At 33.5% G+C, this 62,947-nt stretch overlaps 3 protein-coding genes across 4 annotated transcripts; 2 read left to right on the top strand and 1 right to left on the bottom strand.

The window, feature by feature from the left end:
• Positions 1-2,143: 2,143 nt before the first annotated feature.
• LOC105785569 (adagio protein 3) lies at positions 2,144-6,372 on the top strand. 2 transcript variants are annotated; one of them, XM_012611679.2, is made up of 3 exons: positions 2,144-2,507; positions 4,401-5,697; positions 5,777-6,372. In XM_012611679.2, the coding sequence occupies exons 1-3, from the start codon at positions 2,224-2,226 to the stop codon at positions 5,843-5,845; spliced, it is 1,650 nt and encodes a 549-aa protein (XP_012467133.1). In that variant the 5' UTR covers positions 2,144-2,223; the 3' UTR covers positions 5,846-6,372. The 2 variants fall into 2 exon arrangements, with proteins under 2 accessions (XP_012467133.1, XP_012467132.1); XM_012611678.2 differs by having other exon boundaries at positions 2,145-2,507; positions 4,401-6,372.
• A 21,959-nt stretch (positions 6,373-28,331) lies between these two features.
• Positions 28,332-29,047, bottom strand: LOC128042979 (uncharacterized). The gene is made up of 2 exons (XM_052634662.1): positions 28,720-29,047; positions 28,332-28,348 (listed from the first exon to the last, which is right to left on the bottom strand). Exons 1-2 carry the CDS (start codon positions 29,045-29,047, stop codon positions 28,332-28,334), a joined length of 345 nt encoding a protein of 114 aa, XP_052490622.1.
• Positions 29,048-52,281: 23,234 nt separating this feature from the next.
• LOC105785570 (purple acid phosphatase 8) lies at positions 52,282-55,713 on the top strand. Its single transcript, XM_012611680.2, has 6 exons — positions 52,282-52,610; positions 54,374-54,530; positions 54,611-54,724; positions 54,815-54,942; positions 55,025-55,221; positions 55,300-55,713. The coding sequence occupies exons 1-6, from the start codon at positions 52,335-52,337 to the stop codon at positions 55,511-55,513; spliced, it is 1,086 nt and encodes a 361-aa protein (XP_012467134.1). The 5' UTR covers positions 52,282-52,334; the 3' UTR covers positions 55,514-55,713.
• The last annotated feature ends 7,234 nt before the right edge of the window (positions 55,714-62,947 follow it).

Below are 62,947 nucleotides of genomic sequence, written 5' to 3'. Positions count from 1 at the left end.
GTGAAAAATATTTTTTAACTCAAATCTTAATTAAAATTAAGAAAAGATAAACTACCAATTTTTAAATCAAACCTTATTTATAAACAGGATATTTAACCCAAACAAAAAATTTTAACTTTTAAAAAGTGTTTTAAATGAAGTCACCTTTTTAGGCGAATTACACATAAAAGCCCTATTTTTAAAAATTACTGAAATGGGCCGATATTTTATTATTTACCGAATGGGTCATTTTCCCAAATCGCGTCCACATCAACAAGAATGTCGTGGGATGTGTCAAAATCGCGTCCACGTCGGTAGCGATGACATTACGTGGTAACAAATCGCGTTCACGTAAGCGCGATTTGTCGACGTGGAAGCAAATCGCGCTTACGTGGACACGATTTGCGCCGTATGTGAACAGTACCCACCGGTCAAAAAATTGACCATTTATGTTTTTTAGCTTGGAAAACTTTGAAATGCCATAACTTTTCGCTCGGTTGTCCGATTGAGACGATTTTTTTTATTTCGAATAACTTTTCGAGATCTATGCTCTGACAAACAGCCGAAGGCGGTTTGCCGCAGTTTTCTTTCGAAAAAGATCCTTTTTTACCTCTAAATTTTGATTTTTTCGGTTTAAAATTAAATTTTGAAACATTCAAATCATTATTTTCCTTATTTATTTGAAGTAAACACTAGAATTTTTTTACAAAATTGTTGTATTATTTTTTCTGATTTGACACGTGTATGGAATAGGTCTTATAAATCGTTAGAATGTAAGTAATATAATTAAGATAATAACAGTATTTTTATAATATGTTAATTAATTAGTTTAACTTAGTTGGTTAAGATACTTGCTCTTTTCCTTAGTACTTTGGTTCAAATCTTGTTGGTAATAATTTTGAATCTTTTTGTACTTGTTGCAATTTATTTTTTAATCAATTAACTCTTCAATATTACATTAATATATATTATTAGTACAATAGTATAGACGGATTGACAATTTGAGCTACAATATTATGAATATTAACTACAATACATAATTTGAGCTACATATTACAGTAATACATATTGGGACAAAATACCAAAAAAGCCCTATTTTTTAAAAAGTTACCGAAATGGACCCGGTATTTTATTATTTACCGAAATAGGCCATTTTCTCCGAAATCGCGTCCACTTCAGCGCGATGTGTCAGCAAATCGCGTCCTCGTAGGCGCGATTTGTGTCCACGTAAGTAAAGCGCTCTGACGTGGACGCGATTTGCTGACACATCGCGCTGACGTGGACGCGATTTCGGGAAAAATGACCCATTTGGGTAAATAATAAAATATCGAACCCATTTCGATAAATTTTTAAAAAATAGGGCTTTTTTGGTATTTTTCCCATCTTTTTACCCCATTAAATATTCTATTTTACAATATTATGTCTAAAATTAATATTTTATCTTCTCAAAAGCAAGTTTTGACAATAATGATAAACACCATCAAATATTTCAAAAGCACTTTTAAAGGTTTTTCACAACTAACTATTAGTCAATCCATAGACTTTGTAACGAAAAAATAAAAACAAGAAAATAAAACTACGAAGAGAAGATAACCTGACCTTTTATGGGATAATACTTGTGTTCTTATCTATTTCATCTAAGGGTGTGTTTAGTATTATTTCTAAGAAGTATTTTAGAACAAAATATTTCTAAACAAGCTATTTTATCGATAAAAAGTGCTTCTTCCAATTAAAAATTGACCCAAAAATATTTTTTCAAAATTGAACACTTTTTAAGAAACTGAAAATTTTAACTTCTCTACAAAAATATTCTTTTACCAAAACACTTTTGAGAATAATTCTTAAACTAGACCTAAATTTATCGTTTACAAATATTTTAATATAATAGGTCGAGCTCATTAATCTACCGTTAACATGAATAATATCTTTTAAGTATAATAATGATATATGACTATTTTTTTAAGTTGGGAAAATAAAAAATTAAAAAAATAAAATGATAATTCGGAAAAAACAAGTAAAATAAAAAAAATGATCTAAAAACTAATACTTGGTAATTACAAAGGTTGGAGTGAGAGCACAAATGGAGGCATATTTGCAAATATCGTAGGTAAATAAGGGCATTTTGGATAAGAGAAATTCAACGCATAAAATATCTTCCCTTCAACAATAACAAAACTTGAAGAAGGTAAAGCCCACACCTCCCATAGAAACAGGGGAAAAAAATAAAGCACCAAAAAATAGAAAATGTCTAAAGGAGAAGAAGTGATGCAAAGCAGTGGAAAACGGCAACGATTTGCAAAAGATGAAGTAAAACGACAAGAAATGGAGGAACAACAACAACAAGAAGATGATGAAGAAGAAGAAGAGAGCCAGCTTCCGAAGAAACCAGGACTATTGTATTACCCTACAACTCCGACTTCTTTCGTTGTTTCCGATGCTTTGGAGCCCGATTTCCCTATTATTTATGTCAACAAAGTCTTCGAGGTTTTCACCGGTTACCGAGCCGACGAAGTCCTTGGTAGGAACTGGTGAGATATTTTAGTTTCTTTTCCTTTCGTTTTTGAATAATATTTTGTGCTGATTTTTGGAGTAATTGAAGATTTTTTGAGTAAATTTAAGAGACAGTTGATGATTTCTAGTGATTTGAAGCAACTTTTAGTAATTGATCTAAACAAGTTGCAAGTGTTTGTTTATTGGAGCCGTGCTACTCATTTGATGGTGTAAAGGTGTTAAATAGAAAATTCACGGACATTTATTTCTTGCAAGTAGTCAAATATGAAGGTGATAGGAGCTCAAGACTTTTTACAGAACAGTGTTTTTTTTTTTTTGGTTTTTCATTTAGTTAGTAGAAGGTTAAGAGCAAAAAAGTAAAGATATTAGAACAGAACAAAATTAGGGATTGATCTTAAGAAAAGTAAATAAATATCATGAATGCTGAACTTATCTTTTGCAGGATATTAAGGTTGAATATGTAAATCTAGGCTCTAAATTGAAGTCATAGATATGAATTATTCGGTCTAAGAACATGAATCATTTCGGTGGTGGATAATATTGAAGTTACATGCAGCCCTAACTGCTCAAGTCTAAGAAAAATAAAATAAAACAAAGACAACATTAGGCGAATTCAAATTAACAAAAAGGTATTTCTTAATGTCAATTACATAACCCTGTATAATAACTTCTGGATCATTTGTGTCAAGGAACATAGAATGGGTTGTATCTCTTGCATGCTGCCTTTGCCTTGAGGGCTTGATAATGTGAATCAATGCAGATCTATCAGACTTGTGCTCAAATTAAATTAATAGAAAGAATAGAGGTAGCTGAGTGTTACAGTTTGGATCTTTTGGATCACTGCATCAGAATGTTTTGGTATCATGTCAAAGAACCAGTAAACTTAATCTTGACTTTTAAGTAGTGTTAATTACAATTATTTTGGGAGAGAGGAAGTAGAAGCTGTTTGTTTTTATATAGATAAAATGATGAGTGTGTAGTGAATTGCTTAGTTTCAATCATTGAATCCATTTTAGTAAGTCTACCTTTTCAGCATAGTGAAAGGCATCTATAAAGCATTTTAACCAAGTGAACATTCATTATGACGACTTTCACATAAATGGTAGAAGATTCAAGATCTAGGGATCATCTACAGCAACTAGTTTTGGTTTCGTCTTGTAGGAAAGTTAGTTCTGCTTCCAATCAAGGCAGTATTATTAAAGAAAGGAAATACATGCTTCACAATCTTATTGATGAATTCTCCTAAGAGAATTTTCCAACGTAATCTTAAGTACTATCTTATTTCAGATGTAGATCAGTATGGGATGAACTAAGAAGAAGCATGTCTGGAGTGAGCTTTGGTTGTCCAAGTTCTTTGCCAATAATCAAAAGGAGGGGTTGCAAGGAGAAGCAGAGAAGTATCAATCTAATTGAACCTCTCCTTTTTGAAAGATGGCTTTAGTGTGTTATTTTAGTCTTCTTTCCAGCTTGAGAAGTAAAAAAGGGAAAAAAAATCTTGCAGGCCCTAAACTACTGTAACTACACGTGAATACCAGTCATCTTCTCTGAATATTTAGCAAAAAGTTTGTCAATGGCAAAGTAATAACTCAAGAATGTTGACGAATTTTGTTTCTTGGTGTTAAAAGGAGCATAGTGTGCTGCAAAATTATCTTTTTCCACTTTGGCTGGGTTGAAAAGGATTTAAGATTTTTATGGTGAACAAGAGACATCCAGCATTCAGTTGTTTTAGTTTTTAATGTGTTAATGTATTTCCATGTTGGCATCCTCTTGGCTAGTATTCACAATTTTGTAATGGAAGTTTTCATTTGCCAATGATGCTTATGCTTCCCTAGCTAGTTGTGATGTTTCTTTATCTTTTAATAATTGCTTGATATAGAGGATCTAGATTGACTCTATGGGATTTCTTTCAGTCGGTTTTTACAGTATAGAGATCAATGTGCTCAAAGACGGCACCCTTTGGTAGATCCTTTTGTTGTTTCTGAGATCCGGAGATGTCTTGAGGAAGGTATTGAATTCCAAGGTGAGCTTCTGAATTTCAGGAAGGATGGCACTCCATTGGTGAACATATTGAAACTTGCACCTATACATGATGATGATGGAATAGTCACACACATTATTGGTATTCAAGTGTTTTCTGAAGCAAAACTAGATCTGAATCGTGTATCATATCCGGTTTTCAAAGAGACTTGTAATCAGCAGTTGGATGAGTCTGCTCAATACTCTCATTTCAGCAATCCACCATTCAGTCAGCATCGAGAAATATGTGGGATACTCCAGCTCTCTGATGAAGTTTTGGCTCATAACATTTTATCTCGGTTAACACCGAGAGATGTCGCTTCTATTGGATCTGTCTGTAGAAGGATACGACAATTAACAAAAAATGAGCATGTGAGAAAGATGGTATGTCAAAATGCCTGGGGAAGAGAGGTCACTGGTACACTGGAAATGATGACAAAAAAGCTGGGATGGGGACGTCTTGCCAGAGAGCTGACCACTCTTGAGGCAGTTTGTTGGAGGAAACTGACTGTAGGTGGTGCTGTGGAGCCTTCACGTTGCAACTTCAGTGCATGTGCAGCAGGGAACCGTCTAGTCCTTTTCGGAGGCGAGGGAGTCAATATGCAGCCTATGGATGACACGTTTGTTCTCAACCTTGATGCTGCAAATCCAGTGTGGCAGCGTGTAAGTGTGGAATCATCCCCTCCAGGGCGTTGGGGCCATACTCTTTCATGCCTAAATGGTTCCTGGTTGGTGGTCTTTGGAGGATGTGGAAGACAAGGATTGCTCAATGACGTCTTTGTCCTTGACTTGGATGCCAAACAACCTACATGGAAAGAAGTTTCTGGTGGTGCTCCCCCTCTCCCTAGATCTTGGCATAGCTCTTGCACAATAGACGGTTCTAAGTTGGTTGTGTCTGGTGGGTGCACAGATGCGGGGGTGCTTCTCAGTGACACGTATCTTTTGGATCTTACTACAGACAAGCCAACATGGAAAGAGATTCCGACATCATGGGCACCCCCATCAAGGTTGGGCCATTCGCTTTCAGTTTATGGGCGTACTAAAATTCTTATGTTTGGGGGGCTTGCAAAGAGCGGGAACTTGCGATTGCGATCAGGTGAAGCCTACACCATTGATTTGGAGGACGAAGAACCACAGTGGCGGCAACTGGACTGTAGTGCCTTCACCAGTGTTGGTAGCCAAAATGCTGTGGTACCTCCTCCTAGACTGGATCATGTTGCGGTAAGCATGCCTTGTGGGAGGATAATTATATTTGGTGGTTCAATTGCAGGGTTGCACTCTCCTTCTCAGCTGTTTCTCCTGGATCCTTCGGAGGAGAAACCATCATGGAGGACACTGAATGTTCCTGGGCAACCACCAAAATTTGCTTGGGGACATAGTACATGTGTGGTTGGAGGGACCAGGGTGTTGGTGTTGGGCGGACACACGGGGGAGGAGTGGATACTCAATGAGTTGCATGAGTTGTGTTTAGCAAGCAGGCAGGACTCGGACTCAAGCTGAGGTAATTTCTCCCATACTATTGAATCATATTTTTGACATGTTTCGCCTGATGCATTGCGTTTTAGTTCATATTGTATAAATTTCATTTGGTGGGGCCAGTTCTGGTTGTACAATGTAAAACATAAATCGAGTGTTGAGTGATTCATCATTACTTGTTTTATGTCATTTACAAATCAAAATGCCCAGGTCATGGTAGTGAAAATGGTCTATGTATTTCTGCTTTACCTACGTTTTAATTTGGTTGGACCTTGCAACTTTAGAGCTGAGTTATTCTCCGTCTTGGCTGGGTTTTTAAATACTATTGAAATTTTGATTGCCATTTGTCACCGTGTAATTTGATATATGATTCCTAACTTTTTGAAGCAATATTTTTCCTAATAATAGGAGCATAATGCATGTTTCCATTTTTATTCTGAATAAACGGAAATATGACAGACCAAAAATGAAGAATTAGTATAAATAAATGGGAAAATCCATAGTTGCCAAATCAAAATAAATTAGTATCCGTCCATATTCTTCCTGCAAAATTAAAGAATAAAGTAAATTAGTATTGATCTCACGGCAACTCTTTCTTCGTCGAGTTTGAAGGTAAGGTTTTATTTATTTATTTATTTATTTTTTGTAATTTCATATTCATACTTATTTTTTCCTACGCTAACTGTTATTTATTTTCCGTTTTGAATTATAGAATTAATACAAGGATCATGATCTTAAAATCAGAGCTTTAAGGAAACGAGTGCCAATACTATTCTTATTATTATTATGTTTTAAACTTACCTGGGATTTTAGTAAAAAATAAATGGAGGAGAGAGAAAACAACAAACTAAAATATGTTCTGCCAACATCATATCTACTGCCTAAGACACCTACTATCACAAGCTCGATAAAGCAAAATTAAAATTGGAAACAACAAAAGAAAGAGAAAACGACCCTCTCTTTCCTCCTGAAAACCAAAGACTCTGCTCTCAAAGATCAAACCCAACAACTGCAATCTCTCTCTTTGCTCTACTTGCAGAAAACAAATCGTTGAAACAAAGAACGGAATTGAGAGAGAAAACACTTTGGGTGAGCATCAAAGAGAGCTCAAACCGTAAGAAATTTCTCCAATATCCAAAGATCGAAGCCAAAACACATTAACTCGTGAGATCCATTAGTCTTCTATCCTGCTCCGTTGCCATCGGAGCTTCTTCAATCTGGAATCTCGGTGACCTCAATCGTCGGTCTTCTCCTGCCATGACATGTGCCACATTATTTGCTTTGCGACCGAAAAAACAAAATCGATGTTCTCCAACTCTTTGGAAATCACTCTGATATCTTGAATAATCGGATTAACTGAAGATTTATCCAATGTAGAACTAAGTACCTTCTTTAGTATGTAAATGAGTCACCTTCAATGATCACTCTTCGAAATCCTAAATCCTTTGCGAAAAAACCCGCTTGTTCACATGCCTTAGCCATTGCCATGAATGCATTTGTGATATAGTTGTAACAGTTTGGTTTGAGCAACGAACTAAAATAAAAAAAAAATTCATTAATCGACTTTATTACATTATAAAGAATATTTTTGTACAAAAGCGATCTGACCTAATAAAGTTTAACTACATTGAAAATTTCTAACTCTAAGAAACTTTTTAAATTACAATGTGCCTAACCCCAAGGCGAAGCCACTGAAGGTAGCATCTTCCTATGTGCATGGAACTTTATTGATGATGATTATTGACCTAACACGGTCTTGGTCCCTCATCGAGTTCTTTATCCCGCGAATCTTGCAACCATAGGTCAAAACCTTTGTTCAAATGAATTTAGTGAGTTTCTTTACTGTATTACACGAAAATAGACCCTATATTGCAGTGGTTTAAATAGAAAAGAACCAAACACACAATACTTCATGTTTCGTTTAGACGATCCCATTTTTTCTGAGTGTCAGAACTCATGTTCTCCTTTCGCCTTTCTTAAATGGGGGGATGATTGTTGAGTGATCATTACTTGGTTTGCTTATGGCCATTTAACTAATTCTAGTAGATTCTCACTTTTCCTTACACATACCACCTACTGTCCACCCTAGCTCAGGCGGATAAACTGACATTCTACTCTTAAAACCTACTAGAAAAGGGCCACGCTTGGCAGTCTTAACCTTATTTCATCTTTTCTATTTCTACCCTTCATTTGGGTTGAAATGTTGTTTGGGTTACCCCTTGTAGACCACCCTAATTGTTATATCTTGCTTTTAAGGCGCATTAAGTCCGCCTACTATAGATCATTTTGGCTTACAGTTTCCAGCAGACTATTAATTGATTGAGTTTACATTCTTCTTTATATGATTGTTCCCTATGAAACTAACTCTATAACGGCTACGCTCGTACTATGGTTTTCCTTAAAGAGGAATAGTCTTGACAAACATATTTGTCTTTTGTGCTGTTCTTATTAGTACCTCTTTATGTCTATAGTTTCAACTACCCTTATTTACCAAATAAACTACTCGGAGTACTTATGATCATACTTCTAACATCTAGAGTTCCAGCACTTTTTGACGGTTATTTATGGAAAATCCTTATATGTGATCCTCAGATAGGTTTTCTTTTGTTTGCCTATACTCCATGCCCTACTAGCACGTCCTTTCTCATGTTTGAATCTTGCTGGGTTATAACCCATATGCCCTACGACTTCTCCAATTACTATTTTGGTGGATTGTTCCCATTTTTAATACCCTTGTCTTATTCAATGAAGTCCACAGAATCCGTTTGTTAACTATAGCTCACCAACATTGGCATTTTCTTTTAACCCGTTTCCCATGTTCGTGAATTTTCTATAATTACGGTCTTGGTGGTATACCCCGTGTTAAATGTCCCAACGGTTTACTTCACGTTTAATATCTTGGCGGACTCCATACGCTACCATAGTCGCGTTACGATCTTACTCATTAGGTTCCATGTGTAATTGCCTAGAGGATTTCCCCGTCTTTACTATCTTGGCAGATTTCCCCGCTTTTAGTGTCCTGGCCGACTCTTTGTGCTGCCACAATCGAGCTATGGTCTTATAACATTCCCTATGCTTAACGTCCTGAAGGACTACTCCATGTTTACTGTCCCGATGGACTGCTCGCTTTTAATGTCCCGACAGACTCTCTCTATGCTACCATAATCGTGCTATAGTTTTACGACATACCCCATGTTTAACGTCCTAGAAGACTACCCCGTGTTTACTGTTCCGACGAACTCCATTGGTTTCCATAGCCGATCTATGATCTTACATCTTTAACCTCTTTGAGGTGTCGCCTTGAAGAACCTTACCACTGTCGCGATGTTGTCCCATAGAGCTTGCTAACTGCCATCACGCTGTTACTCCATTAAACTTAATAACCATTGATATCGATTCATCTCATATCTAACATTGATACTCGAACACCACAATGTCCCCTCCGCAAGGTCTGGAGCTTTACACATCACGATTTGCACTCGGTAACACTGTATAATAGAATCTTAATAGAATTCTATTTCCTTATGAATCCATCCATTCCTCCATTTCGCCACTTTTAACCTTGATGCTTGGGCACTGTAGTGTCCCCTCCGCAAGGTTCGGAGCTTTACACATCACGGTTTGTACTTAGCAACACTGTATGCCGGTATCTTAACAAAATTTCATTTCCCAAATCCTAACTTCTTCTAACCCGTCAATAATCTCCCCTCCGTACCCCACCATTATAATCATGCAATGCATGCATATCACTTACATACTATCATGGAGTACACTATCTTTTAAAACATGGAATCATAACTATTTGATGCATATTGAACTACATTAGTGGATACCCATATACCAGGCAATCCTATGTAGGCTTAGCATTCATAATCAGCAGATTTCATACATCATCATGGAACTTAACACAGAATCATGCCAGTCACTCAGCATTTCAGGAATCCATGTTTTTTGGCCTCATTAGATTAGCTTTTCCAAATGCCAAAGCTTCCGTTCTCTTGGTAGCTAAGCATGAAAACCAAAATCATGAGTTAAACTCAGTATTCTCAACTTAAAACTCAATTTTCCAAAAACATGTAGAACCGATTTCTAGGCATCCTTAACTCCATTTTTCTTAATCTTACGTATACAAAAGGACTAAGAACCTTACCAGCTTGCTGGATTCTCTACTTTTTCGACACAAACCTCATGATCATTGCTCTATATAGAGCTTCCTATAATTATCTATTATTTGGAGCAACCTAAGGAAGAAGATTAAGAAGAGAGGAAAATGAAACAAAATGGAGATGAATCCTCCTAGGGAAGTCACTTCTCAGCTATATATAGTCCTTCCCGTATGGTTTTCAACCATAGAGAAACCATTCATTGATAATCATTTTGTCTCTCACTAAGGAACTAGTTGGTTTTAATCCAATCAAACCAGAGTTAGATCTCAACCATATTCAAAATCAATCACTAATTTTTTCCTATTTTTTTAGTAGAGGCAATCATCTTATGACTTCTTTCAATTTAACCCTAATTATTCCTAACTTCTGGATTTAAAGGAAACCAGGTGTGACAATATTTGTGTAAAAAGGTATATGCAACCATTATTAAGCCATTGTTATCTCTTTTTATAACCTCTGATATTGCTGTCTTAGTCATAACACTTTAGGCCAAATCAAATTTAAATTTAATATTCATTTTGTAATCCTTTAAACTCGGCCTAAACGTTATTGTCGAATCTCAAAGATCACATTGGCTATATTGATTGTACAGAAAATCATTTAGCTATTTTCTTTTAAAAATCGTCGTTGCTAAAAATGTCCTTATTGAGAAAACTGAATTTTTGTTTGAAATTGTTTATCTTTAGAAAACTCAAGTTTTGATTTTTTTTTTCAGAAAGTGTCGTACTTCAATTAAAACATTGCAACAAATAATTTGCATATCTAAAACTCGTTTTTCATTTTCAAAACATAGATTTAATATATATCTCATAAAATATCAATTCTGTGAGTAGATAGTGTTAAGTTTCAAAAACAAAGGATTGAATTTTGAAAACACCCTTGTTGGGCCTTGCTTGAATTAGTTATGAAAAATCCATCATAAATTATCAATTTCACAATATTTTAAATGATAATTTTTAAACCTAAATCATGCAAAAAAATCCAAAATCAAACTAATCCAAAGTTAAAAAGAAAATCCTAAGCAAAAGTCGACAGTAATAAAAACACATCTCCAAAATATCGAGTACCAAAATAATACATTTTTCTAAAAATGACCAAGAGCTCCTCTGTAAGCCGAGCCCGTCCTAACCTTGATTATTATTTGAAAAGTCAGAATTAAAAAGTGGTGAGCTTTAAAAGCCCAGTGTGAGATCAACATAATTATAATCACATACATATCAGAATAATAAGCTCATCATATCAATCATCATAATAATCACAAGTTCTAATACTAATACTTATGCATGAACATGTCGATACATATTTTAAAACGATGCACATTTTATAAAATTTCCTACCCGTCCCTGCTACACACCAATGTCGTGTTCCCCAGAACTCATCCATCCAAAACACCATTTGTGGACATGCTACCACTAATTTGTAGATTTACTGCCACTGATTTAATTATGTGGACAAGCCACCACTAATTTGTAAATATACTACCACTGCTTCCACCTTTCACAAAGTCACACCCCCATGCCCAATGCATGTGATATGACAATTTTCACTTATAACACATGTAGATCACTTATACACTTATGCATGTAAACATGCTCTCATAATCACTTAACACATAATAATCACTTTTAACATGTTTAACATGCTTTTCACATTAGATCATAGATCTTGATTTATCATACACATATACATAAATCATACATGTTTAAAGCATCACATATAACACATAAGCCATATATCACATATCACGAGCATGAGATCTACACATACATCATAATCATAATCACAAACATAAACATATCGATTGTCATGCGTTTCACATAACCACTTGGTTAGAATCACTTGGTATCCATCTCGATAAGTTATACAACTCTTTACGAATATTTAGAGTATTCTTATTTTTAATATAATTAAACTATTAATAATAAAATATTGATGTCACACAAATAAATGGTATCGATCCCACACCTTAGATTATAGATTTGATTTGCCTCAATCATTAATAACGGTTTAAATTGATTTATCTCGAAAGACGATCCCACGATCTAAGACTCTCGAAAAGAGAATAATTTCTGATGTGAAGATAGGGGTCTCCCCTACGATTATTGTTCAACCCTTCAAAGTGATACGAAATAGTATTAGTACCATAGTACATAAATAAATAATAAAACATCACTATGACTCATGGAACTATACCATTCTGCCATGTTAAGGAAACACTAGAAAAAGGGTTTTTACGACCCAATATGATCTTTACTTGCACTTGATTAATTCAAATCAATTAATGAATCGAGAAGGAACGTTATCGGAAAATCAAGTGATCTAGAAAGGATCATTACAATGAAAGAAAGAGTTTGATTAAATTAAAAAGAGAAATGACACAATGAGAGGGAAAGGAAAAGAAAAGAAAGATTTTTGGCCACTAGCGGGGACGACAATGGTGGTCTGGCAGTGGCAACGATGGTGGCTCAATGACGATCTGAAAATGGAGGAGATATGTCCGATGGTGGCTAAGCAGTGGTCCAACAGTGGTTGAGTTATTTAGCTTTTAAAACTTGAGCTAAAAGACATTTGGGCTGTAAAATAATGCACCAACACTGTTTGGCTAATAAGGCAATATTAAAATGACAAAGGTCCTTAAAGCCTAATCCACCAAACGATTTAGGGTAAATGAGTAGTCTCTATGAACACCAGTGTATTCCTTTATTAGAACCACTATTCTTCCACAAAAAAATTGTACATTATTTGCTCCAATTCACGACATAATGACAAGGGTAAGAAGAAACATTGCATAACATATAGAGAATCTCTTGAAGAACAACTTTGATAAAAATCTCTTTACCTCCTATAAAGAGAAGCCAAATTCCCCAACTTTCGAACCTTTTCTTGAAGCATTCCACAAAGTATCAAAAAGCCTTTTTCTTCCTTCTGCCTATCATTGTAGGCAAGCCCAAATACTTTTCAAGATTTATGGACACACGCACACCCAACATTTTCTCAATTTGATCTTTGATAGAGTTTTCCACATTTTCGCTGAAAAATATGTGAGACTTGTTGAAGTTAACTCTTTAACCTAATGCTTTCTCATACTCCTTATAATTGTACGCATATTATTTACCCCCAATAAATAGGCCTTGCTAAATAAAATATTGTCATCAGCAAAAAACATATGGCTAATCAAAAACCCTCATCTTCCTATCTGGACTCCTTTTAGTACTCCACTCCTGCTAACTACGTTAAGGAGAGTAGATAATCCCTCCGTACATATGATGAAAAGATAAGGACTTAGAGGGTACCCCTGTCTTATTCCACGTGTTGGTCTACATTTTTCACCCACAACATCATTAAGTCCTACTGACTAAGACACCGTTGGAACATATTGCATGACTAGTGCAACCCATCTATCATCAAACCCTAACTTCAACATCATTCCTTCCAAAAAAGACCATTCAACCCTGTCATATGCCTTGCTCAAATCTATTTTGAAAGCAAAAAGCCCTTAATTGACCGACCGTTTATGCTTAAGGGAGTAAATCATTTCATAGGCAATAATCACATTATCTGATATCTGTCTGCTTGGAATAAATGCTCCTTGAGTCTTGTCTATACAAACATCTAAAGCTTTCCTGAACTTAAGAGCTAGCATCTTTGTAATGATTTTATAAATCACGTTACAAATACTTATCAATCAAAATTTTGTCATATTTATAGGCTCGTTCACTTTAGGAATTAATACATGTGCGTTAAACTCATCACATCTAAACTAATCTCCTCTTAACATAACCAAAACAAATGCAGTGATGTCTTTCCCAACAATATTCCAATATTTTTGATAAAAAAGTGCAGGGAAACCATCAATACTTGAAGCTTTGAGTGGCGCCATGCTTTTAACTGCTGCCCAAACCTCCTCTAGTTGGAAAGGAGCTAGTAACCTATCATTCATGTAACAACCGTTTTTTAGTGGTGTCGAAAAATAGTGGTGTCGAAAAGTAGTGGTTTCGGGACCACAACTCCGATGTGTCAATCCGTAAATATTAATTATTTAAATTTTTATAGGTTCATTAATTTCATATTAAATTTTGGTTAAGAAAATTTATAGTTTAAATACTTAGTTAAGTAAAAAGGACTAAATCATAAAAGTTGAGAAAGTTGATTTCTATTAGTTAATGTTATTAAATAGCTATGGAAAGGTTAATTAAGTGACTTGAATGGTAATTAAACCATCAATGAAATTAGTAGACATTAATGGACTTACAATTGTTGAAGTTTGAATGTAATTAAAAGGGTAAAAGTGTAAATTAGTAAATAGGTGAAATTATAATGAAACAAATTAGAAAACAAAGTTATCTTTTTTATTTCCTTCATCAAACCAAAACTCCATAGCCAAGGAGAAGCAAGCTTTCGATCAATTAGGGTTCTTTAATTTGGAAGGTAAATTTTGTTCGTTTTTAGTAATTGTTATGTTTTCGAGTTCATATTAGCTTTATCTAGCTAACTTGGGGACTAATTTGTAAAACTGTCAAATGTTATGGATTATGCCATTGATGAGTTTGCATTATTTTTGAAGTTTTACGTTAGATTATTAAGCTTTTTTGTTAAATAGGACTATTTTGTAAAGTGATTTTGATGATTTTAATATTTAAGGACTAAAATGAGAAACTAGTAAAATTACTTGTACTTGGTGTGAATTAATTGCAAATATGGACTATAGTGAAACCTTTGAATATTCGAATAAGCTTGGAATTGAATGAAAATGATTAAATTACGTGTTTTGGACTTAGGGACTAAATTGAATAAAAGTAAAATGTTAAGGGTAATTTTGTAAAATTGCCTAAAAGGAATTTATTGCATAAAACGAGTTAATTTTTCTGTTGGAATTAGTTAATTGAATGAAATTATTATTTTAGATCATGTATGAGTGGAAAACTGAGGAAAAGAGAAAATTACAAAATAATCCTTGTATTTTTATCGTCGTTGCAGTTTAATCTGATAAGTTCATTCGGTTTAATTTTAATACTTTTAAAGTGTATTATAATACATTGATGCATGTAATTGAGAATTGAACAATGGATTGATATAACAATGACTTCTAATGAAATATCTTGTGCCGGATGAGCGTAGGATAAAGTACGACTGACATGCTAATAGGTTATTATATGCGTGGTATGGGATTGGTATGAGATGTGATAACAATTCTTGTATATCTCTTGTTCACTGACTATATCAAGGTCCTACATTTGTTGCAACTATCGTGTCATATTACTGTGTTTTTTGGTGTGTTACCGATGGCGGATGTTAGCCTACGAGCTAGGTACTTAGTGTAGAGGTGTGTTATCAGTTGGATTAGCTCATATGAGCATTTGGTGTGTTCTTGGATGGTTAATTGTGTACTCATATTTGTATATCTTTCATCGAAAATGTTTTAGTGATAATCAAATGATATTGAAATGTGTGATTTACATCCTTGTTGAGCATCGTCTCACCTGTTGTGATTGTGATTGATAGGAAGCTTTGATTTTTAGCCATGTAATTGATATGTTTAATTCGGTAAGCTTTATAGTTTTACAAGTGCAAGAACTCCAACTGACCATTCACAGAATTCTTGCTAAAGGGATGGTGATAAGTGAATCCTTTCAAGTGGTTGCCATTATTGAGAAACTGTCTCCTGCTTGGAATGACTTCAAGAATTACCTGAAGCATAAAAGAAAGGAAATTTTAGTGGAAGATTTAACTGTTAGACTTTGGATTGAAGAAGACAATAGAGGTACTGAAAAAAAACCTCAACAAAGTAGCAAATGGGGCTATGGAAAATAGGGTAGAAGTCAAGAAAGACTTTAAGAAGGGAAAACAAACTCAGAATGAGTCTAAATTGAGACCAAAAGGTGACATTTCCAAGAAGCAAAAATTTTAAGGGAAATGCTTCAATTGCAACAAGATGGGGCATAAGTCATATGATTGTAGGCTTCCAAAGTAAGTTAGAGCTAACGAGGCCAATATTGTGGAAGAAATTTCCAAGGAAGTGTCTGATATAGACTTATGTACTGTGATTTCTACAGTGAACATGGTTGATTCAAATCCAAGACAATGGTGGCTTGATACTGGTGCCACACGTTATATTTGCTGTGATAAGGATTCTTTTTCTGAGTTGGTACCCTGTGAAAAAGGGGAGAAGTTCTATATGGGCAATGCCGCGACTTCTAATATCAAGGGGAAGGGTACTATGGTTCTGAAGATGACATCTGGCAAGGAACTCACGCTGAAAACTATGTTGTATGTGCCTGACGTACGCAAGAATCTTGTTTCTAGAACACTCTTAAGTGTACACGGCTTTAGGATGATGTTTGAATCCCAAAAGCTAATTTTGTCTATAGAAGGAATGTTTGTGGGAAGGAGATATGTATTAAATGACATGTGGAAGCTTAATGCAATCTCTGTAAAAACAAAGATAATGAATAAGAATGTTGCTTGCTTGAGTCTTTTAGTTTATGGCATGGTAGACTCGGACATGTTAATTATGATACGTTGTATTAATTAATCTAGAACATATCCCTTCATTTCATATTAATTATAATCACAAATGTGAAACGTGTGTTGAGGCAAATTAACAAGGTCTCCATTTCAAACTGTTGAAAGAAGTACAGAACCACTTGATCTAATACATAGCAATGTTTGTGAAAGTTTGTTCAAACTAGAGGAGGGAATAAATATTTTATTACCTTTATTGATGATAGCACAAAATATTGTTACGTATATTTGGTTAAAAAAAAGCTATAGAGATGTTTATTCTCTATAAATAGAAAGTTGAAACCCAACTTAATAAAAAGATTAATATAGTGAGAAGATCGTGGTGGTGAATATGTTGAACCATTTGGTGAATATTGTGCACAACATGGTATTATTCATGAAGTAACATCACCATACTCTCCTCAATCAAAAGAAGTAGCCGAGCGGAAAAATTAAACTCTAAAGAAAATGATGATAGCAATGCTAGGAAGCTCTAGGTTATCACATAACATGTGGGGGGAAGCTATTTTATCAGCTAATTACCTTTTAAATAAGGTTCCCCACAAGAAAAGGGAGGAGACACCATATGAGTTATAGAAAGGTAGAAAATCTTCTTACAACTACTTGAAAGTGTAGGGGTGTCTTACAAAGGTAATGACTCTATTACCAAAGCAAATGAAAATAGAATAGATTATCTATCAAGTTGATTCAAGTAATTAAGCTTATTGGCTAGAAATAAACAAAGAATCTTGGATTTCTAAATTCTTAATAGGATCAACTATATTTGATGAAGGATTCGGTGTATGCTAAAGTTGCACCAAAATCCACAGCTTAATACTCAAAAAACTCTATTTGTATATACTATATTGTCATTCAAAAACTGTTAGTCAAATACTCTAAAACAAACCTTCTGAAAGTAGTGTTTGATATCTTTTAGCAAGGCAAAAATAGTCTTAGAAATGGACAGACATACTTCGGTGCCACTGAAAACAAATAAATAAACAAATAAATAAGATCATAATGTTTTGTATAACCTAAGATCAGAGAAATGTTTAAGTATGGAGCATACTTGAACTTTGCATCATTCTTAGGAATTGAAGGTAGCATAGTCAGCCTTCTGGCAGAAACATTTCCTCTAAGATTTAAGTGATAATGATATATCTTATTATCACTAATGCCTGCAGCCAGACACAAAATTGACTTTATTAGATACATAACGACGAATTTAACAGAAGGGACACACACACACACACACACACACACACATATGCATGTATATATATTGTTTAATATGCTCTAAGTGACGGAATAAATGGAAAAATTTTAATATTAAAAAGAATAGAAAAGAAGCATGCTTCTTGACAACATTTCAAGCACTATAATAAGTTGTTCATCCAAATGAATTATTTAAATTTCAGATCATAAATACATATTAAAAAGCATAGTAAACTTAAAGCAGAATTGAGTCATTGATAACCCTGTATTATTGCCTACACCTTAAGCAGCTAACAACTGACAGGCAATACGCATAACCTAGTGGTAACCACGTTAATCCTCAAAAACAGAGATATCTGGTACTAATTCCCTGTTCCCCTAACTGTAGTCAAAATCTAAGCTATTCAATCATGGATATTTAACTAGCAAGAAAAAAATACTGAGACACTAAACCTACTGGTAGTTTTGATGGAAAGCAACCCATCTGCAGCAGAAGGAAGTCAAATAATCATGAAACATAAATATTTATCAAGATTTTTGTATCTAGAATCAAATGAGCTCACCATTATCATCATCCACTTACCCCAATTTTCTGTTCCAATACCTTCTCTGTTGCACTTAAGGTCTCGAAACTCCTCCAAGCAACTACCGGTGCCCGTATCTGATACTGCTAATTAAGATACAAAATAAATAGATCTTTCTAGAAACTTGTGGAAAATTATTTTATCTAAAATTCTACCACAACAATGTATTTACAGTCTACAGATTTGCCTGGCATGACCTAATCATTTTTAAAACCTTATTTATGCTTTGGATGAACTTATTTGTAAGAAAACCAGCCAAAACCATACCATTTCAACTTCAAAATGACATGATTTCAATGCATATTTTCCAATTTAGAAATAAATTCCTATTCTTCCAAAAGATCGCATCACAAAAAATCAAAGTAAATAAGTCTAATTATAGTAGGTAAAAATTAAAGAAAGAATGATAAGTATTAATGATAGGAACGATTGATAATCGAAAAAGATATTTGGATAAACGACTGATATTTTCTTCAATGTGAGGAGTAGCTGAAATAGAAGAACAAGGGACGAGATTTTGGGGTTTTCCAGCAACGAAAAGATTGAGAAAGAAAAGGGATGGGATTTTAGGGTTTCAAGCAAAGAAAGTCTGGGAAAGAAAAGGGAAATGATTTTTGGGGTTTTCTTTTTAAGTAAAAAGAAAATAATTCGTGCGTGGGAGATGATATCACTGTGAAAAATGACACCGTTTCAATCAAAAGTAAAAAACCTTTTACGGCTTTGTTAACACAAACACCACTATTGCTTACCTTTTGCGGCATTTTTACGACAAACGCCACTATTTCTTACCTTTTGCTGCATTGCGGCATTTTCCATCCAAACGCGCTAAAAATACAATTAAAACCTTAATTTCCTATGGTGTTTGAAAATATCTACCCTTGTAAAACTAGGAAATTTGATTCAAGATCAATGAAAAGAATTTTAGAGACTATAGATGAAAATAGTCAAGATGATCAACAAGAGGTTGAAACTGAAACAAAACCAAAAAGAAGTAAACGACTAAGGGTGGAAAAATCTTTTGGATCAAATTTTCTAACCTTTATGCTAGAGGCTAGACCTCAAACATATAATGATGCTATACGATCATCCAAAAGCACTTTATGGAAATATGTTATTAAAAGTGAAATTGAATCCATCATGCAATATCATACATGGGAATTAGTGGATCTTCCTCTGGGAATTAAACCATTAAATTCTAAGTGGATTTTCAAATAGAAAATGAAATCAAATGGAACCATTGACAAGTACAAGGCCAGATTGGTTATAAAAGGTTATAGATAAAAGGAAGGTTTTGACTATTTTGATACTTGTTCTCTATTATCCAGGATAACTTCGATAAGGATGATACTTGCGATTGACGCCTTGTGGAATTTAGAATTACATCAAATGGATGTTAAAATAGCTTTCCTAAATAGAGATCTTGATAAAGAAATTTACATGGAACAACATGAGGGTAATATAGTTCGGGACAATGAAAGTTTGTAAATTGGTAAAGTCTTTGTATGGACTTAAGCAAGCACCAAAGCAATGTATGAAAATTTTGATAATGCCATGATTATAAATGACTTTAAGATTAATGAGTATGACAAATGTGTACATGTCAAATGAATTTTCAAACAGAAAATGAAAGCAAATGGAACTATTGACAAGTACAAGGCTAGGTTGGTTATAAAAGGTTATAGACAAAAGGAAGGTCTTGACTATTTTGACACTTGTTCTCTAGTATCCGGATAACCGATAAGGATGATATATTGTTTAATATGCTCTAAGTGACGGAATAAATGGAAAATTTTAATATTAAAAGAATAGAAAAGAAGCATGCTTCTTGACAACATTTCAAGCACTATAATAAGTTGTTCATCCAAATGAATTATTTAAATTTCAGATCATAAATACATATTAAAAAGCATAGTAAACTTAAAGCGTAATTGAGTCATTGATAACCTCAGATTATTGCCTACACCTTAAGCGACTAACAACCGACAGCAATACGCATAACCTAGTGGTAACCACGTTAATCCTCAAAAACAGAGATATCGGTACTAATTCCTGTTCCCTAATCGTAGTCAAAATCTAAGCTATTCAATCATGGATATTTAACTAGCAAGAAAAAATATCGAGACACTAAACCCTCTGGTAGTTTTGATGGAAAGCAACCCATCTGCAGAAGGAAGTCAAATAATCATGAAACATAAATATTTATCAAGATTTTGTATCTAGAATCAAATGAGCTCACCATTATCATCATCCACTTACCCCAATTTTCTGTTCCAATACCTTCTCTGTTGCACTTAAGGTCTCGAAACTCCTCCAAGCAACTCTAGGTGCGTGATCGATCATCGCTAATTAAGATACAAAATAAATAGATCTTTCTAGAAACTTGTGGAAAATTATTTTATCTAAAATTCTACCACAACAATGTATTTACAGTCTACAGATTTGCCTGGCATGACCTAATCATTTTTAAAACCTTATTTATGCTTTGGATGAACTTATTTGTAAGAAAACCAGCCAAAACCATACCATTTCAACTTCAAAATGACATGATTTCAATGCATATTTTCCAATTTAGAAATAAATTCCTATTCTTCCAAAAGATCGCATCACAAAAATCAAAGTAAATAAGTCTAATTATAGTAGGTAAAAATTAAAGAAAGAATGATAAGTATTAATGATAGGAACGATTGATAATCGAAAAGATATTTGGATAAACGATCGATATTTTCTTCAATGTGAGGAGTAATGAAATAGAAGAACAAGGGACGAGATTTTGGGGTTTTCCAAAGAACGAAAAGATTGAGAAAGAAAAGGGATGGGATTTTAGGGTTTCAAGCAAAGAAAGTCCGGGAAAGAAAAGGAAATGATTTTTGGGTTTTTTTTTAAGTAAAAAGAAAATAATTCGTATGCGTGGGAGATGATATCACCGTGAAAAATGACACCGCTTCAATCAAAAGTAAAAACCTTTTACGGCTTTGTTAACACAAACACCACTATTGCTTACCTTTTATGCATTTTTACGATAAACGCCACTATTTCTTACCTTTTGTTTGCATTATGCATTTTCCATCCAAACGCTAAAAATACAATTAAAACCTTAATTTCCTATGGTGTTTGAAAATATCTACCCTTGTAAAACTAGGAAATTTGATTCAAGATCAATGAAAAGAATTTTAGAGACTATAGATGAAAATAGTCAAGATGATCAACAAGAGGTTGAAACTGAAACAAAACCAAAAAGAAGTAAACGACTAAGGGTGGAAAAATCTTTTGGATCAAATTTTCTAACCTTTATGCTAGAGGCTAGACCTCAAACATATAATGATGCTATACGATCATCCAAAAGCACTTTATGGAAATATGTTATTAAAAGTGAAATTGAATCCATCATGCAATATCATACATGGGAATTAGTGGATCTTCCTCTCGGAATTAAACCATTAAATTCTAAGTGGATTTTCAAATAGAAAATGAAATCAAATGGAACCATTGACAAGTACAAGGCCAGATTGGTTATAAAAGGTTATAGATAAAAGGAAGGTTTTGACTATTTTGATACTTGTTCTCTATTATCCAGGATAACTTCGATAAGGATGATACTTGCGATTGACGCCTTGTGGAATTTAGAATTACATCAAATGGATGTTAAAATAGCTTTCCTAAATAGAGATCTTGATAAAGAAATTTACATGGAACAACATGAGGGTAATATAGTTCCAGGACAATGAAAGTTTGTAAATTGGTAAAGTCTTTGTATGGACTTAAGCAAGCACCAAAGCAATGTATGAAAATTTTGATAATGCCATGATTATAAATGACTTTAAGATTAATGAGTATGACAAATGTGTACATGTCAAATGAATTTTCAAACAGAAAATGAAAGCAAATGGAACTATTGACAAGTACAAGGCTAGGTTGGTTATAAAAGGTTATAGACAAAAGGAAGGTCTTGACTATTTTGACACTTGTTCTCTAGTATCCAGGATAACTTCGATAAGGATGATACTTGCGATTGCCGCCTTTCGAAAATTTAGAAGTACATCAAATGGACGTTAAAATAGCTTTCCTAAATGAAGATTGATGAAGAAATTTACAAGGAACAACTTGAGGGTAATATAGTTCCAAGACAAGAAATGAAAGTTTGAAAATTGGTAAAGTATTTGTATGGACTTAAGCAAGTACCAAAGCAACGTATGAAAATTTTGATAATTTCATGATGATAAATGACTTTAAGATTAATGAGTGTGACAAATGTGTACATGTCAAAACTACTGAAGTTGGATATATAATCTTATGCTTATACATTGATGACATACTCATTGTTGGAAGTAACAATGAAATGGTAAAACGTACCAAAGGCATGTTAAATTCAAGATTTGACATGAAAGATATGGAACTAGCTAATGTGATTTTTGGCATCAAAATCAAGAGGTTATCTGAAGGACTCATATTGACTCAGTCACACTATGTGGACAAGGTTCTTGGGAAATTTAACAAGGATGATTCTGGTATAGCCAGAACTCCAATAGATACGAGTCAACATCTGTAAAATATTAAAGGCGAAAGTGTTGACCAAGTGGAATATACAAGGGTCATAAGCAGTCTAATGTATCTTATGAGTTGTACTAGACTAAATATTGCTTTCACTGTGAGCTGTTTAAGCAGATTTACAAGTAATCCAGCGGAAAACCACTGGAAATCAATTGCGAGGATACTGAGATATCATAGATATACTCGGGACTACGGATTGCATTATTCCAGAGAACCTGTTATCTTAAAAGGCTTCTTCGATGCCAGTTGGATATCTGATATTCAAGATACAAAAGGCATAAGTGGATATGTTTTTACATTGGGAGGAGGAGTTGTGTAGTGGAAATCCTTAAGACAAAGGATTATAACCAGATCCACAATGGAATTTGAGTTTGTAGCTCTAGGCAAATCTGGAGAAGAGGCTGAATGGCTTCAAAACTTCTTGGAGGATATTCCTGATTGGCCAAAGCCTGTGCCAAGAATATGTATATATTGTGACAATCAAGAAACAATTGCTAGAGCACAAAATGTAATATATAATGGTAAGTCGAGACATATGCAGCATCGGCACAATACTGTTAAACAAAAGATCTCAAATGGAGTTATCTCTATTGATTTTGTAAAATCAAAAGATAACATTGCGGATCCACTAACTAAAGGCTTAAATCGAGATTAGATTGATAAAACATCGAGAGGAATGAGACTAAAGCCCATGAAAATTAAAGGCACTTTGTGAAGGAAAACTCAACCTAGTCAACTGGATATCCCAAGATTTAGGTTCAAAAGGACAACCTACTTGCATAGACCTTGTAAGGTCACTCTGGGGGTTCTTATCCCTAGTCCATTTTGGATCGCCGGCACTCCTACAGCGCAGCAGAAAAATTAAAAATTCGGCGATCCTAACCACGGATCCATGTGTGAGGAACGAATCGGGGTGATAAAGTTTACAAAATTACTGAATGTTTATTCTGAGTTGACAACAACGACTCAACAACGAGTACTCTGATCTGCTATAGAACCAAGCTGCAATCTATCGTGACCCCGGCCTCTACGTAATCCACCCAGTTGATTATGAATGAAAGGAATCCCCAAAACAGATTTTGAAAAGAATTTTCTTTGACGGCTGCTAGACCCAAGCAAAGAAAAAATGGGATTCTTATATATCTTTTTTTAGGGTTTCTAGAAATTAAAATAAATATAATAATATTTTAAACCGAAAATTATAATTACATTAATTATAATATAATTTCGGTAAACCATATATTTATTTGAATTTATACACTAACCAAATTCGTGTTCTCATAATGCGTACAACAACCTTGTACATAATGTGTTCGATATTTGATTACCCAATTAAATTAATTCTATAATTAATTTAATTCAAGCGACAACCAAACACAATACCAACTATGTTTTATTCCGTTCATTTCAACTATAAGGTGTCACCCTGTAGGTTCCTGTAACGTTAGTAGTAATACTAGAACGATTCCAATGTTACAAATAATGAGTGGCATCTAGCAATGCATCATTGCTACCTAAGTCACAAGAAATCATGATTCGATATAACCTTTTTATGATTAACCTTTTATGCAATAATCCTTAAGTCATTTATCTCTGGATTGGACACAAGTCATGGAATAGTCACACTTGCATAGTCCATTCCATGTTCCTTGATATCTTAAGCAGACTACGATATACAAATAAGTATGACATCTCATATCAACTTATTTGAGCATGGCCATGCATTTCTAGTCTCACTCAATCAAGTGGCCTAAGATATTACTCCCATTATGTAGGAGGGGCTTATCCTATGTCAATTAACCATATCCCTCTACATAGATCGTGGTATATCCAACATCAGCCTTTATAGAACAACCAGTTATGGTGTACGTTTAACTGTATCAAAATATACAACTCACGATGTTGAGATTATGATGATCTCAAGTCTGAGGATCATATACATATTAATCACTATGAGTAATGTTGTGACAATTACATAATAATCCAAGAAACATACCTATAACGGGTCAGTCCAATATGTTGTTCTCTAACACACATATTCATGTATCGATTCTGACATTCCATATCAATGACAACTCTTTATCATCAACCAACTACATGTTAGTCTTAATGCATTATTGTTGTCCTATCCAACAATAATACTTGACTAAGAAACTTTTAAGAATAATCATATTATTCTTAGGACATTATTATAAAACAACTTATTTATACACACAGAAAAGAAAATGAAATAATAATGGTAACGCCTTATATTAATAAACATGATAAATCAAGTATGTTATTACAACCATCTCATGATTGATCTTTGGGCATACTCTAACAATCTCCCACTAGCACTAAGACCAATCACTTATATATCTAATACCAAGCGACTTAGTGTGATGATCATGCCTCTGCTATGTCAGAGTCTTGGTCAGAGGATCAGCAATGTTATCATCTGTAGGTACTCTGCATATCTCTACATCCCCTCGATCGATAATCTCACAAATAAGATGGTAGCGCCTAAGTATATGTTTGGATCGTTGGTGAGATCTAGGTTCTTTAGCTTGTACAATGGCTCCATTGTTATCACATCGGAGTTCTATAGCATCTGATATGCTAGGCACAACCCCTAGTTCAGTAATGAACTCTTTGATTCAAACCTCTTCTTTTGCTGCCTCATTGGCTGCAATATACTCAGCCTCTGTTGTAGAATTGGCTACTGTACTTTGCTTTGAACTCTTCCAGCTCACAGCACCACCATTAAGGCAAAACACAAAACCTGATTGTGATCGAGAATCGTCCTTATCGGTTTGGAAGCTGGCATTAGTGTAACCTTTTACACTTAACTCTTCCTCACCTCCATATATTAGGAAAGTATCCTTAGTTCTTCTCAAGTACTTAAGGATATTCTTGACTATGGTCCAGTGACCTTCACCGGGATCTACTTGGTATCTGCTTGTCATACTTAAGGCATATGAGACATCTGGACGGGTACATAACATGGCATACATGATAGATCCAATAGTGGAAGCATATGGAATTTTACTCATGCCTTCTCTCTCCTGTGGAGTTGAAGGACACATTTCCTTCGAGAGTGAAATACCATGTCTCATAGGTAGGAATCCTCTCTTAGATTCTTCCATACTGAACCTTTTCAGTACTTTATCTATGTATGTACTTTGGCTTAGACCTAGTAGTCGTCTTGATCTATCTCTATAGATCTTTACTCCTAAGATGTAAGTGGCTTCACCCAGGTCCTTCATAGAAAAACAATTTCCTAACCAAGTCTTAATAGACTGCAAGGTAGGTATGTCATTTCCTATGATAAGTTTGTCATCCACATACAGTACCAAGAATGTTATAGTGCTCCCACAAACTTTCTTGTAAACACATGGCTCATCTTCATTTTTGATAAAACCAAACTCTTTGATTGTATCATTAAAACGAAGATTCCAACTTCGAGAAGCTTCCTTTAATCCATAAATGGATCTTTGTAGCTTACATACCTTTCCAAAGATCCTTTGGATTGACAAAACCTTCAAAGTTGTGTCATGTACACATCCTCTTCAAGTTTCCCGTTAAGGAAAGCTGTTTTGACGTCCATCTACCAAATTTCATAGTCATGAAATGCAGCTATAGCGAGCAAGATCCTGATGGATTTAAACATAGCTACAGGAGAAAAGGTTTCATCATAGTCAACACCATGAACTTGGCGAAAACCTTTAGCGACTAATCGCCCCTTGTATGTTTGTACATTACCATCCATGTCGGTCTTCTTTTTGAAAACCCATTTGCACCATATGGGTTTAACCCCTTTGGGTGGGTCAACCAAAGTCCATACTTGGTTTTCATACATGGAATCCATCTCAGATCTCATGGCTTCAAGCCATTTCTTAGAGTCTGGGCTCGTCACTGCTTCTTGATAAGTCCTAGGCTCATCTTGATCTATACGTAGAATGCCACCATGCGTTGTAATGAGAAATCCATGTCTCTCAGGTGCTTGGCGTTCTCTTAAAGATCTACGCGGTGGTTGTGTTTCTACAGCAATTACTTGTTCTTCAATCCCTTGTGGAACTTGCTATTGTTCTATCTCTGGTTCAGTGGTATTTTGTGATTCTTGAAGTTCATCAAGTTCAATCTTTTTCCCACTTCCTTTTCTAGAAACAAATTCTCTCTCTAGGAAGACACCAGTCCGAGCAAAAGTATTTTGTTCTCAGTAGGATTAAATAAATAATATCCTTTGGTTTCTTTTGGATACCCCACAAAAACACATTTTTCAGATTTGGGTTCAAGCTTAGTAGACATCTGACGTTTAACATAAGCTTCGCAACCCCAAATTTTCATAAAAGACATACTGTGACGTTTCCCAGTCCACATCTCATAGGGCACCTTTTGAACCGATTTAGATGGAACATGATTTAGTGTGAAAGCAGCTGTCTCAAGTACATGTCCCCAAAAAGAACTCAGCAGATCAGCATGACTCATCATGGATCGAACCATGTCTAACAAAGTTCGATTTCTCCTCTCAGAAACTCCATTCCATTGAGGAGTACCAGGAGGAGTAAGTTGTGAGACAATCCCACATTGGTTCAAAAGATCATCAAACTCTAAGCTCATATACTCCCCACCTCGATCAGATCGAAGTTCCTTGATAGTTTTTCCTAGTTGATTTTGTACTTCATTTTTGAATTCCTTAAAATTTTCAAGGGATTCAGACTTATGGCGCATGAGATAGACATACCCATATCTACTGAAATCATCAGTGAAAGTAATGAAGTAGTGAAATCCTCCTCTAGCTTGTGTATTTATTGGCCCACATACATCAGAATGTATTAGGCCCAATAAATCACTGACTGCTCACTTTACCAAGAAAAGGAGATTTAGTCATTTTCCCAATAAGCAATATTCACATACTTCAAATTGTTCAAAAACAAATGAATCCAAGAGACCATCATTATGAAGCTTGGATATGCATTCCTCACTTATGTGGCCCAAACGACAATGCCATAGATAAGTTTGATTTGAGTCATTTATTTTTGATCTTTTAGTATTTATGTTGTAAATGGGATTCATTTGATCTAAAATATAGAGGTCATTAATCAATTGTGCTGAACCATAGAAAACATTATTGAGATAAAAGGAACAACAATTATTCTTAATAATTATCTCAAAACCAATTTTGTATAAACAAGAAATTGAAATAATGTTTTTAGTCAAACTGGGAACATAATAACAATCCTTTAAACATAAACCAAGTCCACTAGGCAAAGATAAATTATATGTTCTCACAACTAATGCAGCAACTTTTGCTCCATTTCCAACTCGTAGGTCCACATCTCCTCTAGCCAAAGTCCTACTCCTTTGCAATCCCTGTACATAAGTACAAATGTGAGAACCACAACCAGTATCTAATACCCATGAAGTAGTAGTTGATAAATTAATATCAATAACATAAATACCTGAAGCAGACGTTCCGCTTATTTTGGCCTTCTTGACTTCCTCAAGATAGATAGGGCAGTTCCGCTTCCAATGTCCAGTCACACCACAATGAAAACAGTTTCCTTTCTTAGCCAACCCACCTTTAGGTTTCAATGTAGCGTTTACTTTTCCAGGCTTGGGCCTAACTTTGCCCTTGGGCTTTGTCTGAACTTTGGCCTTTCCCTTGCCCATGTTATTACGAACCATCAGTATAGGCTTGGGTCCAACCTTTTTCATGTTGCCTTCAACAGTTCATAACATACTGAGCAACTGTGGCAGAGTCTTATCAATTTCATTCATATTGAAATTGAGGACAAACTGGCTGTAGCTATCCGACAACGATTGAAGAATAACATCAGTGGCCAACTCTTGGCTCAATGGAAACCCAAACTTAGACATGCTTTCAATATAGCCAATCATTTTAAGGACATGAAGTCCTACTGGACTTCCTTCAGCCAGCTTACATTGGAATAAGGCCTTAGAGACATCGAACCTCTCTTGCCGTGCTTGCCCCTGATAAAATTCTTTCAGGTGCTCAATCATTTCATAAGCAACCATATCCGCATGTTGCTTCTGAAGCTCATGATTCATAGTGGCAAGCGTAAGACATCCAACGTCTACCATGTCATCGAGATGCTTCTTGTAAGCATCTCTATCAGCCCTCGAGGCATTAGCGGGTGGTTCATTAGGAACTGGTTGTTCAATGACATATAATTTTCGTTCTTGTTTGAGGACAATCCTTAAGTTATGGAACCAGTCAAGAAAATTTAAACCATTCAACTTGTTCTTCTCAAGAACCAATCGCAATGAGAGTGTATTAGTGTTTGCAGCCATAATATATCTACAACAATAAAATTATACGTGTGAAAATTTATCAAATTTATATCAATCATTAAAAGGACTTAATTAAATGATGTTCCCACTATTTTATTACAAAACTAATACCCTCATATATTAGTTTCGGAAAGACTTTCTCGAAAAGTATTTCAAGTGGGTTAACGATCCATATTTCACCTCCTCTTAAGTCAGCTTTGGCTTTACTCTCAAGATTATGGTTATCTAGGTAAGCAACATTTGCTAATTACATCATATGTAACTCCTAAAGTTTGGTGAACAACTCCTGTTCTAATCATCTTATGATTTATCCAAATTACTTGCCTCTAGGTTTCTAATCCTATTAGAATAACCTAGTTAAGTCATTAACCAATTTTAACCGGCGAATATCACTTGTTTATTCTTCGCGTTTAACCAAGATAAATACTAGTACTTTGCTTTAGCAGAACCTACATAGTATTGATCGAGGCCTTAACGAGGGCAAAATTGGAAGGCTATGTTGACTTAATATTTTAATAGAGGGATTTTATTAAGATCGTTCCATTTCACCAATTATGGTTTACATTAGTCTATTTAGCCATTTAATTGATCTCATCAATTAATGTGGTTCATTATTATCAAATTTTAACATGTTTAAAATTTGGCATGCTTTAGACATCCATAGTATCTCATACATGAATTAAGCAATAAATAAATGCAATAGTTATAGCCCATAAACTAAAGTGGTGCAACCCAAGCCAATGGGAGAACCAAAAGGAAACCTAAAGGTGTAAGCCGTTTCTCAAGTTATCAGTCCATACTGGTTGGCCTATCTTCCTTCTCGGCTAATCCATAGCAACTCTTGCAAATTACAATATGCAGAAACTCATTTTACATACGAGGGAGTAAGATGAGAAGAGAAATACAAGAGAATAGTAGTAAGGCACGACACGCAGGCCGTATTTATAAAATTACAACATTTTATCAAATGGGCTGTTGGGCTATAACTATGCATTTCAAACACCGTGCATGTCAAAAATAGCATACATGATTAAACACTTTGTTGAGGTGAATTATAACATATCCTTTCAACTTTTATGGCCCACCAAGTTTTATTTATTATAAAACATACTTTAATAAGATGGGGGCTGAGTCGGTGGAGGGAGCCCTCGTGGTACGAACCGCATACCCCATTCAAATGAAACCTCACGATTTGATAACTTTTATCAACAAAATCGTGTTTTCGGGATTTTAATCCCTGAGGTTTCATGCCGGAACAACCCTTGTTCCATTAACTAGTTAACTCTTACTGGAAACTGTCAACACCACCGTCACACCATTATAGATCTATTAACACTTAACAGTAATAACATAAAATCGAATAGGCCATAACACCATGATTAACATTAATCCATTGTCAAAAGGAACGGTTATCAGGTCACTCTTAAACGATTTAAACAGTCAGAAATTTAATAAAATTAAAGCATGCATCTCATACAATTGCATCACCCAAGTATTTAAACCTGAGTCCGTATCACATAAGTGGCTCTGATACCACTGTTGGATCGCGGCACCCCTATAATTCAAATTATTTATTATTTAATATTAAATTTAAATTATGTGTATGGTAAGCAAATAATAAGATAAGTACTATTTTTAAGTTGGAAGAAATTCAATTGAAAAATGGATATATATAGAGAAATGAAATGAATATCGACTTGAAACCGGAAAAATAAATTTGGAATTGAATTATGATAATGAATTGAATTTGGAAAATTAAATTGAATGGGAAAAGTATGTGTTAGTATTGAATTGTGTTTTGATTAGTGAATGGAAAAGTAATTGATATCGAAAATGAATTCTTGAGATAAAAGTCAAAATTGAATTGTGATTATATGTGAATAATTGAAATGCATATTGAATTGAGAAAGTGTATTGAATTAGGAATATGTGAATTTAAAATTGATTGAAAAGTGGAAAATGATTCAATTGAAAATGTAAGAAATTGTGACTGAATTGAGTTTTAATTGAGAATTGGAATACCCTATTAACTAGTCGGGCTGAGTCGGATATAGTTGGCATACCATAGGTTTTGGAAGAGTACGGGATTTATTAGCTTTACCGATCAGGCACTTTATGTGTCGTATATTGGGCACTTTATGTGTCGTATTTTAGGCACCTCGTGTGCCGTATCAGACACCTCGTGTGTTGTTTCAAGCGCTTAGATGTCGTATACTGATCAGGTGCTATGTACTGTTTTAGGCACAATGTGCCGTACTGGTGTGTTTGGGTTGGAATCCGTGTATCCGTCAAAGTCCAGATTGTTAATAGGGTGAATAATTGAAATGAGAAAATCAAATGAATTTGATCAATTGTAGTATTGAATATGAGAAAATTTAAAATTGTGGATTGAGATTGAGATTGAAAATGAAAGGCATGAACTTAATGTTCATGTAGTGATCGAAATTGTTACATGTGATATGTGATTGAAATTAAAGAATAGCTAAAAGTTGTATTGTTATTGTTAATTAATGAAAGTTTAAGAATTGATTAATATTTAAGAAATTGGATAGTTACATGCTTGGTAATTATAATTCTTTATTGCTATTATAATTTGAATTATGGTAATACCACTGAGTATAAAATACTCAGCGTACGGTTGTTTCCGTGCGCAGGTTAAAAGGAGGTTAGAGTCTTAGTTTAGCATCCAGAACAATCCCGAATCCGGCTTAAAGATTTTGGTGATGTTTTATTCTTTTAAGTGAAAATGACATGTACATAGGGATTATAATGGTTATTTTGGCATGTTATATAATTTTGTTGTAAAGAAAGGTATTTGGTGTTTTGATGATTAAATTAGTAAAATGATATAAATTGTTTATGGCATTGGTATTGAATAGAAAGGGCTTGAATAGTTTTATGAGTTAATTAGAAATGATAATAGGTTTTTATTAATTAAGTTGTTAAGTCAATATGTCTAGTATGATTTAAGTATATTTGAGTATATAAATGCATTGGTTGAATTACTGGAATTGATTTGGTTGCGATTTGAAATTTGCAGGGAAGGTTCAATATTTATAAAGGGGTTATATTGAATTTCTTTTTGAAAAAAAAATGAATGAAGTCAATTAGTAAGAATTTATATGAATTTATAATTACATTATATGTGTTTGTTATTGATTTAAGAATTATTTGTAAATTGTCTGAGATGTCCGGTAATGCCTCGTAACCCTATCCCGGCGACAATTTGGGATTATGGGGTGTTACAAGTAATGTGTAAAGTGTCTAGAAATATATGCCATATAAATCTGTGATAGTGTGATGTGTATGATCCAATTTAACTCTTGTTTTTCTTATAGATTGTAAAGATGTGAGATAGATCTGAACATGCTGAACATGATGAGGTCAATAGTAGAGTACACACATCTGAGCACGGGACAAGTATTAATGTCCCAATTTCTCCGGTTCAAGAACAAGAACTTAAAATATATTCTTTGGGTTTTAGAATCAATGGTTTAATAAATTTATACAATAAAGAAATCAGGCTCAACAACTTCATCCCCTATTGTACCATCCGAAGTGCCTTCGGTAGCATCTCCACCTCCTCCGGTGATTGAATCTAGTAAACGTACTCTGATCGAAAAACTTAGAAAATGTGGTATCGAATAATTTTGAGGTAAGTTAGATGATGATCCTGTCAAAGCTGAGTACTGGCTTCAGAACACAATAAGAGTTTTTGAAGAAATGGTTCGTTCCCTAGATGATTATTTGAGATGTGTTATTTCCTTACTGAAAGAGGAATCATATAATTGGTGGATGACTATAGTGACAGTGGTGCCGAAAGAAAAAATCACTTGGGAATTCTTTCAGAGTAAATTTAAAAAGAAATATGTTGGCAAGAGATATTTGGATAAAAAGAAGAGGGAGTTTCTTGACTTGCGACAAGGAAATCGGTCAGTAGCTGAATACGAGAGAGAATTTGTATACCTCAGCAAATATGCTTGAGAAATTGTACCAACCGAAGAAGAAATGTGTATTCGGTTTGAGGAAGGACTAAATGATGAAATCAAAATGATAATTGGGGGCATAGAAAGACGAGAATTTGTCATTTTGTCAGATCATGCTCAGAAATTAGAAGAGGTATATAACAGAAAAATGTAGAGAGACAGAAGGATAAGGGTTAGGGGTGTTACAATCTGCATACGCCACACAGTTTCCCGTCGAATTTCTCCCTAATGTCCATTTCGTTATGGATTCTCGATAATTGTGGACAACCTTTCAGGTTCCTACGCAACCTTTTGTCTGAGACAAGCCCGAAGGTCATCGGAAGAACCTCCCATGTAGATAGGTCAGGAAGCACGGGGAACTCGTTCTCCCATACACGCAACGTGCACTCGAGGGTGTACACTTCATCGATAAATTATTCTACATTAAGCGAGACTTTAGCACAAGTTGCCACGGCATGTGCACAGGGATAATGAAGTGTTTGGAACCTTCTACAATCACACCGTTTGTTTCAGAGATCAACTCCGTAGGACCTAGGTGGTAAACCAGGTTGACAACCGATGGTCTCTGTAACTCGAAATGTTTCAGTACATTGTGAATATACTTTTACATTCATCGACCTTGCCATCTGATAGTTTGCAACCATTGTATCCCTGACATCTTCGACAAACACGTGTCCCGCCTTCATCTGGTTGACTTGTTGCAGACCCATTCTTGGCATCAAGGTAGCCAACCTGTAAAATGTAGTCAAGAAGACAGATGAAATCGGAAGACGTCGTGTTTTTAACAATACAACGTTGATCCCCTCCACCAAGTTTGTGGTCATTTGACCATAACAAAAGCCCTCGTCAAAACTGTGAGCCCATTGCCACGGTTCCATGGTATCCAACCATTGTCGGAAAGATGTGTTCATCCGACCTTCCATGTCACTTTCAAGTCGAGTCATCCTTTACCAAAAAAAGTGTAGCTCTAGCTCGTGCGCTACGTATGTATTAAAAAAATATAAGTTACAGTATCGCCCTAAAACAATAGGTTATATATTGAAATGAAAAGGTTATTCTTTACCTATTCTCACAACTAGTCTCCGCTAGTCTGCATTCTTATAACCTCGGTGGAAGTTAGTCGCAAAGTACTGGATGCAGTAAATGGATCTTCATAGCACACCGGAACGCCTAATGGCGGCAATTAATCCTTTTCCTCTATTGGAGATAATGCAAATTCATTACTAATAACATACCTCCACAAGTTTGTAAGGAAGAATTCCCATGACTCCATGTTCTCCTTATCTACGATGGCAAATGCAATCGGGAGCACATTCTTGTTCCCATCTCGAGCAATCGCAAGAAGTAGGATCTGTGTATATTTACCGTATAGTCATGTCTCATCTACTTGCACAAACGGCTTGCAGTGAGAAAATGTATGCACGCATAGATCAAATGTCCAGAACATCCGTTGAAAAATTCTTTTTCCTGGTTGTAGTTGGTCATCTGGGTCGTAATAAGGTCGTGTCTGCAACTCAATGACATTCTCCGACACGTACTCCCGCATAGCGGCTATCCATCCCTATAACTCATTGTACGATGCATCAAAATCTCCGTATAATTGCTCTATTTCCATTTATTTAGCTATCCATGCCTTCCAATATGGTACTTGATGTTGGAATCGTGCCTGCATTTCGGTAATTAGTACCGAAACTTTAATGGTCGGCATGTCTTTCACCATTGGCATGATGCACGTACAGATAGTTTTGGAATCAAGTTTTCGATGATCTTCTATCATACGTGTTGAAGTGCATGTGTGAGGTCCAATAAATTTTCGTATCTCTCACATCTGCGACTTCTGGATAAATGCAGCTCGTATCCGCCAATTGCAGCCTTTCGCCGACCTCCAACATCCCTAATATATAATGTCGGTTTAGACATAGCGGCTTTGTATTCCACTAATATATTCATGCTATACCGCTTAATAGCAAATACGCACTCTTCCTTACTTTCGAATCTCTGGCCCACGAACAACTTCTCAGGATCGGAATATACGACTAACCAGTGAGCAGGTAGTATTTTAGGGTACTCCGAAAACTCAGTCGCGTGCGCCGCATCGGGGTCTATTCGAGTCATATGTGCACAGGATTATGGTGTATCACAATACGACAAATCTGGTTCTTGACTGAAGACGCGTTAACGTTTCTATCGTCATTCATGCCTTCGTCGTCAATATCATCTGGGACCTCGTCCACGTCGGGATTACTATCACTATCGACCTCGTGATCAGAAGGATCACTATTATGGTATACATCATCACTAACCACATCAGTCTCGAGTGCAACATTAAGATCAATGTCGATCCCGTATATAGTTGATTGACTATCAACGTACGATATCAGAACCACCATACACGGCTCTTGAGCTCCAATCTTCTTCACCTAATGGGGTGGGATCTTCAGTTGGCTCCACACCAGCTAACTTAGCAAATAACTGAATCGGTGCATTTTGGTTGCTCTGAGTCCCACAATAAAGAGCGACCATTGTCTCCACGTCTTCATCATCTACAAGTTCCATTTTGGTGAATTTTATGGGATCCGTCGAAACTGGAAACTTGTAGAAAAGTTTCGAGATCCTTTTCCCACAACGTCTATAAATTTTTTCACTAATTTTTTTCCTTCATATCATTAAACGAGATATTTCTATTAAATCTCATTGCTACTTGTTTGCGACATTCAAATATACATCCCACGGTTGTTGTCAAAATTTCTTCATCGAAATAAATACAAACGAAAAACTGATTCTCCATCTTCAATACTAGATCTGTTAAAAAAATTTAAAATTCTCAAAACAGTTTCGAATAACAAAAAAATTACATAAAATTTTTAATGCAAAATTTTTCATTCAGAAGCTAACAAAATTAATAACCTAACAAAATAACCTTCAAATAATAAAATTACTAACAAAACTCTACATTCTATTTAAAAAGAAATAAACTAAAATACCTTATCATTCTTTTTGTTTTCCTTTCTTTCTTTCCTTTCCCTATCTTCTTACTTCTATTCTGCTAAATTTTGTGTCTTCTGCTCATTTGATTTTCGGGGAAGTATATATAAAGGAAAAATTAAGCCCCAATTGCGCCTGTCAGATAGACTTTACTAGTTGCGCTTGTTAGATAGGCTCCACCAGTCGCACCTACCAGATAGGCGCCACCTATCCTCATACCATTTTTGTATCTCTACACGGGTCATATACTGATCCGGAAAAAAAAAATACAAGCAGTGGCGCCTATGAGAAAGGCGCCACCAATAAAATAATAATTAAAAAAATAAAAATAATATTTTAATATAAAAAAGTGGTTGCGCTTATCATATAAACGCACCCAAAAAAAATCATTTTCGTATATAATCCAACTGACAACCTATTTCAGTATTTAAATTTTTTTTAATTATTTAGGTAAAAAATCTTATTAAAATAGTATTATATATTTAGTATAGGTTTATTTTTTTAATGTGTTCTAAATTACATAATATATATTTTTTCTCAAACCTATTTTTCGGGTTTGATATATTTGTTCAAACCCTCCCAAATTTTGGACGAGCCTTCAAGCCTGTACAGTAGTCCAACCCATGAACAAGTCTATTTACGTATTAAAATAAATAAATTTGAGAATTTAATAGATTTAAAATAATAAAAAATATGATAAAACTGAAATAAATTGAAATAAGAAGTGATAAATATAATATTGGTTTGATTCCTAATTTAACCGTCTTTGTATCAATGATGCCGCTGACTTATTTACTTATACCCACCAATCTTTTTCATTACATGACATGTAACTAGAGGTAATCATGGGCTGGGCCGGGCCCAAAAAAAATTTCGGCCCTCGTCCTAGACCCGGGCCTGGCCCGAAATATAGGCCTAAAATTTTGTCTAGGCCCGACACGGGAAAAAATTCCTAAGCCCGAGCCCGGCCTAACTTGTCCCATTTTTTTAATAAACACCAAAAATTTATTTTACAAATAAAAAATAAAAAAAAAGTATTTTAAAAATATTTTAAAATTAAAAAATTAAAAAAATATATTTATTATATATTCAGGCCGAGTCGGGCCCAGGCCAAAAAACTGGTGCCTGAGGCCCGGTAGAAAATGGGCCTCGTTTTTTACCCAAACCCATATTTCAAGCCTATATTTTTACCCGAACCCTCCCATATTTCGGGCAGACCTATTAAATATGATTAAATTTATCACATAATCTTTATTGAATTTTACTGAAATTTTCCATTAATCTTGATTTTTAAATAAATTTACTTATTAATGTTGATTTTGATTTTTGAGAATAAAATTAACAATAGAATATTATTTCAAATATTAATATTAATTTATAAAATATTAAAATATAATAAATTAACATAAAAAAATTATTTAATAAAAGAAAAACTTGAAAATAAAAAATATATTAACTTTATTTTTAATTATTTATAAGTATTAAATATAAATTATAATATTATTTTTATTATATTTCTTCAAAACATTTTAAAATTAAAATCGAAATTTAGTGACAATTCAATTAAACAAAAGTAAAATAGTAAAATTCAAGATAAAGTTACAATATAATGGTAAATTTATCTTCAACTCAAAATTATAATGACAAATATAAAGGAAGATAAAGTATAGTGGTAAATTGAATTTAACCTAAATTATAGTGGGCAATTGACACATATATTATAATGACAAATATAAAAGAAGATAAAGTATAGTGGCAAATTGAACTTTAACCTAAATTATAGTGGGCAATTGTCACATTAAGCATAAATGGAATTGATTATACTATTTATATTGAAGTTATGTTCTATTTTGCCGGTTAATGATAAAGGGAAGAGAAAGGTTGCGGATGAAATTGATGTTTATATTACCCCTGTGCTCTTAAATGCAATGTGCATATTATGCCACAATTTTTCCTTCTTTATTTGCAGATCAAAAGCATGAATCTTTTAAGTTTCATATATATTACAACTTTTAATATTTCTTTATTTTGCATTCGTTAAAATAATTCTAAATAAATGGTTGTCTTGATTCATTTTAGATGCACATTTTAATTATTTAAAAAAGATTTTATTGTTTACCCATGATAACTTATTGCCATGTGGCAATTTTAGTGTCTTCCTTCAATTATGTCAACTGATAATATCTATTAATAAAAGGGTCAATTATTTTGTGTTGTCATTAAAAGCTGAATTTAATGTATTTTTATAAGGACTCAACTGATTTTTTTTTCTAATATTTAACATTATAAATAATAATATAAATTGTAACAAATTACAGTTCAGAAATGCAACTCATAGAATAATGATATCGTCACATTGGTTGATTACATTATTAACTCTTTAGTTATTTCATGTTACAATACTAAATTTGAATTCTTTATCATTATTATGAATTCACAAATTTATGTTTAATTTTATAACCATTTTAATAATATATCTGATTAAAATTATATATTCAAAATAACAAATGAAACATTTTTTATTATTAAGAAAAATTCTAAGTAAAATGTTTCATTTTTCATAATATTTTGAATAAGTAATTTCATATATTTTAATTTATACACACGATTAAGAAAACTAGTTGTTGAGTATGACTCGTATTTCAGTCAAATATGAGAAATAATCTTTCGTTAAACTCTATTTATTTGTTTCAATCAAACTCTGATTAGTCTAGATTATTTTATTATTTTTTGCCTATGAATTTAGCCTATAAATAGGCTCTTTTACAACCTTAGAAAAAACACCCATTAGAGATTAGAACTCATAACACTTTTAGAGAAATTTGTGTTTACGTTTTGAGGGTTCTTTATTTTTTCGGGTTTCGAGGTTTAGTTTTTATTTTCATCTTTGTACTCTTCGTTTTTTTCCATTATAGTAAAATTATCTTTATCCGTGGTTTTTTCATCCTCTTTGGAGAGATTTTTCTACGTTAAATTTGTGTGTTCAATTTCTCAATTTTTTCATCTATTTTTTACTTGTTCGTTGATCAACCGGGTCGATCCCCAGCAAGTGGTATCAGAGCTAATTTAATTTTTGTAGATCAGCCCGTTCAGAGATGACAACAACAATGTACAATGTTTGACATTGGGAAGTTTGAAGGTGTCATAAATTTCAATCTGTGGCAAGTTCGGATGATGGCAATTTTAGTTTAGACCGGCCTGAAAAAGGTCGTTACTGGGAAAAATCTTGAGAATCTAGATCAGTCAGAATGGGAAGAGCTTGATGAAAAAGTATTGTCTGCAATCCAATTGTGTCTCGTGAATAGGGTATTGCAAAAGGTATCGATGGAGAAGACCTCATCCGCATTGTGAAAAAGGTTAAAAACTCTTTATGTGACTAAGTCTCTGGCTAATCGTTTAGTGTTTAAACACCATGTATTTACGTTTCACATGAACGAATGTGAGCTTCTTAGAGATTACATCAGTCAATTCATTACACTTTTAAATGATTTAAATAATGTTGAGGTTCAAATTGACGATGAAGATCAGGCTATGCTATTATTGTGTTCTTTACTCCTTTCATACAAGTCTTTTAAGGAGACCCTAATTTATGGCAGAGACAAACTCTCATATAAGGATGTGAAGGGTTATTTGTTGAGTAAAGACAAATTCGACAATGAGTTTGGTTCGGATAACAAGGCAAATAGGCAAGCTTCTATTTTGGTTGTATCAAAAAAGCGAGACAAAAGGTGTCGCTATTGTAAGAAGTTAGGTCACATCAAAGCATATTGTTATAAATTACGAAATAAAAGAGCTGTTGAGAGTAACAGGGAAGACGTAGCTGGTGCTAATTTGGCCGATGAAAACGGTGATGATTTTTTATTAGTGTCAACGAGAAAAAGCTTCGAGCTTACGTCCAAGTGGATCCTAGATTCGGGATGTTCTTTCCACATATGTCCTAATAGAGAATGGTTCTCCATATACAGCTTGGTTAAAGGTGGAGTTGTATGCATGTGAAATGATTCATCCAGTAAGGTAATTGGTATTGGTACTGTTAAAATTAGGATACACGATAGGACGATTAGGACACTTTTAGATGTCAAGTATATACTTGATTTACAAAAGAATCTTGCCTTATTGAGTATTTTAGACTTGAAAGGTTGCAGAATCAACATCGAGTCGAGCGACATTAAGGTGTCTTATGGGGCTCTCATTTTGTTAAAAGATAAAAGAACCAACAGTCTTTATATTCTGGAAGGTTCTACAGTGACCGGTGAAATCGAACGTCCCTCGTCCGTTACGGAGTCGAAGTCAACTCATTTGGAGCGAAGACAACTTAGTCATAGGAGGGAAAAATGTATGATCATTTCTAAAGAGAGGTTCTCTTTTGGATACAGGTCTTGAAAAGTTAGGGCATTGTGTTCGTGAAAATTAGACCTGGGTTAGTTTTGATTGGCAATGTACAAGTTGAAGGCTAGAAGTCTTCCAATTTCTAAACACATATTCGACTCAGTTAATTTCTTGCATAGTTCAAGATAAGTCCGTGGCAGGCTTTGGCAAAGATTGCGTTGTGGAAATATGAGTCAATGTGGAAATTTGTTGAGTAGGATTCCTATTTCAGTCAGATTTGAGAAATAATCTTCCAATTAAACTCTGTTTATTTGTTTCAATCAAACTCTAATTAGTCTAGATTATTTTATTATTATTTGACCTATGAATTTAGCCATAAATAGGGTTTTTTTACAATTTTAGAAAAAAACCTATTAGAGATTAGAATTCATAACACATTTGGAGAATTTTGTATTTACATTTTGAGGGTTTTTTGTTTTTTCGGGGTTTCAGGGTTTAGTTTTTATCTCCATCTTTGTACTCTTCATTTTTTTGCCATTATGGTAAAATTATTTTTACTCATTGCTTTTTTATCCTCTTTGAAGAGGTTTTTCTACGTTACATTTGTGTGTTTAATTTCTCAATTTCTTCCGCTATTTTTTACTTGTTTGTTGCTTAATCGGGTCAATCCCCAACACTAGTAAATAATAATAGAACGTGTTTTATAAATTACTAGAAATCTTATCACATGTATATATGCATGTGGAAACACATATTTAAAACATGTGCCTCTTTAAAAGTAACATACAATAAACAATGAAACATATGGTTTGAAACTAATTAATCAAAATAACACATGAAATATGTATGATATTAAAATAAAAAATTAGATTAAATAATGAGTAAAATAAAATTTAAACACGTAAATATATGAGATAAACAATGCTAAATGCACTACTGCTTATTTATTATGATTTTGTCATCAATTATGAGTTAATGTCAAGTCGACTTGTGACACCAATTCAATAAACAACATTATTAATATATAAACATAATCGATGAAGATAATAAATTGTGTATATTAAAACAAAATGTTTATAATACATAAAATGAAGCTTTGGTCAATTGGTAAATATAAAGTTTAAATAATCCAATTGATGCATATTCAAATCCCATTATATGCATATTTTAATTTATTTTTGTTAAAATTAAAAGATTAAAATACCCTTGAATAATGAAACCTTTTTTTTAATTACAAAAAAACATTTTCATAATTTCCTGACCCAGTTGGTGACCCAGTTGAGGGTGACACCAACTCAGTTAAGAGCTTAAAAATAGTATAGATAATAACAAAGGTAAATATTTAAACAAATTTAAATCCAATTCAAATTAACGATTTTAAAATAATTTTTTATTTGATTCTATTAGTTTTTTTTACCAATTTAATATTCCATATTATGGTATTGATTATGACATGTGACATTTTTAATTAAGTAAAAATATTTAAATTTAATATTCAATTAAATTAAAAATAAAATATCATTTGTAACTTCCCCATCTCGGCATAGACGTTAGGCCCAAATTCGGAAGATTGCATTGGCCAACGAAATGGCCTAGTAAGCTAACAACGTTTATAAAACAGTAATTTTAAAACGTTTGTTTAACTTAGAAGAAAACTAACTCTATTTCCAGAAAAAAACTCACGAGTTAGCAAAAACTGATTAAGTTTATCATTTTCCTTGTAACAGTGACTATTTTTGAAAATTGAGTTAATTTCCAATTTATTTATTACTCAAATTTTATTTATAATCTAGTAGCGGAAAAGTGATTTTCAATTAAGAAAAAGCATAATTATTTTATGCATGATTAATTCTAAATTCATTTTTTAATATCCTAAATTCAAATTAAATGCCATACATGTTATATAAATCCCAAAAACCTATGTTCCATGCAACAGTTAAAAATAAAACAACACGGTCTTTGAATAACGAATAATAAATCTAAGATACTTTAATAAATAAATAAAAAACATGCCGAGCCGAGACATTCAGGATGCCGAGTCCAAGTCCTAACTTGGAGGGTTATCTGTAAAGATAGAAAATAAAGGGGATTGAGCTTAAGAAGCTCAATGTGAGTCCTATCACAAGTAAACCAGTGCAAAATAGTAATCAAGCATACAACAAATAGTTTTTAGAACAATCACAATCGTATATCAAAGCATAAACCGACAGTTATTTTGAGCATGCATGTAAATGTCAATGCAAAATCCTACCCATACTTCGCTACACTTCATAGCAAGAGTTTCCCAAAACTCTTCCAACCAATACACTCTAGTTTGTGGATGAACCACCAATACTTGCAAATAAACTATTAGTACTAAAAATTGTGGATGAACCACCAGTATTTTCAAATAAAAATATTTGTAAATAAATTGCCACTTGTTGTGGATGCACAGCTTATTTCCAGAAAAAAGCCATTAGTAATTTGTGGATGAACCACTAGTGTTCCAAATTATTAAGCTCTCAATACTTCCTCCTTACAATCATCCCACCCCATGCAGTGATGTATGATATGCTTGTAATAGTATCATGTAAAAACAATAGACATGTTTTATCATGTATTCAGTTCAATAGTAGCATTAGATATGCTTAACTTGTATTAGGTTCAACAATAATAGTAGGCATGTTGAATATGCAATTAGTAATACAGTGGTAAAAATAACAGTAACAGTTCATCAAAATTACAATGACAGTAAACATGTAATGTTCACATATCATCATTATTACAATAGCAATTCAATCAACTCACAGATTCTAGCATGTTCCTAATATTAGGGACTTAAATGAGTGAATAAAATCTTTAAAAATAATTCGGGGACTATACATGGACTAAACTAAACAGTTTACAAAATTCTAGGCAAAACTGTAAAATAGGGGTCACACAGCCATGTGGCCGGCCCATGTGAGGAGCTATAAACCGTGTGGAAGGGTTACACGACCATGTATTTAGGCCGTGTGGTAAACGTAAAAATTACCTTGCAAGAGAGACACGGTCGTGTGAGAGATTCTTGGTCGTGTGAAAATCAAAGGTACCCTAACATAACAGAAGCACATGGTTGTGTGGTGGCCGTGTGGTCCAAACGCCTGTATAGGAGACCATGTGACCATATTCTTACACACGGTTTGTCCCGAATCACTTTGTAAAGAACACACTTTTCACTGGGAGTTCAATCGATGTTCGTCATGCCCAATTCTAGTCTGATTCACCTAAATCTGATCCTTCAAATGACACTTACTCACGAATTAGCTGTTGATTTCAAGATTTGACAAGATTATCAAAAAAATTGTCAAGAATCGTAAAAGATTGAGCAATTGAATTGAAAGATTAATGTGGAACGATGCTATTTTTGAATTACGAGTTCGACTTATCGAAACGAATGCACTTACCAAACTTTGATAAAAATAAGGAGGCTATCAACGATGAATTCAATAACCTGTAGAAAAATGATTTAACGGGGATTGATTTGATACGGAAAAGAAAAATATTCAACAACAAAAAGATGTAAAATATAGTGCAAAGAAGAGAAAAGAAATAGAGAAGAAATAGAAAATATGAAGAGAAGTTTTACTAGGATTTGAAAAGAGGCAAACCTAGTCCAATTGGGAAAAAAATAGTTAAATAGTTAGGGTTTGAAACTCTGGGGCGACAAGGGTAAATAACCCAAAATTTTGGGCCGAAATAAAAAGGAAATAGAAGGGAAGAGAGTGGCTCAAACCTAGGATCATTTAAAAATAAAGCTAACTCTTAACCATTAAAGTTGAAGCCTATTTCTTATTTAGTTTTAACTCCCAATTGTATATATTTTAGTTGTGACTTTTATCCTAATAAAAGGAAAAGAAATTGAAGAAAGAAAGTTCGAACTTAAGACCTCTAAAATAAGGGAGTAAGACTTAACCATCAAGTCTATTAACTTTTCTTATTTATTCATTACAATTGACTTTCTATATTTTAGGGCGTGACATCATCTCTCAATATCTCTCTTTCTATCTTTATCTTTTCTACAAAAAATTTGTACAAAATTTTAAAATAAATTTTATTTAAAAATTTCCCATTAAAACAAACCCTAGTTTCCTTTTTTTTTCTTTTAAAATGAACGAACCTCTATTTCAATATTAAAATAAATTCTCATCTTCTTTTCCATTAAAACAAACTCTAATGTTCAACATTAAGAATTCAAAATAATAAAGAAAAAAGGACAGAAAAGAGAACCCCAATTTTCTCTATTTTTACGGATTTTTTATTTCACACATGGCTAAGAAGATGAAGACAAAAAAAAAAGTGAATAAAGAAGGGAGGGGAGAAAAGAGAGACGAATTTTTAATTTAATTTAATTTTAAATGTATTTATTTAATTAAAAATATCATGTGGTTTAGAGGTATATTTTAATGAATTGGTAGTTAATAGTTAAAGTAGTAACTACTTCAACAAAATATAATTGAAGTACCTATGAGAATAGGGGGCATGTTTTCATACTATCATGTATGTCAACCAAATACTGAGATTAGCATGGAGCCTTTATTACAGAACTTTTCTACTCTCTGTTTTAGGTATCAATCGTTAAGCATTTGGACTGACATGAATTGTTTACTACCATACCATCAAATCCTTGACCAATAACTTCATAATTTCTGCCAATTACGTGGATATCTTGACATAAATGGGGTCTAAAGTTTTACCACCGTTTGGTTCACGTCAGAAGCCTCGATAGCTCACTTCATGATAATCATGCTCTAAAGTTCATCCAACATGGCCCTTCTATAATGCTCTTTTCTTTTATGAGGGTTTTGCAGAACTGGAAATTTCCTAATTAAAAATCTGCATTCTGCAATACAAGCTTCCAAAAACTTGCAGAACTAAATTCCAAAGTGGGAATCATCATCATCCCCTAAAGGGCATATGCATATGATAAAAGCCAACTAGCCCCGCCTTATTTGGATAAAATTATTTGGAATAGGGATGGGCAATCTGCAAATTGCTCCATATTATATAATATCATATGTAGTGTTGAATAATAATTGCAGTAGTTGATGAGTAGCCTCGTATCATTGCTCAATATTTTAGTACTTAGTGGGATAATTTGTGGGGAGGTTGGGGGGAAATCGGAGCTCCTCAAGATTTGGATAAGTGGTGAAAGAGATGAGAACTGTGTGTTTCATGCCCATTGCACAAGATTTTTCAAAGGAAGTCTCCAATGGAAATGGATAGGATAATAATGTGCTCTGCAACCTCTTATTATTAGTATTATATAGTCTTTTTCCATCCATGTGATCTTCATTCATCATGTCCTTTTCGCTTTTTTGCATTGAATTGAATTATCAAACAACAACAGAAAACAGTACCTCATATTCTTGCATTATGCTACCCCCAAGAATTTCCCAACTCTGGTATATAAGTTAAAGGTTACATGTTGATGTTGATATGTGAAATTAACAAGAAAGGGGAGAAAACAAGTTGAATCTCTGCCGCAGTTGTGAGCAAGTGGCAATTTGTTGTTTAATGTATAAACATTTTTTTTGGTTATTTTTTGCGATTTACTAGAATTTTGGCTCATAACGTATAACTTCTCTTTGAAAATTTACATTTTCGTCTTTATATCATATTAATTTAATTTGGGAATTCAATTATAATATTTTTAGTTTTATAATTTGATTATCAATTTTATTAGGTTAAAATTTCAAACCAACCAATCAAAAGAAGTAAGTTTTTGAAGTATAATACAATTACAAGCATCAAAATATTACAAACGAACTATCTGAATAATCATATTGCAGAATCAAACCATCTAGGCTAAAGTCAACAAACAGAGTAGACTAATTAAATTAAAACCCACCTATGACAATTGCACTTGAAGACCTACAAATATAATTGCACATAAAAAGTTTGAGTCCTAACTACTCAAGATCCAAGGCCTCGTCTTCGTCAATTAAGCCAAGGTCTCGTTAGCTAAGCTATAACATTGATAATGATAAATCAATTTTATATTAGATTAAAGTAGAAGAAATAAATATTATGTTATAATTAAACCAAAACTTTAGATGATTACTCTTAGTTAGAAATAACAAATAGGATGCAATAGATTTATAAGTTTTATTTGTAACGTATACAAAAGTTCCATTAATTAGTATAAAGTGCAAAGGAGAAATGAAAACTAAAATAGTTTTAAATATATTATTTAACAATAAAATAAAACTTTCTCTTCATATAAATTTATAACAATAAATCTATAATATTTTAGAAAGGAAAAAAACCCAAACACCACTATTCAATTCTTTTATCTCTTTCCGTTCTTTATTTTCAAATTAATTATGTCTTCACTTTGAATCTTTGAAATTTAACTTTTAGTTTAATTTTAATAATTTAGACTTTATAATTCAATTGATAAGGACTTTTGTTGATTTTAAATCAAAAGATTTTATTTAAAAATTAAAATTCAATGGATACCACGTTTTCTCAATCAATTTTTAATTTTAAATCTAGATAAATAAAATTTTGAAATTAAACACAAGTAGATAGATTGAAATCCAAAATTTCAAAAAGAACAGGAATTGAAAAATAATTAAACCATTTCTTTCTCTCCTTCCCCTCTCACCCAAACGAAGACAAAGAAATAGGAAAATTCGTGGAAATTCCCAACAGATGGTCTCCTTCAAAAATGTTAGTTGATGGTTTGTTACTTGCAACTTCATAGGACCACAAATCAAAATGCATGAAATTGATAGAAGACATAGTTATCAACATAAATATGTAAACGACAAATTTGTTTCCCCAGCAGTAAAGAGTTAGGATGATCCTTGTATGGGCATCAATAATATCATCTACTGATTATAACATATAATGGCACAAACTATCATTACCTGGTTGGTTGACGCTTGGTAGAATTATATATTATTCAATTTTGATACATTATATTATATTGATAAGAGAGACCTATTTATATCGATGTGACATTTAATTGGTTTAACAATTCAAGCGTTATATTTTAATTATTACTTTTATATAACAATATCTCAACCATTAAATATATATTAATATAAACAATATTTTAAATCGATACGATAGAAGTACTGAATTAATTAAAAATTATGAATATGCTTGGAAGTGAATTTCTCCATATCTTTATATTGCATTATTTTATTATTTTAATTTATTTTGTGCAAGTTAACTCTGTTGTTTTGAAAACCATCAAGCCTGGTATTTTCTTTTCAGATTAAAACAATAAAAGAGGAAGTTAATCAAGAATTTTTTTTCTTTTCTGGAAGTGGAATAAAAAGAAACATGTTTTTGCCCTGTGCTTTATTTCTTTTCAAAACTTTATTTGAAATGATCTAGCTTGAAAGGGAATATATATATATAACTAAATACTTCTGATGGTAACAATATACCTATACTTCATGTAAAGATTGTAATAAAGTAGTAAATTATTAGATTTTTTTATTTTAATAAAGTAATAAATATTAGATTGAGAGTGTTTCTATTTTTATATAAAATTTTAAAAATATATATTTATGATAAGATTTGAATCCTATTTATCATAACATAAAATTTTTAAATTTACCGTTTCAACTAAAGTAGTATTTGACTTTCATGTTATTTTTAATAAACATATTACGTGGACGTACCATAATCTGATATTTATATAATTAGTTTGTATATTTTATTCCGATAATAATTCAATTAAATATATAATATTGTAATCACTCAAACAAAATCTTGTTTAAAGTCAAATCCATTACATACCTTCACTAACTTGGGATGATAATAAAATAGGGATTGAAATTTTGAACCCAAAAAAAGCATCAACATATTTGCCAATGCCACCAGCCATATGCTTCTTGTTGCTGTGATTGCATAGAGGTAGTAGGGAAAACGAGGTCATAATTCATGAGAGACAACAATAATTCAACGTATCGTATTCCTTGATGTTTTACCAACTAACTAATTGTCAAACCTACCAAACATACGGGGTAAAGCTAGAAGGTAATTTACTATTGGATTTAACTTTTAGATTTTTTTTGAATTTTAAAATTTTAATTATGTAAATTTATTATTTTTCACAAAATTCCAGGCAATTTAATCAATAAATTTAAGGATGAAAGGGGAAAAATACCAAAAAAAATCCCCTTTTTTTAAAATTTATCGAAATGGACCCGGTATTTTATTATTTACTGGAATGTGTCATTTTCCCTGAAAACGCGTCCCCGTCAACGCGATGTCAGGGGACGTGTCAACAAAACGCGTCCCTAGGGGCGCGCTTTGCTTACGTGGACACAAAGCGCGCTTACGAGGACGCGCTTTTCTGCCATGTAGGCAAAGCGCGCCCCCAGGGACGGGTTTTGTTGCCACGTAGCGCGCCCCTGGGGACGCGTTTTTGTTGTTTCTCCACCGTTAGGTTTTGAGTTTTTAGGGTTAGGGTTTAAGGTTTAAGGGTTTTAAGGTTTTAGAGAAAAAATTAAACAAATAAGGGATTAGGGTTTAGGGTTTATGGTTTAGGATGCTTTATCAGAAGAATTTCTGAAATCGCACCCACGTGGACGCGTTTTTGCTACAGTTGGTCCTGAAAAAATAATTTCGAGTTGACGTTTTTGAGAAAATAGTATAAAAAAAACGCTTCAAGCAGGATGCTTTATCAGAAGAATTTCTAAAATCCCGCCCACGTGGACGCGCTTTTGCTACAGTTGGTCTTGAAAAAATAATTTCGAGTTGACGTTTCTGAGCGAACAGTATAAAAAACGCTTCAAGCAGGATGCTTTATTAGAAGAATTTCTGAAATTGCGCCCACGTGGACGCGCTTTTGCTACAATAGGTCCTAAAAAATAATTTCGAGTTGACGTTTCTGAGCAAATAGTATAAAAAACGCTTCAAGTAGGATGCTTTATCAGAAGAATTTATGAAATCGCGCCCTCGTGGATGCTCTTTTGCTATAGTAGCATGTTTGGGGTGAGGCTATAAATGAGCCAAAAAATGTTCTCAGATTGCATAAGTTACAGAGCAAAAAAATTTAGAGAGGCTAAGAAGGTTAGAAGTTAAATATGAGTGAACGTATTAGTGCTGTTATTTACTATGATGGTAAGGTTTGCCACACCGAGAACGGTGTTGTTTTTTTTCGAAAATACGGTGCAACTGGTTTTTAACCAGAACATAGATTTGACAAAACTTCGTAAAAGAATTAGGCGTAAAATTTTCAGAACGACGCCAATGAAAGTTCTGTCTATTACGTATCAATTTTGTTCTTCTGTTGATCCGGTGACATATGACTCGTTCGACATAAAAGGTGCTTGTAGCTTGGAGGCAATGGTGCAGACTCATCTTGCTAGTGGAGCACATTATATTGAGTTATATGTACAATTTACATCGCCAAATGATGTACTTGCGATCGGTGTTCGAGATGTATACACGACCCCTGGCTGATACTCGGTTAACGGGTTACAAAACATGGAACAACCCATGTTTGGTAGCGGTGTGGAATGCACATCCCCTGTAAGACACTTTGTCGGTGGATGGGACATATACGTTGGTGGCTCGATGTCTGATGCTGGAAATACGTACTGGGGAACAGCATCAAGTTCTGGTGGTTGGCAATTTACATCCAATTGGGGACGTTATGAAATGCCCAGAAGAAGGAATGATGTACTCCCTACGACGTCCACCGGTGAGGGGACCTCGTACTTTGCAGATGATGGTGGGTTAGAAGATGACTCCGATGTGGATCCACCTCGAGAGCCCGAGCCCTATGGTGTAGAAGTTGGCTTATTTTCTGAACCGGAGCCTATTCCAACAGAACCTGAAGATGCTGAAAGGAGTTCAGATGAAGAAGAAAATCCACGATTCAGAGCATACTAACCTCCAACCCACATGCATAATGTCGATCTATCTGCAGATGATGCGTTGGAGTTTCCAGATCTACCACACTGGTTGCGTGATCGTACAAGTTCGGGGCTAGATTTACGTGAATTTGAAGTTGGTAATCAGTTTTCCAACAAGGATAGTTTTATTGGTGCTTTGAAACAACATAGCATCAAAAACGGCGTTAACTACCACCTTGTTATGAGTGAGAATGTATATGGGTGGTCCACTCGAGGACGTAGAAATGGAAAGCGAAACCATGCCCATAACTGCAGTAGTGACAGGCAACCTCTGATTTTCGCTTTACTCGGTCGCGTCGCCCCGCACATCTCCCGATATAATATTGCCAAGACGGCAGACCCCCAACTCAATTCACCAGCTGCTCTAAAATCAACGAGTTTCAGCAGCCATCTTAGATGTACGAGGTTCCGTGACAAGTCCGGCATCAGATAACCTCCAATTATCTGAAGAATGTATGCCCGAGTATATCGAATTCTTTCTACTTCAGTTGAATCATCATCCGGATCCAGGAATGTGTCTCGTAGCCAGCCCATCTCGATCCGACCTCCGTTAAATTTCTCTGGAATAGCGCCCAAAAGCTCGTAGCACACCGCTCCCCAATCGCCAGATTGAACAGACCCAGTGATTGGGTACCCGTCCACCGGCAATCCCAATTGCAGATTTACATTTTCCAAAGTGATAGTGCACTCTACACATGGAAGATGGAATGTGTGCGTCTCGAGTCTCCACCTCTCGATCAACGCATTGATAAGTTTCGGGTCCAACTTGCATCCCCGGCCTACCGTCGCCACGTGCCAAAAACCCACTTCCCGCAGGTAATTCTCTACCAACGGTGATGGAGGACCATGCATATTCCGGATATAGCATTCCAATATCCGATCTACAGACTTTTATAACAAATAATAAATTAATAATTATCTAAAAATGCATAAATAAAAAAATCTTAAGTAATATTTAAAAAATAAATTTAACACTTACCATTTTAATTTGTTCGACGGATATGTGTTGGTTATTAAGACGAATCAATTCTCCAGCCATTGCTAAATTCGTACAAATTTTTACGATTTAAAAAAAATTTAAAAAATTAATTTTTTTAAAATAATTAAAAATAGGGATTTGAGAGAAATTTGGAAGGAAATTGAGAGCAAATTGAGAGGAAATTGAGAGGAAATTGAGAAAATAATTGAGAGAGTATTAGTTTGTGAAAAAAAATGAAAGGGTGGGGGGTTTTATAGGTTTTTTTTTACCGTTGGGGGGGCAATGGTCAAAAAAATGGCTGTTGCACTGTTCATGCGCGGGGAAAACGCGTCCCCAGGGGCGTGCTACGTGGCAACAAAACGCGTCCCCGAGGGCGCGCTTTGCCTACGTGGCAACAAAGCCCGTTCTCGTAAGCGCGCTTTGTGTCCACGTATGCAAAGCGCGCCTCCAGGACGCGTTTTGCTGACACGTCCCCTAACATCGCGCTGACGGGGATGCGTTTTCGGGGAAAAGGACCAATTCCGATAAATAATAAAATACCGGGCCGATTTCGATAAATTTTTAAAAAAAAAGGGACTTTTTTTTGGTATTTTGCCCGGATGAAATAGAGAACACACAACAGCTAATAGCAGATTTGAGGTAAAGTTAAGAGTGGGATGAAGGCAGAGCTAACTTAATTGGTGGATTTAAGACCAGCTTGGGCCATAAGGTTTGGTGGGTTTTTGGTTCTTTCTTATTAATGTATGCTTTCCTTCAGTCAATCTTATAGCCTTACGTCATTCTAAGGAATTTTCGTGGGACTTCAAAATGATTTTTAAATCCTACCCTCGTAGAAACATATTATATGCTCCAACTGGTTATAAATGGCGTGGATAGCAGGGCTCTTCATTTCATTTTCTACCTTGCCTTGCCTCCCTACTCTCACCTCATTTCACATAAATATGGTTGTTCCAACCAAAAAAGCTATGAACCAAAGGCTTGCGTCGTGGACGTTGGTTGTTGGGTTGTTTGTAGTATCGTGTGTGGCAGAGCTTGAGCGGTTTGAACACGCAGGCAAACCAGATGGGTCTCTGAGCTTCTTGGTGGTCGGAGATTGGGGAAGGAGAGGACACTATAACCAATCTCAAGTTGCTTTTCAGGTCTTTTGCTTTTCTACTTTCTTAAAAGTTGTCATTGAATGTTCGATGAAAACGCAAGTAACGTTCTCCTCTTTCTTTCTGGTTGTTATTAAGAAGAAAATCATTTTGGTCCGAAGCTTTTTTGGAATTCCATCATCACTTGTCTTAAAATTTTATATCCAACAAAACTATCTAGTAAAGCCCAATAGAATAAAATGAAGATGCCAGTGAACATATTGTTTTTACAGTCTAATCATTTTAAAAACTTTTGGAATGGTATAATTCCAAATAAAATCCCAGATTCTTTTTTACAGTTTAATATTCCTCAAGTGAGAATAGTGAGAGAAATGGACAAAGTTAGCCAGTTTCGTAAGTCTCTCACACGTTGATTGGGTTTCATATAGTTTGGACTAGAAAATTCCTGTTTCAGTTTTGGCCGTTTCCAACCAATCACATCTCTATAGTCTATACCTATCCAAAATCACAATCCTAACTATTCACGTTATTAATAGATAATTGGCACCAAAAAAATTAAAAAGGTGCTAAATAGATTCCTATATCCCATTTAGACCTGTACATGGGCTAGGTCGGGCCCGGAAAAAATTTTGACCCGACTCTTAGGCCCGGGCCCGGCCCGGCCTGAAATATGGGCTTGAAATTTTGCCCAGGCCCGGCCCGGGAAAAAATAATAAACCCGAGCCGGCCCGGCCCGGCCCGATTTTTAATAAACACAAAAAAAAATTTTAAAAATAAAAAAATTTTTTTTAAAGTATTTTAAAATTAAAAAATATATATTTATTATATTCGGGCCGGGCCAGGTCCAGGCCAAAAAAGTTGAGCCCGAGCCAGGCCCATTTTTTAAACGGGCCTCGTTTTTTTACCCAAGCTCATATTTTGGGCCTATATTTTTACCCGAACCCTCCCATATTTTGGGCGGACCGTCGGGCCGGGCCGGGCCGCCCGGCCCATGGACAGGTCTAATCCCATTTCCCTTGTAAAAATATTTTCACCCAACAATTTTTCTTTACATTATTTTACGTTTTGTACCTCCCATATTATACATAAATTGGATCACTTTAGCCTCTGTAATTTTTTCCGTTTATGTTTACTTTGTTACACCATTCACAATTTCTATTAAGAAAAGTACCTAAGCCAATCAAACCTAAAGTGCAAAAACCTTACAAATAAAATTTTAAAACTTTCTAAAACCACCTAAAACTCTAAACAAACCTACATTTTTTTAAACAATATTTTTCAATTAAAAATGCATTTTAGATTTAACCTTAGACTTGCATTTTCCAGGTTGAATCTTGATGTGTATTTTAAAAATAATTTTATATATTTATATATTTCCAAAAGATAGATGTTCAATTTTACTTTTGTTTTGGAATTTTAGGTTTTTAGATTATTTTTTAAAATTTATGAAATTTATTTTTATAATTTTAAAATTAATTAATGAATCTTTAGTTTTAGGATTTTTAAGCTTTTTTTTTGTCTTTTGGATTTTATGATTTTTTTTGAATTTATGATATTATTTTGAAGTGGTATCATTTCATTGGTTTACTTAGTGCTTTTTTAAATAGTAACGGATAAATGGAAAGAAAGTATAGGGGCTAAAATGACAAAAAGTTTCTTAAGTACCAATTTGATAATTTTGTATAGTATAAGAACCAAAATAAGTAGTAAACCATTATTATAAATTACTCGAAGCAATTTTATTTTTTATATAAAAAAACTATAAGATATATCGATAAAACATCGATTTTTTTAATTTAATGGCTCAGATGGGGAAAATTGGAGAGCAATTAGATATCGACTTCATAATCTCAACCGGCGATAATTTTTACGACAATGGTTTGACCGGCGTTGACGATCCATTGTTCCATCAATCCTTCACTGATATTTATACAGCTCCCAGCTTGCAAAAACAATGGTACAATGGTACGAATCTTCAACCTCATGCAATCGATTTTAAATACTAATTCTAAAATGGGAATTTAATTTATTTATTTTGGTGCCAGTGTTGGGTAATCATGATTACAGGGGCAACGCTGAGGCTCAATTAAGTCCCATCCTCACAAAGATGGATAACAGATGGCTTTGTTTGAGATATTTTGTCCTCAATGCTGGACCTGGTAATTAACCCAAATATCTTATTTTATTAACCTTTTTTTTTCTTTTTACCATATTTTAATTTTCTTTTTGGCTCTCATTATTGTTGGCAGAAATAGCAGAATTTTTCTTTGTGGACACTACTCCATTCGTAACCAAATACTTCACTGACCCGGAAGATCATGTTTATGACTGGAAAGCCATATTACCCAGAGAGAAATACCTTAACAATCTTTTGATGGTACTTTTTCTTTTAAATTCTCGTATTCGAATATGTATCGGATTCAAATGTTATAAATGTGAGTGGCAATATTGATGTATAGGAAGTGGAATCGGCATTAGGAGAATCCAGGGCAAAGTGGAAGATAGTAGTAGGTCACCATGCAATCAAGAGTGCAGGACACCATGGGAACGCTAAGGAGCTCAACATTCATCTCCTTCCACTTCTTCAGACATACGACGTTGATCTTTATATTAATGGGCATGACCATTGCTTACAGCACATAAGCAGCAGTGACAGGTATATCTTTTTATATCTTAAAATTTGGAAAAAGGGTAGTGACTAAAATGGTTGATTATGGTCCCCAAAACAATGTAGTGGAACCCAATTCATGACAAGTGGAGGGGGATCAAAGGCATGGAGGGGAGACGTGAGTTGGTGGAATCCACAAGAACTGAAATTTTATCATGATGGACAAGGTTTCATGTCAGTGGAAATGACTCCCACTGAAGTTAGCATTAAATTCTATGACGTTTTTGGTAATGTTTTGCACAATTGGAGCAGTTCCAAGCAACTTTCTTTTGCTATCTAAGCCAACGTTTTAAGCCTTTAAAACACCTTCCATTGCCTGACCAAGGAGCTGCAATATCAGAAGCAGGGGAAATGAATAGGAGACGAACTCTGTTAATATGTTTTCTTTGGTACAAGAAATTTAGATTTGGAAGTATAAGCGTATGTTATTTTTAAAATTATATGCAAGAATCAAGTAAGCTAAACTTTTATTGTGTTGAATTAGGTTGTCCAAGTGTTTGATTATTTGTGTGAATAGCAAGTATACTCATGCTCACCTAAGTATAGGGCTGGGTTGCAAAAAATAATTAACTCATTTATAATAGCCAGATTCGTAAGCAAAAGAATTTCTTCACGACACGCCTAGTTGGCTCTTTCTTTTTTCACAAAAATAGCTTTTTATAATCACAAAACCCAAATTAAAGAAATTCCAATATGATGATTAGTGAAGTCCACATGTCAAAGCAATTTAATAACTCAATGTCCCTATAAATTAGTGAAGAGAAGAAAAGAAAAAGTAGTGAAAACGAGTGGATTTTCTTATTAATGCAGACGAAATTAACCACAAGGGGGGATTTACCAGTTTTTGTGAATGTAAGCCCACTTCAAGCTTATTTATTTCTTGACAATTACGTAATCTAAAAATAAAATGAAAATTAAATAATGTGGACGCACTTGGTTATCACCAATAATATCACAAGCATGAATGATTCATGAAGGAATTAGTCAGCAACCCACTAATTAATTTCTTGATATACGTATGATGATGATGAAACAGATTGATGGTTCAATTATTAATATTTGCTGGTTGTTGGGTTGATTATTGGATGCTGCATTTGACGAATATGCTTCCAAAAGGTTTAATTCCAGGCATATGCGAATAAGCTCTGGAATATACTCTCCCAAATATCCTACGTCAAACCACTTTAATCACAATATATATGTAGCTTTGTGCTTTAGTATAATTATTTAACAAATTTATACGCATTTAATTAATTTTTAACTAGTTTTTATCACATATTTTACTATTTTTATTTTTAATAAAATATTTTAATTTTGTTTAATTAATGTGAATAACTATTATTGAAAGATAAATAAAATATTTTAAAATTGTATTTTTATGATCTTTAAAGTTTGACCGTATTTTTACTTTTCAATTTTTATTGAAAAATCGATATCAATAAACTAGTTATATTAAAATGCATTAAATAGTGTTGTAGGTGATAAATAATGAAAGTTCTACATTTGCAAGCAAATTCTAGTAATGTTCGCATCGCTTCTGTACTGATAATGAACAAATCAAGAAAATAATGATCAATTGATAAGTTTATGCACTTCAATTTCTTTAGGACTTTACCAAAATAAATAATTCACTATATTAATAACTTATACTCTAAGTGATTACAACATTTAACACTTTCCGGATTAATTCCTCGCCTACATTAAAATTTGGCAACAGACAAATTTATAATCTGAGCAATGCCAAACAATGGACACTGCCTTAACAAATAATATTTTTGTTTTGATAGTCATATTTACAGTGCTTTTTTATATGTTAATTAGTTGTTAATGGAATAATTATAATTATTTTTTAGTTTAAACATTATATTAATAATATTTTATGATATTTAGAAACATGGAGGAGAAGACTACATTAGATTATATATATGCGTTATACTTCTAATATTCATATTAATAAACCTTCTTATTAGATGAAAAAATATTTTATTTATTTTAAGTTCATAATTCACTTATTAACATTTTTACTTTAGATATATAAAGTAATTTTAACATGTTTTAATAAATATTATTAATAAAATAATTATACTTTTTAGTTTAAAATGATATTAATAATATGTTTATCGTACTTATTGAAACGAAAGTAGAAAACTACATGCGCTATTAGATTATCAACAAATTCAATTAATGGCTCTAATAAACCCTTCAAGAAATAATTTTGACAAATTGAAGGATTAAGAATAGATTCCCATAACTCATTGAAGAAAATCATGGAGAAAAATCACTTCTAAAATTACAAAAAGCAATCTTGCACGAAATAAATTAACTACAAGAGTTGAAAATTTTATTAATGAATGAATCAATGCCTTTAATGAATAATAATGAGACCTTAATATAGGCTAGCTAATTACATCCAAATTAAACTCTCAAGTATAATGAAACTCTAACCAATCTAAACAAGAAGTAGCTTTAGTATAACTAAATTTTCTTATTGACTAAGAATATCCTAAAATAATTTTAAATACTTAAAATATCCTAAAATTCGAAATAAATAAATAATAAAATAATAAAATCTAATAGAATATTAAGCTCATATATAATCAAAATTAGGCTTTACACTAGAATCCAATATGAGTTAAAATAGAATTAAAGCCCAAAACTCATAATTTTCCGTAATAATCCTGTAAAAAAATTTTGCTTGCGCAGTCTTCAGTAAAATTGTCTTAACTTTAGCTCTCGGATTCGAAATTGAGCGGTTCAAAGTGCGTTTCGAAGATAAGAGATAGCTCTTTGAACGCTATGTAAATATCTCAGCCCAGATATGCTTGGATCCTATCCAAAAATTCATCACAATCCGAATAATCTTTCAAACTTAAAAATTGGCAGCTTGGTTGAATTGATTTTAATAATTTTCACCCCATTCGTGCATGTATCATTCCCCTTCTCCTCGAATATTGTCTTTGGTCGAATAAAAAAATATATTTTATCATAGGTGGAATGAGTTAATTGAGCTCCTCTCAAAGGATCAACAAATTCCTGAAAGAAAAAAGCAAGTTCACTAGACAAATTCAAGTTAAGGTTAGTGAAAACATAATCATTCATCTTTATTGTATAGGCTCTTTCTTTCTTCTCTTTTTCAATGTGAATTGAATACTCTAATTTTACCTCATAGGAATTCTCACTCACCAAAGTTGGACAATCAAATTGACTTTTATCGCTTAAGGTCTCTTTTCTCTTAATCTTTTTACATGATCATCCTCATTTCCCTTTAACCCCTCACAAAAATTTTGAACATTGAATTCATCAGAATTCAACTATTTAGGAGGACAATAAATTTCTAACTCATCCAATTTCATAGACTATGAGAAACAATTCTCAATATCAACTTTTTCTGGTTCACAAAGTGCACTATTACTATCATTACAGTTCTCACTATTATTATCAACTTCTTTGATATCAACTTTGGAATAAGGTGCAATGATATATCTAGACTCAACAATAGACACAAAATCACACTTACGATATTCATAAACGACGCCACTCGAAGTTTCTTGCTTATTCATATCATCATCGTCAATGGTAGCACTAAAAGAAGACTCCTCAATAGGCTCAGTGTCAAACATATGTTCTTCTTAAAAACTTTTATCACTGGTTGAAAAGTGAATCAAACATTGGAAACCCTTATGATATTTTGAACCACACCAATGCCATTTCACAATAGGCAAGAGATCAATCATACTCTCCTTTGCTTGTTGGCTTTTAAAGTCTTGGTGGTCCCTCTTATCAATAAACATTTTTTTTGTGCTCCTTCGAAAGTTGTTTAAGCTCATAGAGCTCACTGTGTCTTTTGTACCAATGTTGTTTTTGACAAACCTAAGAACAATAACAGATTGAGTGGCATTAGGGACAACATATTCATGCAGGTATTGTTTTTACAAATTCAACACCTATGCTTTGCCCAATGTTTATCATTCTCCTCTTCCATACTATGTGCGCGAACCATTTTAAGAATTTGAAAGTAAAGACACTCAAATAGAAAAATTATCAAGTAAAATCAAGTCTCACTGCTATGCACTTGCAATAAAAATAAACAACTCTAAGAGGCAAAGAAGAAAAAGTTAAGATTTTCTTGCTTGTAACTTTTAAAGAGTAATCAAACTCAATAATATTAAAAAGAGATGTGGAATCACTCTCTAAAAAAGCTGACCTAAAGCTCTAATAAGTCAAAGAAAAACTCGACTCCAAAGGAAGTAAGTTGCACAGAGAAAGGAGAGGCAACGTTTTCGTACCTATTAACAAAAAAAGCGAAAATGTGTTAAAATGCATAATAGAATAAGAAAAGATAAAAACAAAAGAAAACCTAAGACTAGAATAAAAGAAAATAAAATATCCAATAGAAAATCCAAATCAATGAAAAACTTGAATTTTTTGTTCAAGGTCTTCCCAAAGTTCTAAAATCGTGAAAATTAAGCTTGAGCATCTTTATATGATAAATACCAGATCTAAAAATTTTGGGCACGAAATTCAACCCATAATTTTTTAAATTTTTTCTTTTTCATATTTTCTTAAATTTTCAATTTATTCCTTCTCTTTTTTTTTGTTCGAAAAATATTTTTTTTCCAATGTACCAAAGGACCAAGAAATGATATATAAAATTTCAAATCGATTTGAATTTGTTTGCCCACTAAAACCAATGTTTTCCAAAAAAAAGTTAGGGTATAAAACAAGTTTTAGAGGTTATTTAAGTAAAATCGGTGAAAGCAATTTATCTAACATAAGGAAACAACTCAAGAACACCCAAATCTGATACCAAATGATAGTGGGACAGTGGACCAAGATTATATTTAAGTTGTTTGACTCGAAAAAAGATCTGAATCTGATTTGAAAGAAAAAACAAACATATTTAGAAATAAAGAAAACGAAAACAACTAAAAGAAGAAGTTCATGAATAAAAAAAAACAAAGATTCAAAACATAGATAAATAAAGAAAATTAAAATTAAAAGATGAAAGATAAATCGAATACACCGATAGATATAGATAGAAGTAGCGGTGTTCAAATGGTCGATTCGGTTAATACTCGAACCGAATCACCCAAAATGTAAAAATCTTAACCATTAATTGAACCAAAGTTTTTTTCAAATACATTAACAAAAGCGAAATATTTTGGTTAATTCAGTCGATTAACCGAATTAATCGAAATTTATATGTTTTTGTCTTTTAGTTAAAATAAGTATAAAACATATAAAAAGCCATTGCTAATGTTCATTTTCTTTCTTTTAATAGTTCAAAAAACTTTAAATGAAGGTGAAAACAACAAATAAGACATTAGAAACACTACATAAGTCTTGAAAGTTAAAAACCAAACAAAAAGTTAACAATGACAACATATAAAAAGTCTTAAAAGTTTAAAAAGCAACACAAAGTAAGTCTTGAAAGTTAACAATGGTAGCACATAATAGTACTCAAAGTTAACAACCAAAAAAAGCTTTGAAAGTTCAAAATAACCGCATAAAAATTCAAAAACGGATTGGAAATCTAACAATAGCAAAACAAAAATAGCTAAAAAAAAGTCTCCAAAAGCAGCTCAAAATAAGTTACAAAGGCAACACATGTAACTCCCTATACTCGGCCCAGTCAGCGAGCTCGAGTAATAGGATTCTACGCCACCATCTCATCATCATCAAAGTATAAACATCTTAAGGACATGCGATTATCATAAAATTTCATTTGATCATTTATAGAGATTCTAAGTCATGAATACCCTAAGCAACATTAAATTATGCTAATCATACATCAGATGAGCTTAAAAATATTTAAACATGCTTTTAAACCTCTTAGCAAAAGCTCTGAAATAATCACGTAGATATGGATATTGGATTAAACGTATCGATTATCCTCATAGGTGGTATCGATGTCACCCAGAAAATTTATACCAAATTAGCATTTTGTTTCTTGCCTAAAATCAAAACATTAGAAATTATTGGTACATTTTAAAAAGTATTGGCTTTATTACCCCGAGTATTGATACTCGTGACATGGTATCGATACCAAATTGAGTTATCAACTTCCTGCACATTCGAAATATCAAGGAGGCATCAATTTTAAAACCAGAATATCGATACCTTTGCTCTAGATAGCAAAAACACAGCATATTAAGGCATTTAGTCCATTCTAACTTATATCTATTCAACATGCATCTATTAACTCATCAACTAATCGTCAAAATGACTATAATGGTAGTTCAAAACATCGTAAATATGTCCAAGCAAGCAATCAATATACCAAAATCAATATTAATAAATCCTAAGAGCAATAAAGTCATGTAAACATCCAAAACGTCATGACATTTATCAACTAAAAGTCTACCACATTGCCTTATTTCCACAATTCAAAATAACAGGTATAAATCACCTATGCAAAAGCTAAAATCTACTTGGATCAATCCTTTGGAAGTTTCTGCACTACTCACACTACAACACTAATAGTCTATAAAGGTTTTAAAAGGAGTGGGTGAGTTTAAACAAACTCAGTGGATGAATAGAATGTCCACCAAATAGACATGCATTCACATGTTAACAAAAAACAACCAAAGCTCAACTACACACGCATAATATAAAGAGATCATACCAACATATTCGTGTAATATTAATCAACTCATCTAGCTTATTATTCCACATGTTCATGCATACATCACATATCATATAATTATATTAATAAAATCAAAATTAAATGATAATTTGACACATGAGGCTATAAAACATAAAAGTGGGCTTTACCACCACACATTTGATACACGGATCTCCAACACACCAAATGATTTATAGAGTCGAACATGTCCCAAAAGCGTAACATATAGCTAACACTCTCTAATAGACCAACATATCGTAGTGAATGGAGCTTAGCTTGCATTCCCTTATCTCTCCAAAACTATCTTGAGCCTCAACACCCCAAAACACAACACAAAGATGAGTACTCATAATCCTATGGCATGCGAACTATATCCAATGGTCTCAAAGATCACAAGGTGAAAATATCAATAATTAAACACACATTTTACTTACTGTTTTCTGCACTTTTCACTGCATATTCACATCATCAACACAACACTATTACTGCCAATCGACATGTACAACATGCCCATAATTAACACTTTCACAACAGCTATCACAAGCATATTTCACATGTCACAATGACATATTATAATTCTAATTTACACAACACATAATCACATATTTCACAAACTAGTCAAGAGGCATAAGAGAGTTTACACTCGAAACTTAAAGTAAGGGTTTAGGCTACTTTAAGTTCCCAATTAACGCAATGAATTGTGTCTACAAGTAACGACTCGAAACACTCACTGTTTACACTTTCGCCTAGTCACTGAAAGCTCAAACTAGCTTTTCCTTGTCTTTCTCTTTATTCGTAAAAGTTCCTAACGAATTCGAAGCTTCAACAAAGTAAATCACACAACAACACAATCAACATTCAGCTAAAGGCTCACCTCAGTCAACCAAAAACACAAACCTAAGCTAGATTCTCTTAAAATTGAAACTCAAATATCTCGGTCTCTACTTATTCTTTTTTTCCTAAATTTGGTTCCATTCATCTACTATTCACTTACGATTATTTCTCAATCTTCAAACTACCAAAAGCTATATAGATTCACAGTTCCAAAATTTTCGACATACTATGGTAATTTTCACAAAAAATCAATAA

The sequence above is a fragment of the Gossypium raimondii genome, chromosome 1 (assembly GCF_025698545.1).
Source record: "Gossypium raimondii isolate GPD5lz chromosome 1, ASM2569854v1, whole genome shotgun sequence".
Classification (NCBI taxonomy): domain Eukaryota; kingdom Viridiplantae; phylum Streptophyta; class Magnoliopsida; order Malvales; family Malvaceae; genus Gossypium; species Gossypium raimondii.
The sequence above is the reverse complement of the archived record's forward strand: the minus strand, read 5'-3'. Positions and strand labels throughout refer to the sequence as shown.

What these genes read in the sequence shown, in the direction of transcription:
- LOC128042979 (XM_052634662.1), bottom strand. Translation starts at nt 29,047, where the DNA reads ATGAATCATGAGCTTCAGAAGCAACATGCGGATATGGTTGCTTATGAA.
- LOC105785569 (XM_012611678.2), top strand. Translation starts at nt 2,224, where the DNA reads ATGTCTAAAGGAGAAGAAGTGATGCAAAGCAGTGGAAAACGGCAACGA. An exon ending in GAAGTCCTTGGTAGGAACTG is followed by an intron (nt 2,508 to 4,400) that starts GTGAGATATTTT and finishes GATTTCTTTCAG; the next exon opens with TCGGTTTTTACAGTATAGAG.
- LOC105785570 (XM_012611680.2), top strand. Translation starts at nt 52,335, where the DNA reads ATGGCGTGGATAGCAGGGCTCTTCATTTCATTTTCTACCTTGCCTTGC. An exon ending in GCAAAAACAATGGTACAATG is followed by an intron (nt 54,531 to 54,610) that starts GTACGAATCTTC and finishes TTTTGGTGCCAG; the next exon opens with TGTTGGGTAATCATGATTAC. An exon ending in CACATAAGCAGCAGTGACAG is followed by an intron (nt 55,222 to 55,299) that starts GTATATCTTTTT and finishes AAAACAATGTAG; the next exon opens with TGGAACCCAATTCATGACAA.